The sequence below is a fragment of the Lepidochelys olivacea genome, assembly GCF_965140295.1.
Source record: "Lepidochelys olivacea isolate rLepOli2 genome assembly, chromosome: 1".
Lineage (NCBI taxonomy): Eukaryota > Metazoa > Chordata > Testudines > Cheloniidae > Lepidochelys > Lepidochelys olivacea.
Window position 1 is genome coordinate 15,997,458 of NC_140411.1, and position 72,089 is coordinate 16,069,546.

Below are 72,089 nucleotides of genomic sequence, written 5' to 3' on the forward strand. Positions count from 1 at the left end.
CCTAGTTGAAAACTTCGGCCCTTTAAAAAAACGTCGTGGGAAGACATTCTTCCTCTGGTTTTATGACTTTAATCTATTTTCCAACCAGTCCCAACTACAGGATGATGATAAATATGGGATCACCTCAGAGGGATCGCTAACATATTGTAGCTCAGCTGTGTTGCCTACCACTGGCTAAAGCTATGCAAAATTCTTCTTGTGGAACCCCGCAGAACTGGTTCTGGATTTCATTGCAATCCAAAGCCTAGGTCGGGTTCACAGACTTGGCCAGAGTTTTGAATAAAAAACTTGGTTTTACGTGGTTTCAGCTCTAGACCAGGTGAAATTCAACTTCACTAGGAATTATGGCATAAAAAAGGGTAGCACATTCAACCCATATAATGATATGTTTCTTTTGCAGTGTAGTATTCAGCCATTGGGTATATTTGCATGCTACATAGCTAGATTTGGAAAGATTAGATTTGTATCTATAACCCTTCTGCCAGGTGGAGCTGGCAGCAACCAGAGCCGGGTTCAATATCTTGAGGTTCCTTTTCAACAGTACAACACAGAACCAGCTCAAGCCCCTACCCAGTAACCTGGGAAAATTACACACCACCCTTGGGCACCTCTGAGATGCAATACTTCCCCACCCGCAAGCTCAGAAACTTTTAATGAAAGGAGGGAAGTCACCCGACATTAATTAGGGAAAATGCCACAAGCAGGATTCATAAACCTAAAACTGTGAGCAAGACTCCCACCCCAGAGTGCGTGGGGCAGAGTCTTCTGCCTCATGTTCTTGAGTTCTACAACCAAAAATTCCCCTACTGTGCCCCCCTCTGCTCCCCCACTCACAGCCCACTCACAGTCAGGACCCAGGGTTCAGAGGTGCATCTGTGTGAGTTCTCCTCCCACCCGGGAATGAAGACAACTGGCTTGCTCTGCCATCTGAGCACTTGCTGTGGCTGGCCCTCCTGGCAGCTGCTGTTCCTCACTAGCCAACTGCTCACCACTTTTGCCAGCCAATTGCTTGCCACTTTCACTGGTTGTTCCCGCTAGCCACCCATCAGTCACCTCCTGCTGCCACCTGCCTCTCTGCTGTGACCTTTGTAGGTCAGTCTCTTAGTGATTTTTAAGCTTTCAGAAAGCTGGGTAGAAACACTGCCTCACCACAAGTGATTTCAGTTCTCATTGAGTACTTAACATAACAAAAAGGCTCCTCAAGAAGCCTATTTAGCCCCATCTTTGAACAGTGGGGAGGAACAGGCTAAACCAGACTGGGATCCTTAGGGAGTATCCACAGCTCCTGGCCAGGATACCTATCCCCACCCATCTTACTTTCACAGGGCTCTGGCATTTGAGCCCCTGGCTTAATGAGGTCCTTTCAGCTGAGGGTGACCCCCTCATTTGGGGCAGGTTAAACACAATTCTGCTCCCCTCTATTCATACAATAAAGACAACAACATTGATAACAGCATTTCACTACCCCTGCATTCAGTACTAACGTGATTTGTAACCCATCACCAGCCAAAGTTGATTACTTTGAGCAACACCGCTCTATCTGCTGGATAGCTAAGCGGAATAGGTGTGTTCATGTAAATACAGTTTGCTCCTGAAGTCTCTTCCACTCTCATCTAGCTGTCGGGGAGAGTTCATTCAGACCCTGCTTACATATCAGTAAATGTCATTAAACATTGATTTCACCTTACACACAAACCAAAGAAAAAATATTTTAATCAAAATAATCAAAATTTACAGATAGACAAAGTAAGAAAAATGGTGCTTGAGAACTTTTATTTAAGGATATTTACTTTGTGTATTTTGATATGCGATGTTGACAGTTTTGTTTTAATGATTACAAAGCTTTGGCTTTTTGACTCTCAACATCTATTGTCATTAAATAATTATTATATGAGTCCATGCATTATTTCCCAAAACTATGAAAATTTAAATAGATATAAACTGGAAAAAATGCTTAAATATAAACACTGATATTATACATAGAAATTATTTTTTAAAATTGACTTCTGCCAAGTCTATATATATCATCCCAAGTAGTATGGTCTTTGGTAAACAAGGGTGACAAAGTTGGGACTTGAGCTGTGTTGAAGCCTGTTTGTTTCTATTGGAATTATGTCTTTGTTTTCTTTCATAAACATGTTGGGTGACATTCTAGCCCCACTGGAGCCAGGATTCACCCCTCCTGTTTAAGAAGGATTCTGATTCCATATGTCATGACACAGTGTCAGACATAAACCTGTGAAGGACCACTTGCTCCTGACTACAAATAGAGGGTCAAATTTTCAAAAGTGCCTAAATTGACTGTGGGACTTAGTCATTTAGGTGCTTTGGGATGCCTTCAATGCCTAAGCTGGCTACTCCAGAGTGTTTCAAACTCATTTTCTTTGTGGTTCTGTAGATCATTCCTGATACACACTTCGGCAGGTATAAACAGCGGCTAAAGGAGGAACATAAATGCTTAAGAGTATTAGAAGGGTATAAGCAACAAGAATGGAGATGAATTTTGAGACAGGCCCAAGGGATCATAGCAAGGGATAAAAGGGTGAAATTAAGAGGAACATTTCAGCTAACTTTCAGGAAAGGTTTCTAAACAGTGAGGTGTGTCAGCTTGTCAGACAATCTCCCAAGGGAAGTGGGCTAACCCCCATCACTATTCCAAATGAGACCAGTTAAAGCACTAGGAAATGTTCTATAATGAACAATCCTGTGCTTGCAGGACTACATAGCTCAATAGGTCTTTTCCGTCTCCGCTCCTGTTATTCAATGCCATCAATTTTCTTTCTTTAAAGTTTCTTTTGGCTTTTTACAATTCATCATCTGGAATACACTCTTTGTCCTAGGAGGTAAATGTTTCCCTACTGATTTTGCTACCAGTGTAAACAACAATACAGGAAGGGTTCAGGTAAGACCTGACTGGACCACTAGTGGTGCAGAGGTGACTTTGTAGTACCATTGATACAGGGCACTACAGAGCTGACTTCACAGTGTCCTGGCCCACCCGCTCAGCTAGAGGAGCTGCACACAGGCACCGGTGGAGTGGTTCTTTCTGGGCAACCAATGGAGGAAAGCCACACCTCAACTACCGCTGAGTCTAGCTGGACCCATGAGTGAAGTTTTAAGTGTGTAGGGTTCGTGGTGAGACTAAGAGTTCCAGGCCTCCTTAAATCAGGTGAGTGTTTGGAACTGTGGGGGTTGATGCATGGATGTGGGTTGCTTATTTTCTTGTGTGTAAATATATAGAAAGTTAACGTGTTTCTACTGTTTTCCCTTTTCCCCAAATTAAAAACTTGCAGTTCCCTATTCCCAATTGCCTGCTGAGTGCTTGCAAGAGGAAGGTGAACAGGGAGGTTGTATTTTACTTTCTTAGAATGAGAATAGAAGTATGGCTCTGGGTAGGTGCTCGAGTCACCCTTTTATTTTAGACAAAGGACCCCTAGACAGTTTGAACCTGGCCTCTGTTACTTCCATTGGCAGTTGCCAGAAAGGTTACATAGATAATGCTTTTGAAATAACTTTGTATTATTCAAATAGCAAATTGGGCAACAACACTGTTTGATGGAGAATAGCAATGCTTTATTATCCATAAACTGTAGAGATGGGCCTGCAACATTGGTTGTGAATCCATCTCTTCCCTTTGCCCCCAACTTACTGAATTTTTGAAGGTATTTGGGTCCAGATTTGTATTTCACAATGTAGGGTTTGCTTTACGTTGGCCAAAATGGAACACCCAATCTAAATATCCCCACACTCAGAAAATTCAATTGAATCAGATCTGAACTTTGACTTGGGGCCCAACTCTAACATATAGAATGCTAAAAGTCTGGAGGTTTCCACTTCCAAAGGACAGCATTTACCAACAGTTTCCACTTAAAGAAAGCTGAGATATCAGCAAAAAGAAAAGGAGGACTTGTGGCACCTTAGAGACTAACCAATTTATTAGAGCATGAGCTTTCGTGAGCTACAGCTCACTTCCTCAGATGCTGTAGCTCACGAAAGCTCATGCTCTAATAAATTGGTTAGTCTCTAAGGTGCCACAAGTCCTCCTTTTCTTTTTGCGAATACAGACTAACACGGCTGTTACTCTGAAACCTGAGATATCAGTAATTTCCCCTTATAGGACTCAGTTCTCCAGGGTGCTGACCATAGGCACTAACTCCATGGGTGCTCCATGGCTGGAGCACCCACAGAGAAAAATTAGTGGGTGCTTAGCACCCACGGGCAGCCAGCTCCCTTCCTTCCCCCCACTCCCGCCCGCCGGTGGCCTCCGTCAATCAAATCCTCCCCCTCCCTCCCAGCGCCTCCTGAACGCTGCGGAACAGCTGTTCTGCGGCATGCAGGAGGTGCTGAGGGGGAGAGGAGGGGATGGGGCGCACTCAGGGGAGGGGGCGGAAAGAGGCGGGGAAGAGGCAGGGTAGGGTGGAGCGGGGGTGAGGCTTTGGGGGAAGGGCTGGAGTGTGGACAGGGTGGAGCAGGGACGGGAAACGGCAGGGCAGGGGTGGGGCATTGGGGGAAAGGGTGGAGTGGGGGCAGGGTCTGGGACTGAGCGGGGGTTGAGCACCCCCAGAGAAAATTAGAAGCCAGCACCTGTGGTGATGACCACTCTGGCTACAGCAAAACTTTTAAGCACATGCTTAATTTTAATCATATGAATAGTCCCACTTAAGTCAATGCTCTCACAGTTAGAACCAGCATAATATAAAAGAAACTTAATCCATTTATTAAGGGTGAAATTCATCCTAGTTCATCCTTGTGTTGCCAGCTCTCACAATTTTGTCACAAATGTTGTGCTATTTGGTGTTTTTTCTTCAAGTCCCGGCTCTCAGAGTCATGTGCTATTTGAGAATCTCATCTATCATTTTTATATGAAATGGAAATGTCCATCCCTCATGGGCTGTGGAGAAAAGTTTGAAAATGTGAACCCCAAAGGATGAATAACCAGAAGGATACATAGTCTTTCAGGTCAGAAGGGACCATTAGATCATCTAAACGGACATCTTGCAGAACACAGGCCATAAAATTTCATTCACTTATTCTTGTATTGAGCTCATGTACAAGACAAATAAAAAGAACCCAAAATGTACTTTAAAAAATCCTCATGGTATTTAAGTCAATCTCATGATTTGGGGGCCTGACTCAGGATTTTTGAATGCTGGTAGTTGGCAGCAATAGCTGCACCATTTAAGTCCTAATGATAAGACTTGTCTCAAGTGGTGTACATATACCTTGCGTTGTTCCCCCTCAATAGGGTGAATTTCATGCTAAATGAATAAACCATAACACTGCTGAGATGTTTAATCAATGCCTTCTGAGTAATGAAACTGGCCCCAAGGAAGAAACATGCTGTACCTGTTAAAGTCATTAATTCCACATGGATTTCAAGCTTCCTGTTCCGCCTCCTGCTTTTTTTCTTTCTTTCCTAAGTGTGGCCCTCTTTTTTTGTTCTTTGTCCCACCGTTTCAGAGGTCCACGTTTCACATCCTCTGTATCAGGAGATCACAGTAATAAATCTGAAAGTATCGCAACACGGTTTCATGTCCTGCTTCCCGATTAGTGAAATCCAAACAGCGTGCGTGGGGGTCAAATCTGCAGAAAGCCAGAGTGGGGTTTCGTTGCAGCCTTTTGCGATGAAGAGAAGTGCATGGTGAGATGTGAATCTGGGAAAAAATGAATCCAGACAGGGCACGGAAGTTCCATTGCACTAAGCTTCATTTCCTGCTCGGAGTTTGTGTGATGGAGGGCAGAAAAGGTGGGGGAGTAGCACTGTATGTAAGGGAGCAGTATGACTGCTCAGAGCTCTGGTACGAAACTGTAGAAAAACCTGAGTGTCTCTGGATTAAGTTTAGAAGTGTGTGCAACAAGAGTGATGTAGTGGTGGGAGTCTGCTATAGACCACCGGACCAGGGGGATGAGGTAGATGAGGCTTTCTTCCGGCAGCTCACGGAAGCTACTAGATCGCATGCCCTGATTCTCATGGGTGACTTTAATTTTCCTGATATCTGCTGGGAGAGCAATACAGCAGTGCATAGACAAACCAGGAAGTTTTTGGAAAGCGTAGGGGACAATTTCCTGGCGCAAGTGCTAGAGGAGCCAACTAGGGGGGGCGCTTTTCTTGACCTGCTGCTCACAAACCGGGTAGAATTAGTAGGGGAAGCAAAAGTGGATGGGAATCTGGGAGGCAGTGACCATGAGTTGGTTGAGTTCAGGATCCTGACGCAGGGAAGAAAGGTAAGCAGCAGGATACGGACCCTGGACTTCAGGAAAGCAGACTTCGACTCCCTCAGGGAACGGATGGCCAGGATCCCCTGGGGGACTAACATGAAGGGGAAAGGAGTCCAGGAGAGCTGGCTGTATTTCAAGGAATCCCTGTTGAGGTTACAGGGACAAACCATCCCGATGAGTCAAAAGAATAGTAAATATGGCAGGCGACCAGCTTGGCTTAATGGTGAAATCCTAGCGGATCTTAAACATAAAAAAGAAGCTTACAAGAAGTGGAAGGTTGGACATATGACCAGGGAAGAGTATAAAAATATTGCTCGGGCATGTAGGAATGATATCAGGAGGGCCAAATCGCACCTGGAGCTGCAGCTAGCAAGAGATGTCAAGAGTAACAAGAAGGGTTTCTTCAGGTATGTTGGCAACAAGAAGAAAGCCAAGGAAAGTGTGGGCCCCTTACTGAATGAGGGAGGCAACCTAGTGACAGAGGATGTGGAAAAAGCTAATGTACTCAATGCTTTTTTTGCCTCTGTCTTCACTAACAAGGTCAGCTCCCAGATTGCTGCGCTGGGCATCACAAAATGGGGAAGAGATGGCCAGCCCTCTGTGGAGATAGAGGTGGTTAGGGACTATTTAGAAAAGCTGGACGTGCACAAGTCCATGGGGCCGGACGAGTTGCATCCGAGAGTGCTGAAGGAATTGGCGGCTGTGATTGCAGAGCCATTGGCCATTATCTTTGAAAACTCGTGGCGAACGGGGGAAGTCCCGGATGACTGGAAAAAGGCTAATGTAGTGCCAATCTTTAAAAAAGGGAAGAAGGAGGATCCTGGGAACTACAGGCCAGTCAGCCTCACCTCAGTCCCTGGAAAAATCATGGAGCAGGTCCTCAAAGAATCAATCCTGAAGCACTTGCATGAGAGGAAAGTGATCAGGAACAGCCAGCATGGATTCACCAAGGGAAGGTCATGCCTGACTAATCTAATTGCCTTTTATGATGAGATTACTGGTTCTGTGGATGAAGGGAAAGCAGTGGATGTATTGTTTCTTGACTTTAGCAAAGCTTTTGACACGGTCTCCCACAGTATTCTTGTCAGCAAGTTAAGGAAGTATGGGCTGGATGAATGCACTATAAGGTGGGTAGAAAGCTGGCTAGATTGTCGGGCTCAACGGGTAGTGATCAATGGCTCCATGTCTAGTTGGCAGCCGGTGTCAAGTGGAGTGCCCCAGGGGTCAGTCCTGGGGCCGGTTTTGTTCAATATCTTCATAAATGATCTGGAGGATGGTGTAGATTGCACTCTCAGCAAATTTGCGGATGATACTAAACTAGGAGGAGTGGTAGATATGCTGGAGGGGAGGGATAGGATACAGAAGGACCTAGACAAATTGGAGGATTGGGCCAAAAGAAATCTGATGAGGTTCAATAAGGATAAGTGCAGGGTCCTGCACTTAAGACGGAAGAATCCAATGCACCGCTACAGACTAGGGGCCGAATGGCTAGGCAGCAGTTCTGCGGAAAAGGACCTAGGGGTGACAGTGGATGAGAAGCTGGATATGAGTCAGCAGTGTGCCCTTGTTGCCAAGAAGGCCAATGGCATTTTGGGATGTATAAGTAGGGGCATAGCGAGCAGATCGAGGGATGTGATCGTTCCCCTCTATTCGACATTGGTGAGGCCTCATCTGGAGTACTGTGTCCAGTTTTGGGCCCCACACTACAAGAAGGATGTGGATAACTTGGAGAGAGTCCAGCGAAGGGCAACAAAAATGATTAGGGGTCTAGAACACATGACTTATGAGGAGAGGCTGAGGGAGCTGGGATTGTTTAGTCTGCAGAAGAGAAGAATGAGGGGGGATTTGATAGCTGCTTTCAACTACCTGAAAGGGGGTTCCAAAGAGGATGGCTCTAGACTGTTCTCAATGGTAGCAGATGACAGAACGAGGAGTAATGGTCTCAAGTTGCAGTGGGGGAGGTTTAGATTGGATATTAGGAAAAACTTTTTCACTATGAGGGTGGTGAAACACTGGAATGCGTTACCTAGGGAGGTGGTAGAATCTCCTTCCTTAGAGGTTTTTAAGGTCAGGCTTGACAAAGCCCTGGCTGGGATGATTTAACTGGGAATTGGTCCTGCTTCGAGCAGGGGGTTGGACTAGATGACCTTCTGGGGTCCCTTCCAACCCTGATATTCTATGATTCTATGATTCTATGATGCCATGAATGATTCCATTTGAAACATACTTGCAACAAGCTCTGAGAGAAAGCAGCAGAGGAGAGCTACCTCTATCTTTAGCTTTGTATGGCGGCCGCAGTGGAAGGTTAAGAAAAAGCACATGGGTTGTAATACTGAATTGTATTCACCTGTAGCTGGGTAACCACATACCTCCAGAGCTCCCTTTTCAACCCTTTGCCGAGCAGGTAACAGCAGCACGAGCAAAGCGGCTGGATGTGTTTTTCAAGCAAGCACCATACAGTGGTTAACTTAGGAGACATTAGTGGTTGTCTTCAGGGTCTGTTTTCTAACAGGAAACAGGGATGTTCCCTCTGGGACTCTTTTATCACTTTCTTGACAAAGGCATTGTTAATTGTATTCAGATTTTGCCTTTTTTTCCCCCCTGTCAAAGGCCTTTTGTATTTGGGTGCGGAACACCCTTTCCCTGTCTGCTGTAGTATGATTAAGGCACTTTCCATCTTGCAGTCTAACATAAACAAGCGGTTGGGAGTTTTCTATAACAAATGTAATCCATGCAGACAAGGAGAGCAGCCTAAATAACATAAGATGAAAAGGGAGTTGAAAATACACCACAAATACAGAGCCAGCTGGATGCATGAAAAGATCTAAACCCCAGGATTTGCACAATAACGTTAAGGACAAATCATTTTATTAAAGCTTGAATAATATTTCAAACAAATGCTATGAAGCCACTTTCTAAAACAGCTTTTTTAACATTCTGAAATAAAAATGTTTGTGAGAATACATTGGATATAGTTATTTATCACGGGCCAAATTGCCAGCTAGGGTTAATCATCATGGCTTCACAGAAGGCAATGGAATGTGACCAATTTACACCAGCTATGTGGAGCTGGCTAAATGGGGCAGAGCAGGAGGCACATCCTAGAGTTAAGGTTGCTTAACACTTTCCAGTGTAAGACCCTGTTCTCAGTTGCTCATTACTTTGCTGAACTTCAACCACTCAGGTTGAAATGTCCCACGCTGGGTAACTAGCTTTTAAAAAAAACAAACAGAAATGAGAGGAGGCAAAAATGTGTTTTGCCGATATTAAAAAAAAATTCCTATCGCCATTTCGTTGAGAAGCTCTGGAGCCTTCTGTAATTTGGAGTAAGGGATTATAAATTTGTGTAGCGGGGGGGTCGGGGGAGAGGGAGGCGAGGAACCCTGTTGACAGGGATGTGCATTTTGCTATGCCTGTGAAAAATCTGCTGACATGTGGCAGAGTTATGAGCCTCCAAAAGTCTCAGTTCACACATATTCATTAGAGGCTTGTGTGGCAACTAAAGTCTCCAACGATTTCATCTGCGCTGAGCTTGTGTAACCCACACACCTCCTGGGTGCAGTGTTCTGCCCCATCTAGTGGCACCGAGACCACTTGGAGCGCGAGACAAAATGAGTCTGCTCTACAGCCTTAGCTAACAGTGCCGCCCACAGTCTGTCGGCCTTACACACGCTCCACCCCAAGGCTGCAGGAGCTGACCGTTACTTTCCCTCCAATTGCTCTTCTCAACAGCTGTAGTGCTGGGTACTGGAACTGAGAATAGAGAGATTGTCTGTCCTGTGCTCTCAGCGTTTCCCTCCTGGTTCCCAGGCAGCGTAGAGGAGGAAGAGAAAGTGGAGACAGGATGTAGGGAGATAACGGCGGAGACTGGCGGTAGGTGGGGCAGGTTGTAGTCAACACAGTTCCACATTATAGAGTTTCTTTTTTCAGTTTGCTTTTTTAAAAACCAAGGAATTAAATCCCTAAAAACCTACTTTAATAGAACGTTAAGGTTGCAAAGTCCAGTACTCAGACGTTAGGAAATGCCAAAATTAAGGTTGCCTGTGCAACCTTAATCCAGCCCCCTTGTGCGTTTGCATTATGATACCATCTTTCCTTACATGATCACATGCTATTTTTTCCCATGTGACCCCGCCTCATTCAGTACACATAATGGACGGTGCTCTGTGGATGCATTAAGATTGTGTAGTGAAGGAAGTGGTTGTAGCTAGACCTCAAAAATGTTGCAGAAATTGGAAGGTGTGCCATGAATGAGGCATGGTAGCGCAGAAAAAGAGAGGATGGTCTTGTGGTTTAAATGGTTGAATACCACCTGGAAGAACTGGATTCTATCCTTCCCTCTGCTACAGAATTCCTACGGGATGCTGGGCAAGTTAATTAAACCAACCTCTTCACTGGGGCCACTACGTTCATGAGCGGCGGGTATAATTGGCTAGGGGGAGCTAAGTCTCCCCAAACAGGATGCTACCTTTGGAGTGCCATGGCCGAAAGGGCGTCTGGACCGTGGCCCTGCCCATGCTCCACCCCGAGGTCCCGCTCCCATGTCCCGCTCTTCCCCCACAGCCCTGCCCACACCGTTCCTCTTCCCGCCCCTGCTCCACCTCTTCCTCTAAGGCCTCCCCAGCCTGCTGCTCATGCTTCGCTGTCCCTTTCCCCTGCGCCCCACCCCATGCCTGACTCTCATGCCTCTTTGGCCCCTCCCCTGTGCCCCCCCACACCACTCATGCCTCTTCGCCCCCTGAGAGGCAGAGCGGTGTGGGCAGGGGGCCTTTGGGGGAGGGGTCAGAGAGGCATGGCGGTGGGTGGGTGGGGGTCTTTTGGGGGAGGGGGCTGAGCAGGAGCAGGGCCTGGGGCAGAGCAGGGGGCAGGGCCACGGTCTCGGTGCCAGTGGCCCCCTCCCCCCCTCCACTTCTAAGGAGCTTCTGGAGCTCAGGTCCAGCCTCCACAAATGCGGGAGTCACGCACCTGACATGACTACTTTTGTGTTCCTCCTTTTCTGGGTACCTGACTTGAGACACCTAGGTACGTCTAGGCAGCAAAAAACTGACTTGGGCTCTCACTGCAAGGCTAAAATAGCAGTGTAGACATTCAGGCTCGGGCTGGACCCTGGGCTCTGAGACCCTCCCGCCTCACTGGGTTTCAGAGCCTGGCCTCCAGCCTAATCCCAAATGTCTACACTGCTATTTTTAGCCCCGTAGTGTGAGCCCGAGTCAGCTGACCTGGGCTCTGAGACTAACTGCTGCAGGGTTTTTTTTGCTGTGTAGACGTATCCCTGAGGTCTGGTTGGAAGCACGTACAACAGCAAGTGAAGTCAATGGTGACTGTACTCTGAACATACAGTGTGTGAGAAAAATGCTAAGTACTCTGAAAAGTCTGGCCTGAGGTGTTTGAAATTGGCACCCAAAGTTAGTGGATGCGTTTCTCAGTTTTGGCATTTATCTCTGTGCCTCTGGCCCCAGGTGTGAACTAGGGGTGATAACATCTCCCTACCTCAGAAGAGCATTGTGATGGTAAATTCGTTACATAGAAAAGCCCATGAAGAAATTAATTACTCTGTATTCAGTGCCTGGTTTGGATGGTTTTCAAAAATAAGGCATGGGGGGGGCCCCACATCTCGTGATACAAAGAAATATTGAATAACTAGCCATTCAGTGAATCCCATCCATCCTCTGCAGTGAATGAGGCAGGTCCTGTGGAAAAAACAATATGTGATCATGTAATTAATGACTGTATCGTAATGCATGTGCACAAGAGGGCTGAATAAATCTCTTTGAGTGCTTTACTTTGCACTTAACTTTTTTGTTATACATATACATAGTTAAACTCTATTATATCTCTCTATAATAGAGAGAGTTTGACTATCCACTCATTTACTCCATTTTTCATCAGAATAATTCCACTGAAACTGACTTCTGTAGAATTACACCAAGATAAAACTGATGCAATGGAATGGTGAATTAGGCATGATCGGTAACATGTGGACTAATTCCTTGAAATGGTGCACCTCTAACCTAACTGAGTAGTATTTTGGGGGGATGCAAAAACCTGTATTGATAAATGTGCAAACTGGATTTTATTTAAATCTTGGCAAGCCATAGTACAATGACATTGATTCTTCTGAGATGGGAATTACCATCCTAGAAATCCCAAGCCGGGACTGACGAATTCGCTTTGTCATTAGAGATGACCTCCGATGCTCTGTAGGTGAAATTCATCCCAGTCAAGAAAGCCTGTACAGGTCTCTCAGCCCCCTGTGAGTTTTTTCTTAAAGGGCCACACCATCAACTTGACAATTGCATTTCTGTCTGCAAATTTTGTACATGTAACACCTACAGTAGTGAGCAATGACAGACATTTAGTGTGTGTGTGGGGGGGGAGGGTGGGATTGTGATTTCTTTGTGCATTTGGTGGCATTTTGAGCCGAGTCATTTTCACCTGTCTAGTCAGCTACTTTTCCCCTTTCTGAAAGACCCTTATAAACATCAACAGAGAAATAGAAAAGCCCTTATAGACTAAAATCTAAGAAAATGTGTTTGTCTTAAGTCAGGACACCCGGTTTACAGGGACACTCTGAGAAAGTGGAATTTTAAAAAATAACTTTAAAAAGTAGTCAAGTTGCCAGTTTCCATTTAAATCTCAAGTAATGGGCCAAATTCTGGTCCCAGTGAGGCACTGGGGGTCCTGCCATTAAATGCAGTAGGAGTCGCATTTAGATGTAAGGGCTTCTGTGGTTCACAGAGATTTGCATTGGCTCTCCTCACCAGGGTGAGTTACACCTTTTGTCAATGGGGCTTTGTAGGATGATAACAAAAAAAACAAAAAAATCAGTTCAGCAGTCTTTTTTGCCCACTTGCATCACAACTGGACTCAGTTCTCTGCTGAGGCTAAGCTCTGCTCAGTGCAGCTGAATAGCAGAGGGTAAAGGTAGCTCAAAACTACCTTTGTAGCTCCCTGCCTCTGGGACGTCCCCCTGCCCCAAAGGCTGCTCTAAGTTACGCTAACTGCAATGGTCCTTAAGGGGTTCTCACACCTGTTGGAGATCAGTGAAATGTAGCAGTGCTCCACACATGCTCCTTTTCCCTCCCAGCGTCGGCCCCATCTACATGCATGGGTACTGCAAAGAAGGGGCATCATGTTGGCTGGGTACCACCCAGGGATTCCCCCATGATGGGTGAATTCTCAGCTAGCTGGCTAAGCTGCCTTTACAGCCCCTTTGCACTCCCACTGTGGTGCAAAGGCACGGTAGCATCAACCACAATCTGGGCGTGGGGCTTCAAGGCATTTAAGAATCTGAAGCATTCACAGGGTTCCCAAAAGACCTTTATATGTTATGCATAGAATACAGTATTTGACAGTTGGTAAAATTCTGTTGTCCCTCTAAGGGATTTAGAAATCGCATACCACTCAGCTGCAGTGTCTTTCTGAGTCTGGTTTGTAACAGGAAAGGCTGCTGTTTATAGATTCATAGATTTATTTTAGGGGCTGTGTGTGTTGTGTATTTATTGCAGGCAGGAAGCCATCTGCCCCTGGGACACTCATGCTGGTACAGAACGCTGCAGCGTTTCCTCCCCAGTGTGGGCTGCTGCAAGTGCATTGCACCCATCTTCTGCTCTCTGCCCTGGCCCCCGATAAGAACACAGAGCCATGTTGACAGCCTCAGTCCTTATCGTCAAGGCTCTCAATGGCCTGGGCCCAGGATATCTAAGAGATTGACTAAAGCTCCAGGATGAAGACCATTGTGGACAACTCTGCTTCTCTGGCACAGTGGAACTTCCTATCATCAGGGGTGCTGGAACAATTTGTATAGTGGGGGTCCTGAGAGTCATTTAACCAAACTGTAAACTCTGTATATAATGGAAACCACTTCAAGTCATGGGGTGCTGCAGCACCCCCCCACATCCTCAGTTCCAGCACCTATGCCTACCATAGAATCATAGAATTGTAGGACTGGAAGGGACCACAAGAGATCATGTAGTTCAGGCCCCTGCACTCATGGCAGGACTAAGTGTTATCTAGACCATCCCTGACAGGTATTTGTCTAACCTGCTCTTAAAAATCTCAAGTGATAGAGATTCCACAACCTCCCTGGGCAATTTATTCCAGTGCTTAACCATCCTCACAGTTAGAAAGTTTTTCCTAATGTCCAACCTAAACCGCCCTTGCTGCAATTTGAGCCCATTGCTTTTCGTCCTTTCCTCAGAGATTAAGCAGAACAATTTTTCTCCTTCCTCCTTGTAACAATCTTTTATGTACTTGAAAACTGTATTCATGTCCCCTCTCAGTCTTCTCTTCTCCAGATTAAACAAAACCAATTTTTTCAATCTTCCCTCAGAGGTCATGTTTTTTAGACCTTTAATCATTTTTGTTGCTCTTCTCCGGACTTTCTCCAATTTGTCCACATCTTTCCAGAAATGTGGAGCCAAGAACTGGGCAGAGTAGAGCAGAAGAATTTCTTCTCATGTTTTGCTTATAACGCTCTTCCTAATATATCCCAGGATGATGTTTGTTTTGTTTGCAACAGTGTTACACTGTTGACTCATATTTAGTTTGTGATCCACTATGACGCCCAGATCCCTTTCCGCAGTACCCCTTCCTAGGCAGTCATTTCCCATTTTGTGTGTGTGCAAATGACTGTTCCTTCCTAAGTGGAGTACTTTGCATTTGTCCTTATTGAATTTCATCCTATTTACTTCTGACCATTTCTTCCATTTGTCCAGATCATTTTGAATTTTAATCTTATCATCCAAAGCACTTGCAACCCCTCCCAGCTTCAGAAACTTTGTAAGTGTACTCTCTATGCTATTATCTAAATCACTGATGAAAATATTGAACAGAACTTGACCCAGAACTGAATTCTGCAGGACCCCACTCAACATGCCCTTCCAGCATGACTGTGAACCACTGATGACTATTCTCTGAGAACAGTTTTCCAACCAGTTATGCACCCACCTTATAGTAGTTCCAACTAGGTTGTATTTCCCTAGTTTGTTTATGAGAAGGTCATGTGAGACAGTATGAAAAGCCTTACTTAAAGTCAAGATATACCACATTTAATGCTTCCCCACTATCCACAAGGCTTGTTACCCTGTCCAAGAAAGCTATTATGTTGGTTTGACTCAATTTGTTCTTGACATATCCGTGCTGACTGTTACTCATCACCTTATTATCTTCTAGGTGTGCGCAAATTAATTGCTTAACGATTTGTTTCATTATCTTTCCGGATACTGAAGTTAAGCTGACTGGTTTTTAATTCCCCTGGTTGTGCTTATTCCCCTTTTTATAGATTGGCACTATATTTGTCCTCTTCCAGTCCTCTGGAATCTTCCCATCTTCCATGACTTTTCAAAGATAATCAATAATGGCTCAGATACCTCCTCAGTCAGCTCCATTCTAGGATGTATTTCATCAGGCCCTGGTGACTTGAAGACATCTAACTTGTCTAAGTAATTTTTAACGTGTTCCTTCTCTATTTTAGCTTCTAATCCTATCTCATTGTCACTGGCATTCACTATGTTAGACGCCAATCGCTACTAATCTTTTTGGTGAAAACTGAAACAAAAAAGTCATTTAGCACTTCTGCCATTTTCACATTTCCTGTTATTGTCCCCCCCCCCTCACTGAATAAGGGTAAAGCTCATCTGTGCTGTCCCTAGACTGTGGAACAAACTCCCGCGGGGACTAAGCGCCGTCCCAGACTCACCACTGTCCACTCCAAGTGCCACATGTCCTTCTTCCATCTTGCCTTCTCTCATATAAACACAGAGCAGTGTGTACAATAAAAAAAATCAACAAACCTCAAACAAAACACTGCACAACACGCACACAATTGTCCCCCCGGAGAGAGGATGTGAGAGAGAACAAACCAGGTGGGAAAGATGTTAGACATGTCGCTTAATGCACTATGTGAAGGCTTTCAGGTATTACGGTAATGAGGCTGGTAGTAAAGTAGTTTCTCTCTCTTCTATTGTGTATGCATCTGTCTCACTCAACTAAATGTTTGTTACTTCTGCTTCAATTAATCTGTGATTAATCTTTTTTTACTGATCGTATGTAGGAGGTAATGGACTGGGGAGACAAGGAATGGTGGAACATACTGGTCACATTGCAATGAGTATTTCCAGCAGTATTCTAACTGCTCTTCTGGAAGGGAAAATTAGACATCCGTCCAAGCAGAAGACAATGTTATAGATTTAGATATAATAATAATAATTATAAGCTCTTTTCTTTGCACTGTTGAGTAATTTCAGCATTTATTTCATACTATTGTTAAGCTTGTTTATAATAGATATATTTATATATAAAGTAGAATAGAGAAAAGCACAAGATATATTTTATAAATATTTCTGGATGTTCTGCATACAAAATAAAATATGTACATCCACAGATAGTGGTTCTGTGCTGTTGTCACGGCAGGACCATACATTTCATTCACATACTCCGGCTAGGTCTGCTTAGAATAGCTGACATCTCGCCTTGTCTGGAATTTCTAAAGGTGTAAACACACCTCCCGCACTGCTGGTGTCTTGGCAATTTCTTGGCTCTGAGTTTATAGCTTTGTTGAGGGAGGAGGGATGGTGCCATATTTACGTTAGGCCTGGATGGGACAAGGCATCGGAGCAACAGTGAACTAGGGAGTAACATCCAGTGGTCAAGAGAGAGAGGAAAAGGATACAGGAGTCGACTTTCCATTTCCATTTTACTTTGACTTCACTGTATATTTCGTTATGTCCCATAGCTGCTCTCTGGTCACTCAGCCCCTGTGTCCAGTGGGCTCCTCTCACTACACCGGGATTACATTGACACTGGGGTTCAGTACATGTTTGTGAATACTTGAATTTGACACCCTGGCAGCCTACGCTAAGTAGGGTCAAGACCTCCAGTCCTTCGGTAGAACAATAACTTTAGTCTCAGCCCTGGACAAAAAAAAAAAGGGTTAAATTGATTTACATGTCTTTTCGTTTCAGGGGCAGAACCAGGAATGTTTCTGGCTTTATCATGCTGAGTGGATTCTCCCGTCCTGAAAATTTAGCCTTTGGAAACAAATACAATGATTGCTTTGAAGTTATAGGGCATCCCTTGTCAGGGATTGTCCTGTAGGCTACTGGAGAATCCAAGCCCTTTGTGGTAGGATGCAAGAGTAGACATTAGCCTGCATTATTTTCAGCCAGAGCTGTTCTTCCTCCCCAGGAAAGTTTCTCTTTGTTTCTTACAGTACTAAAGGCACTTGATAGCTGGACATTGTTGGCAACGTAAGGCATGTTTTTGCAAGAAGGTATGATCCAAAATGAGTTTTGGTTTAAGCCTCTTGTCTTCTCAGGAAGAATTTGATTGGTGGGAAACCCTTCCCCTTTTTACATTTTAAAAAACAAGGTTATTTTTACGGTTGTAATGGAATTCTCTTTATATCATCTCCAAGTCCATGTCTTTGCAAGATAAACGATGTCTAGTCCAGGAAAGGTTTCCTCTTCTATGAACAGCGCTTTGGTGCCATTGGCATCTAAGCTTTTTGGCCGCGTGGGAGATGTTTCATTTGCACACGTACCTTTCAACAGTCCTCTCGCATTTTTTACAGGTCACGTAGCAGCACCAATGGTATTTGCAGTGGCATCGCTCCACCACTTTGTCCATGTACGGGTTGTAGCCTCGGCCACAGCACATCAGATCGCAGCTGTCGCTGCCGCTGGAGGTTTTGTTGCATTGCCTGGAATAAAGGAGATGGGGGAATTAGTGCAAATCATCACAAAGCCTGTTGAGAAACGAAGTGATCGTCCGTGCCTGCAATTGTGGCTTGGCTTGCGCGGATGTGCCAGGACTGATCTTCAGCAGGGCTAACTAGAGGCTTAAGCCACCTGGGGATCTGCCCGAGAATGCCGCACCTGCAAAGGAGCCAGATAAAGTCTCAGTCCCTGTGTTCTGGGGCCTGATCCAGAGCTGACGGAAGTCAATTGGGAGTTTAGAATCCCCTACTATGCAAGCGCTGGGGATTCTAGCCCCAACAAGAGCACTAGTAACCCCACAAGGGTGGGGAAGGGATGAGACTAGGTCAATACCCTCGTGCCCTTGCCCATATGCTGCACATTGGCCAGCAGCACTGGGCTAGCAGAGAAGACAGCACTGCCAACCCTGCAAAGGGTGCAAAAAGGGCCACGCACTCCCCAAGGGACTGCAGAGGCCAGGTGCACAATGCCTGAGACTGGGAAAGTCACCTCCCTGTCTTAAAGCCATGATCTAGCCACAACTGTGTCAGGTACATTACAGCTAATCGCACCAGGGTAATACTTTGCACATCTGTGGGGCCTTCCAAATGAGTATCTCACAGCAGTGTATAAACAGCAGAGTAGCAGGCCTTGCCTGGCTCTGACATTCCATCTCATGGCAGGCTGAGGGGCATATGAGTATTGCAGGATGATACATGTACCTTTACAGATTTATTCCTTTTCTTTCTTCAGATTTTAATTAAACCCATCCTCTTGAGAGTCAGTCTGTACTTCTGTATGGTTCTCTTGCATTGTCTGCTGGAATCATTTCACAAAGCTGGCTTAAATTTTCAAAAGTAACTGGTGATTTTGGGTGTCACCTTGAGACACCTTTAAAAGGGTCTGATTTTCTGAGGGTAGATACCCAGCCTTTCCTGAAAACCAGCCCCCACCCCTTAAGCTGTGTCGAGTTGGGCACGCAAAAATCACTAGTCACTTTTGAAATGCAGTCCCCCGGATAGTGGGAAGTTCATGTCCACTTGGTAAAGTGGTGCAAGTTTTGCATGGCTCTCAGGCTGGCATCACACACTGCAGTGATAAAGCACCATGGTGAATAAAACCAGCATGTGGGGAAAGCTGGTCTTATGGCTAAAATACTAGCTGGCCACTCAAAAGCTTTGAGTTCAACTCCTGTCTCTGCTACAGATTCCCTGTGTGACTTTGGATAAGTTTCTTAATCTCACTCTGACTCTGGTTCTCATCTGCACAATACCAATAATGCTTCCTGAGTCCTTAGAATGCTTCCAAGCTCTTTAGGGTAGAGGCTCTTACTATGTGTACTTAGAGCACCCAGCACAACCAGACCCCAGACTTAGCTGCGGCCTCTAGACGCTAATATCGAGTGAGAAGCATTTCCCTAGGAAACTGCTCAGACATCTTTTCTAAATCACATTTTGCTTAGGTTATTTTGGCCAGAAGTATTTTTACACCAGATCAGGGGGGCCGGGAGGAGAGAGGAGAACGGTGAGTGAGGAGGGAGAATTGGACTCCTGTGCTGAGCCCGCCATTAACAGCTGGAAATGAATCCAAGTGATTTATAGGAATTCCTCATGAGGTAATGCTTTATGAGACGTTATAGGATTAATGAAGTGCTGGGAATTTTGTTCTTGTTCTTCCCTTATTTATTTCTGACTCGGTACGACCTCCTGTTTGTTATTTCTGACCTCCATTCATGGCCAGGTTCCGTTTGTAAAGTTTCCCCACTCATTCCCCCACTTTGGGAGTGCGTGTACATATTTACAAACCTCTGGAAGGTTCACCAAAGCCTGCTCGTAATTGTTATGACCAACAGTCAAAAGCTCAGTCCATAACCACACTGTGTGTGTTTACCTAACGCTGAACGAACAGCATTGTCGTATATGCCTGTGACCCTGCGCCCCCTCCAACAGGAAACCTCAGAATGGCTCCTCATAAACATATTAGTCAATAAGTTAAATATTTAGAGCAAAGGTTCAAATACATAAATATTAACATTATGGAGGGGCTTTAAAGGCTTAGTCAGCTTTGACGAAGGTTGGGAAGGTTGAAGCCACTGGATTCGTTTTCCAAGGCTCATGAGTTCATAACAGGCCGTAAAATTCACATGTTTGGGTATGTGATGCCTCCACACCACCTTGTACAATTCAGGGGGAGCTAAGCAGAATTGGGTGGGGCTAGTACTTAGATGGGGCTCTCCAAGATACACACAGCTGCTTCAGGAAGTGGCATGGTTGATTGGGTGTCACTCTTTCCTCTGCGTCATTATGGAACCAATACCCCACGATAGTGTCAAGGACACTGTGTCTTATGGGGACACTCATATGGCTCTGTAGCGAGATATATTTAGCCCATTATGATCAAAGTTACCCCCAAACTACACATGGAGCAAAACTGGTATCATTTATCTGAAATCTTCCCCCTCCCCCTTTCTTCCCACCAAAAGACTGAAGGTTTGGATACAAATGGAATCCAACCCGGTACTACCTGTAGAGTTAGGAAGAACAATAAGGAGTCCTTGTGGCACCTTAGAGACTAACAAATTTATTTGGGCATAAGCTTTCATGAGCTAAAACCCACTTCATCAGGTTTCATCTGAAACCTGTAGAGTTAGGGTTTTCCAAAACTAAATCTAACCCACTTGGCCTCATATAGAGAGAGGAAAAAAAGAAACCGTTCTAAGAGAATGCCAAACTTCCCTTAAATTTTGTCATTTTGGATCAAAGAGCTCAGAGCTGAATCATTCTGATTTTGGTTTCGCAAAACCCCAGCCTGTTACGCCCACCTCTACCCTAAACATGCTTTTTGAACAATTTTGTGTCAATACCATTAAACAAATATCTCATTCTCTGTTGTAAGTGTTGGAGTTGGGTGAATAAAACCCAAATCTTTTTACAGACTGAAAGAGCTACTGGTACCTGCAGTATCTCTTCTGGACCTATGTGTATAAGTAGCTAAAGATGAACAAGGACAGGACCTACACTTTTGTCCAAATTAGCAGCCAAACCACGGGGTGCCTGGGATCAGTAAAATTCACCATATTTTATCTACAGGAACAATCCTTTGACATTGGCTTGTCACAGATCCTGGTTCTAATCTCACCCAGCTAGACTGAGCCTTATTTGTACTTGTGTAAATCCAGTGCAATTCCATCGACACCAGTGCAATTCCATTGCAAGTGAGAATCTGGCCCATTGTCTTCGAACCTAGCACTGTAATGCCTAGAAATATTTGCAAAAACAATGGAAAACAATGTACCAGCCACCTCAGATGAGACCTAAAACAAGCCCCTGACCCAACTGTGCTCCTTAAAGATGCCATGGCATTTTTTGCAACAAGAGGGGAGGTTAGCCAGTAGCCTTGCCAAATTTCACTCACACTCTGCCCATCTAAAGTTTCCCTATAGTGCTTTTTAGGTATATCTCTAAAAACACTGTTGTGCAGTAGTCCTTGGTTCAGAACACCTTCATCTGCGTTCCAGAAGTGACTATACTGCAGTGGTGGGCTAAGGGACTCTTGAACCCCAGGGTCACAGGTTACACCTATGTGAGTCTTCCCACAGACAGCAGAGGCTAAGAAATGCCCCAAGCATAAACTCATGGAGAATCCTCTGAACCGTTCACTCTAGGTCCCCTGTGGAACAGGCAGGTGGTTCCACCATGTAAACTCCCTGATGTTCCAAGATCGGTTTGAATCCCAGACCACACACAGGAGGAAAGACCATTAACGTAAAGACCAAATGCTCTACCAGAGCTCCCTCAAGAGCTAGGCTGCCATGTGCTCCCTACTAGTGGCCTTGCAGCAAAGGAGGGATTGTAGCTCCTTCAAGGGATCCTTCCTGCTGATCTTGCAGTCAGATTCCCAGTTAGAAATCCAGCCATGCCAGAGGGGAGCATGAGATGGAAAGCAGCTGCCTCTAGCTCCACCCACTCCTAGCCACTCTCTCTCATTCCACAAGCCATGGAACTCTGACCATGTAGAAGGGCTTCTACAGTGTCTAGGGCCCAGGGCAAAGAATGCATCAGAGCCTCAGGTCTCCTCCTAGCTGTGGGTATGCATCCTTTTTAGCCACACCATGCTTCTCTCTGCACCATGCTGCAGAGAGTAAGTAGCACGTAGCCCAACTTCTTCAAAGCACTTGGGGAGGACAGGTACTCTATAAATAATATAAAAGATTATTACTCTTATTAGACATGCTAGCCCAGTGAGAACTTGAGCAAGCCCTTCTAAGTCAAATCAAATCATGGCATGATGGTCCGTTATCCTGCACCAGGAAGTTACTCACCTTGTGTCACAACACTTAGAACAACTCGTTCAGAGCTATCATGTCATAAGAACCAGTAGCGTAGCCAGGGGGGAGCGGCCGCTCCCTCTCTGAGCACAAGTGGGTTCGGCTTGGCGGGGGCCTTCACTCGATCCCGGTCCTCGGCGGCATTTCGGCGGCGGGGGCCTTCAGTGCCGCTGAGGACCTGGAGCGCCACCCGGTGAGTACAAGCGGGTGGCGCCTTTCTTTATGTCCGCTGCCCCTGTTCGCTCCGCCTAGCTATGCCACTGAGAAGAACATAAGAACGGCCACACTGGGTCAGATCAAAGGTCCATCAAACCCAGTATCCTGTCTTCCCACAGTGGCCAATGGCAGGTGCCATAAAGGGAATGAACAGACAGGTTATTATCAAGTGATCCATGCCCTGTCACCCAATCCCAGCTTCTGGCAAACAGAGGCTAGGGACACCATTCCTGGCTAATAGCCATTGATGGACCTATCCTCCATGAATCTGTCTAGCTCTCTTTTGAACTCCGTTATAGTCTTGGCCTTCACAACACCCTCTGGCAAGGAGTTCCAGAGGTTGACAGTGCATTGCGTGAAAAAATACTTTGTGTTTGTTTTAAACCTGCTACCTATTAATTTAATTTGGTGGCCCCTTCTTCTTGTATTATGAGAAGGAGTAAATAACACTTCCTTATTTACTTTCTCCACACCAGCCATGATTTTATAGACCTCTATCATATCCCCCCCTTAGCTGCCTCTTTTCCAAGCTGAAAAGTCCCAGTCTTATCAATCTCTTCTCAGACAGAAGCCGTTCTAGACCCCTAATCATTTTTGTTGCCCTTTTCTGAACCTTTTCCAATTCCAATATATCTTTTTTTAAGATGGGGCGACCATGTCTGCACGCAGTATTCAAGCTGTGGGCGTGCCATAGATTTATATAGAGGTGATATGATATTTTCTGTCTTATTATCTATCCCCTTCTTAATGATTCCCGATGATGTCCTTTTGTGTATATATGAATCTGCTGGATGGTGCACTACGGAGCTGCTGTATGCTAGTTTCCTATGACGTATCACACAGGAAACGGGAAACTTAAAATCATGTCACCATTTTTAAAAAATTGTATAACTCCATGAGTGCCGGAAGGAGCTGTTCCAGTTCATAATGGACTGGAAATAATACCGACGTTTAATATGATATAAATTGTTATTTTAGTCATCAGGCCAAAGCCAGAGGCCAAAAGAGCCCTTGCAAGATAATTCCACAAGACAATTTGTTTCTCTTGCCTTTAGTACTATTGTGACATTAGGGGGAGAGGAGGAAGGGGCAGAGGGTGGGGAGGAAGACATTTGGGTTGAGATTTTCAAAACCACCTATGAGATTTAGATACACAATTCCCGTAAAAATACAATAGGTGCTATGTGTCTCAATCACCTAGGCAGCTTTGAAGAGCTAAGCCTTGAAGTAGAAACAAAATGGGATAACTTAGTTTTTACAGCACCTCGCACAGTGGGGTCCTGGTCCATGGCTAGGGCTCCTGAGAACCGTAGTAATACAAATAAATAAATAAATGGTACAAGAACAGTGCTGTAATCTGTCCTGTTTATTGTCTCTAAGGCAGCCCAACTCACATCAGTTCAGTCTGCAGGTTATAAAGGCAGATTTTTCTGGTTCCAGCTGAGATCTCTCTGTGCCTTATATGATTCATCATCAGCAATATGGACATAACTGACCATTGTGTTGGCAGTAGAATAGGAGTCCACAAGGGTCTTTACCATTGCTCTTAATTTTATGTGGAAGGCACTCAAACTGCAGGGATGAGTGGTAGTATCAAACGGATAGAGAGTCAGAGAGAGAGATGAGTGAGCTAATTCATCCTTTAGAAGAAGTGAAAACAAATGCAGTCTGGTAAGATGTGCAGCAAACCAGGAAGGGATCCCTACCATGTAAGCCTTGTAGGGCAGGGCGACAGGTGACTGGGCTGTGAATGGTCATGCCTAGTGGTTGGAGCAAGACTCAGGTCTAGAGGGTAGAATGGGAGTCAGTAGCCAGGAACCACAACCCCGTTTCAGAGCTAGAGTCAGAGGCCACGTGCCAGAGCAAAGGATCAGAGCTGGAGACAGAGACCAGATGCCAGAGCCAGAATCAGAGACTGGAGCCAAGGGTCAGAGCAAGAGGTCAGATGTCAGGAATTACAGCCGAGGGTCAGAACCACGTTACCTGCAGTGAGGCAAGGCTGGGAACAAGCAAGCACTGGAGTGATCACACCTATGGACAAACGCTTTGAGCAGCCACTGAACAACAAGAACAACTGTGCCCATCGGGGTGCCTGGAAACTGGCTCCGCTTCAGGCTCTGATTCCTGACACAGGGTTCTGTCTACTTATATTTTTCTGAGACACCATGAACACATATAACTCTGCATAAATGAACAGAGCCTGTGACCATGCTACTGGTGGGATGCAGAGAGATACTGAATGTATTTAGCAGAACTGGGCTAACTATTCATCATGAATACGATACCCAGTGTATTTTCCCTGTTTGTGAACTTACTCTTTCTGGCGCCAACATATTCATTATTTACAAAGTATTTGCTGAATAATTCATGGCAGAGCCCAGAGGGCATCCACGTTCCACTGAGTGAGGTGTATCCAAACCCCCAAGGCAGAACCAAGCCCAATGAACCCAGTAAAGCACATATGTTCATAATCTGAACATCTTAACCGTCTATTGTGAGTGATGTCTCAGGTAGGCAGAACTTGGTGTGTGGCACAGCTTGGGAGAGTAACTCTACTTTTATATTTTCCAAATTCTGCCCTGGCTTATACAATCAAATTTGAGCCTCTGGGAAGTTTGCAAAAAGTTAATAAATGATTAATACAAGTTATAAGCATGTTAGAGGGACAAGTAGTATGGTGCGATTGTTAGCTGTGTATTATTGGGCCTCATTACATCCTTTGCTTCCTGGTTGGATGACTGAAACTCCTTAAACAGGACAGGTTTCAGAGTAACAGCCGTGTTAGTCTGTATTCGCAAAAAGAAAAGGAGGACTTGTGGCACCTTAGAGACTAACCAATTTATTAGAGCATGAGCTTTCGTGAGCTACAGCTCACTTCCTCAGATGCATATCGTGGAAACTGCAGCAGGCTTTATAAATTGGTTAGTCTCTAAGGTGCCACAAGTCCTCCTTTTCTTTAAACAGGACAATAATTAATAAGAAGTAGCAAGTGCACACAAATACTCTTGTCCACATGCAAATGCTGGTGCTTGTTCTAGGAACAGCCATTCCCCAAACACTCATGCAAGGAAAACCTTGTTTGTGCTAATGTTCATGAACAGTGGGATGGCAAGAGATACTAATGTGACCGAACCAAACAGCTACTCGTTCAGAATTCAAGAGAACCCTCCTGGGCCCTGTTTTACAGCATTCAACCAGCCCTACTGGTTAGCCTCCAGAAAACTGCAGAATGATTTTCTACAGCTCAGAAACCTCTCCCTCAGCAGTGAGGAGTGGCATGCGGTGGGTTCCAAGATCGTTCTGGGACTGATCAGTAATAAACAGCTCACTAATCTTTGTGGGATTCTAGCAGTTCAAGAATTCTGTGTGCATGGCAATATTTCCCTTTCAGTCACTTTCTGATGGGACTTAAAACAATATTTGAAATATGATACATTGCACCCTAATGTTAAAGAAAGTGAATTCCTTTGCCTCTTTTCTCACAGACTGGATCCCACTTTCATAATCTGGTATCATTTATCTTTTATTTGAAACTGATAATGAATTTTCTGAAATACCTCATTGAAGGTACGTTATGGAGTGTTTTCCCACAAGAACGCCCTGAAACTTTAAACCATCTTTCTCTCTGGTTCAATTTGTTCTAGTTATTGACAGTCACAAACTCAGGGTCCTGCTTTGTGTGTCAGCTGCTCTGGATATTTATTTTTTCTCAAGACCATTTTTCTTTTTTACAAAAAATTGTGGCAGTGATACATAGATTAATGTGTTCTGTCTTATGTTGATAAGACAGTTGTTAACAGAAATCAACTCAAGCTTCAAAATTCAGACCCTGCTCCAGATTTTGTACACTTCAAAGGTCTGGGAGTGTTCAGATCTCAGGTTTGGAATGAGGTTTGAACTCTGTGGGTTTTGATCCAACACCATTTCTAGTTTCAAAACTATAAAATAGCCCAGTTTGACTTACAGATGATCCCAGGTTCATTCAAAATAAGGCCTAAGGTTTCACTGAAAGTTTTTTGATTAATCCTGGGCTCAGTTCGAAGTGAAACATTTCACACAGCTCTGCTGCAAAGAAATTTGATTCCCCTGCCACTCCCCAAACTCCATGATTCGTGTAAGCAAGGGGAGGGATAACTAGATAATTGTAGAAGTTAGAGACGGAAAAGATCTACAGGACTATTCACTCCATCCACCTGTCAGCCAGTGCCGTATTGTTCTCTACAGTATATAATGAAATCCAATATTCAGCACAGTAGAACTTCCCATTTTACATGATCAAAACTTGTTCTGACTCACAAGACATTGAGGGACCCCTCTTTTTCCACGTGAGCCAGAAATGTCCCTCCCCCCTTTTTATATGGAAAACTAATGATCCAATTTTAAAAAAAAATTCCTCCTGAATTTTGCATTTAACAGAGTTTTATGAAAATTAGATTGTTTAAAAGCACCGTACATCATGGGATGGTTTTATTTCCCTTTCCCCCCTTTTCTTTCTGCTTTGCCTTGTTAATTTTGCTAGACTCTCTAAGTTAGCAGCACAATTAGCAAATATGTCTTAGGTTAAGGGTTTGGGAATGAGCTCATGTAATGCAATCTAAAATAACAAGAGGGAACACAGAATGCAGGCCTTACTTGTCAAGGGAGCTGCAGCGTGCCTGTCTCCTCCATGCACCTTTAAACGTAGCCAGCAGATCTGAAAAACTATCTGCCAAAAAAACTTCGGGCTGGAGTTCTCTCAGTTTGTAGCTGGAAAGGGGGTGTGATGTGCTCGGTCATCAGGATGGACTGTGTGAGACGGAGGGGTGTGAGGTAAAGGAGAGGATGCCCTGGCTGCAGTGTGATTATAACACCTCCTGTCTGTTGATCCATGGAGCGCTGCCGGCAGCACTGCTGAAGGGAAACATTTTTCTTGTTCTAGTGGCCAGAAAAGAGGCCAAAAAGTGAGTGAGAGTGGGTAGGTGTGGAGGAGATGGGAAACAGGCGGAGGGACTTCACTGAAATTCCTTTTAATTACCGTCACTTTTAAGTTCCTTCAAAAAGTCAGGCGTGAAGGAAAGGAAAGAAAAATCTCCTGAAAGTTAAACTATAGAAGGAATAAAATATTAAGATGCCTTTGGGACCTTACTTATCAAATAAATCCTGTTTGGGATATTTCCAAATGAATGTTAACCGCCTTTGTGTAGTCAATGTAAACTATATATCTCTCTCCTGTACATAACAGCAACTGGTTTTTGCTTCTTTCTCCTCATCTCTGTCACTAGGCACTATCTCTCAATTATATGCCAGGCTGGAATGGGGCCACCGTATTTCGAAGATATTAAAAGTGTTCTCTTTGAAAGGAAAACTGACAAAAAAAGGGGTCTGGATTAGCTATGCAACCCCCGAGGGGCACAGCAATGATGTGGAAATGCACTGTGGGGATTTTATACCTATTTCCTTTGCTAATTTAATATAGACCCCATGCTACATGGCACTTTGCATATCCTAGTTCTGAGACACAGGGCTTCTTCTGCAGAAGCAGCCACTAACAACTGTGAAAATTATTTTATATATACACAGTCAGCTGATAATAGTACTTAGCACATGCTACACCAACAAGTCAACACTGCAGCCCATCTCTGTCCTCCTCCCACTTGCTTCCAAGTCAACACTGACCTTGCCCTGACTGTGAACAAAGGGTATCGCTTTACTGGGCTCCCTTCAAAAGTCATCACCTCCTTCCTGCCTTACCACCTTGGCCCTTTGCATCCTCAACCAATGTCATTTCCAGTGGATCCTCTTCTACCACACTCACAATCCCTGCTGTTACTGGACTCATGACAATAGCCCTTGCTTGATCCCTTCGTCACTTGCTAATTACTATTCCATCTTCAACCTAAGGAGTATATAAAACCTAGCACCCCAGCTTGGAAAAGGTAGGTGCGGTCTGCCATGCAGCATCGCTTGGTTAAAGTACCCTCTGTGGAACTCTGTGAGCTCACTAGAGCATGGACTTCCAGTCCTGGCTATAACTTTCTTTTCCAGTTGGCAATATGAAAAGCTAGTTACCATAAAGTACCAGAAAATCAGACAGGTCTTTTCTAAGATGTACATCACCTAAGCATCTTGTGGTCTGCTCCAGCAGGCCAATGCAGAATTGTTCTGTGCACTAACTGGGTGATAGGGAATTACCATGGTTCTGGAGAGAGGAGCCATTACAAAAAGAATGTCTCCCAATGCCCAGATGTGTATTTCCCCCATAGTCTCTTCCCTTCTGCAATATGATGCCCATGTACTAGAAAAAGCTACCCAGACAGGATATATGTATATAGTTTATTTAGTGTCTGCTACAGTAGCATTTCTTTCTACTGAATCCCTCTGGACTGTCTACACAATACACAGTGGTGTGCCCACTACCATCAACAATGGTGTTCCTTGAGTAAACAGACTGTGGCCCTGGCCAAAAAAGACACACATCTTATGTTCAGGTGCCTTGTGAGTGGGAATGTGGCAGTTGTGTAAGCATGCATACAATACTACACAACAGGCCAGGACAGGGAGTGAAGAGGATTACGGTATTTAACGAGGACTGAGATCGGCAGAATGTAATTATCCAGACTGGAATCTAGCCAGGATAGCACTCTTAATTAAAGGGATCTTGAATGGCTACAAGTGGTCAGGACTTCAGATTGGGCAGTTCCTCCTTATAAGTAGATCATATACAGGACTTCAGTTCTCATGTCTCATCCAAAAGACAGCACCCCCTGCAGCACATGCCTTATAATTTCCTACTGGGGTTTTGGTTCACATCTGGCTCAGCAGAAATAATATTCCTGTGGAGTTTCCCACAGCACTCTGGGTACACACACAGGGTACATGATATCTGGCCAAGGTGTTGCCACTCGCTTACCAATACTCAGACTCCAGTAGCGTAGAATTTATGTGGAGTGAATTAAATGGACCGTAGTAAGGACCAAGCACTCCACTGTGCCTGATGGAAATTTGGACAGCATTGATGGGGCTAAGTCATTAGTAGTAAAGGGATCCTGAAGTGCCTCCATGAAAGCTCAAACAGCAGCTAGACCCCACTCATGCTGAGATTTTTCAAAACAAAAAAGGTGGAATCAAAAACCCAAGAGACTTGGCAATATAGCTCAACGCCTCCGTTGTTAATGTTGCTGGGGAGTGTTGGCGTTAAACTGAGTCCTGCCTGCCCCAAGAGAGGAGCACTTACACCACAACAGCCCCCACGTGAGCTATAATTGTCTAGAGCAGATAAGAGGGGCGCAGTGAAGCATTACGTTGGGCTTTATCATCGTAAATTTCCCAAGAGACAAGTTCATGCCGTTACAGTCCTATGGCATCGCAATAAATAAGTCAAATGACACGGGGTGGGAGTCTACATTCCAAGAGCCCTTTGCAGAAAATAAATCCGTTGTAGCTGCCTTCAACTTCAATAAAGAGGTGAACCCTGCAGACTACAGGTCCCAGCAGACATTACGCCATTTTCTCCCAAACAGCCCTCGGCATGGATCAAGGTTTGAGATGGGTCAGAACCGAAACCCTGGATCTGACCAGCCATGAACTTGGAGGCAGTTTGGAGCTGGATCCAAACTCTGCCTGTCTAACATGCAATTAGAGCGCTACATACTGGGATCTATAGTCCCCATTGGCTGTTCCAGTATATTAAAGATTTGGGCAGCTGTGGACCATATTGTCAGTTTCCATGGGTGGGATTAGCCCAGTGAATGGCACTTTGACCATCCCTGATAATACATGCCACCTGCACAGAGATGTTTAAACTCACATCACTGCTTCTATGCACCAGCTGAAAACAGAAGAGCATAATTCAAATTTGACTTGTGAGTCTTTACCTGTCTTGTGTCCCGTGTGACCCCACTTTTTCATTCTTCATGCAGAAGTCAGGCGAGCTCTGCAGGTAAATCAGCTCTGTCTCTTTAACTGGCCTGATGTCAATATCCTTTGGTACTAATTGCTTGCGTGTGCCCATGGGTCGGTGTACCACCTTTGTGGCTGACAAGTACTTGTTTTTGAGGTCCTGTGCAATGTCTCTCAGTTCTTGAAGACCCTTCCAGCAGGTCTTGATAGAACAGGAACCAGAAACTCCATGACACTTACATTTCATTTCAAGAGAGGCTTTCAGGGCCTATGGAAAAAACAACAACAATGAGTTATGAAGTGACCTTCTCTTTACTTAAATCTCCCACAGAATTGCTAAAGGAGTTAATGTCTTAACTGGATTGCATTAACGAGTATTCACTGCTCTGGTTTCTGCACAACCAGGTTAAAGTACCGACTGTGCAGAGTGAAACGCAGCTCACCGCTTAAAGATTGCTGTCAACCTGGGTATTATTTTTACTGTGGCACCTGTTAAGGCAGCACACAGAGCAGTCCCATAGTTTTCTATCACATTCCCACAGTGCTGGACACATCCTTTAAACTCCTGAGGAGCTGGAAGTTGAAGTAATTTGCAAATAAATAATCAATATGAAATTTGTGCCTTCAGCATATTTATACGTTTGATAATGTAGATTTCAAAGCTTAGATTTATCGAACTCCATGTGCAATGACCATATCTCCACATTAGCTGTAGTACAGAACTGCTGTATTATGCATTGTATCGTTTCCTTTGGTTTTGCAGTTTGCATAATTCCCAGAATGCAATAGGAAAGATTCTTTGGGGGTGAGAATCAACAGAGCCGTGTCCCTTTACACTAGACAAGAATTTGCCTTAGGGGCTTAACCTTTAGAATTGAAATATTAAGGAGCTAATAGAAAGAGAGATGTGGTGCAGTGCTGTGAACTCCGGATACAGTGACTCCCTGTGTGGCCATGGACAAGTCTCTCAGGAGCAAATTTTATGACTGACACTAGGGGAGTAGCTGGGCCAGCCATTTGGGAAACATGCAGGGGAGGGAGAGAAGACTTTTCTCCCCCAGCCACAGCGGATATGTCTACACTGCACACTCAGCTGGGGCTCTGACTCAGGTTTGAGCCCAAGCCTCATTCCTGTCCACACACAAATCAGTCTTGGGTCAGCAAGCACTCGAGATCCGGGTTCTAGAACCCTGGCAGGGGAGTAGGTCTAACCCTGAGTGCCACTGTGATTCGGGTCCACAGACTCGAGTCAGAAGGTCTGCATAGTGCAATGTGGATGCATTAGTATGGCTGGGAAACGCAGGGCAGCAATGGTAAGCCCAGGTTTATAATTCAGTATGGACAGTCAAGTGTGGGCTCGGAAATGAGTCGACGGGTGCAGGTCCCCCGGACCCAGGTTTACTATACAGTATAGACATACCCTGAATAGTTGTGGAGGTGAGCCATGCAGACTGTCCCAGCGGAGTGGCTGGAGCAGCTTCCAGAGCCCCCCACAGGGGAGCGGGAGGACAAGAGAATCTGAGCAATGGCAGATCTACCAGCTTTGCCCCTGCCTATTCCCCACCCATTAAGCCCTGAGGCACAGGGAGCCCTGGAGGAACTGAGCTCCACCCCATGAAAAGTGGTGTGCAGCCTCTAAACAGCCAGGCCTCCAGCCTCCTCTCGAGCAGTGGAATCCACTGGAAAAGAACTTCTGCAGCCACAGGGACAGGAGCCGGGTTTCCCCTCGACTCTCTCTGAAACCATTTCTCCGTTTGCGGAGGGCTGTTGAGGGGATTCGTTTGTGAACGTCTGCAAAGCGCCACATTCGTGGCATTCATTAATTTGCAAGTTAATTTTATTGGAGAAAACGAATCCCTGGGCTCACTCAGGCCTGGTCTACAGTAGGAAATTAGGTTGGTATAACTCCGCTGCTCGGGGTGTGAAAAATCCCCTAGGCGATGCAGCTAAGCCAACCTCAGTCCTGTATAGACAGCACCAGGTGGACGGGAGAAAGCTCCTGGCTCTCAGGGGGGTGGGGTACCTATTTGGTGGTGTCTTCACTGAAGCGCTACATTGGCACGACTGCCGCGTAAGTGTAGACAAGCCCTTAGACGTTGTACTCATCACTGACACAACAGTTGAAAAGCATCCGCCCTACTGACCTTACTGACTCAGTGTAGAGCTAGTAACCCGTACCATTTACATGGCACTTTACGTGGGTAAGGTACTTCACATATATTAACCAGTTAGTTCACACCACACATCCTGGGGAAACATCATCCTCACGTTACGGATGACGAAACTGAGGAAGGGAAGGGAAGTGGCCTGGGCAAGGTCACACAGTGAGTCAGCGGCAGAGCCAGGATTAGATCCCAGGACCTCCTGACACCCAGTCCTGTGCTCATGCTGCCCAACCCATCTGTCATCCAAATAAAGAAACTGAGGCAGAAAGGTTTGGTGATGCACCAGGCTCACAAAGGGAGAGGAAGGATGGTCCAGTCATTAGGACACTACTCTGGGACTTGGGAGAGCTGGAATGAAGACCCTGCTCTGCCACAGACTTCCTGTGTGACCTTGGGCAAGTCACTTAGTCTCTCTGTGCCTCAGTTCCCCAGCTGGACAATGGGGAGAACAGCACTAGCCTACCTCCCTGGGTGTTTTGAGGATAAATTCATTAAAGATTGTGAGGTGCTCTGACACTATGGTAACAGGGGCCACATAAGTGCCTTACACAGACAGCCCAGGACAGAGCTGAGCCTTCAGGAGTTTCTGGTGCCCAGCCAAGGATACATGACCACGCCTTTCTCTCTGCTGCTCATGCCCATGAGTACTTAGAGGAATTACATTTCTAGAGACTGAATTATATTGTCAACGCTTATGCAGGCCAAAGGAGTTCAGCGCGCTCTGGGGAAAGGCCGGCATCCGTAGCTAGCGGGTAGATACGCTGAACTTTCACAAAGCCATCACCCACTACCGAGGGTTGTACAATGACAGTCGCTCTCTTTGGTTTGTTACCTGTCTCCCTACTTCACTGTTGTGCAGGTGCATCAGCTTATGGGCTTGTGATCCTGATTTTTTCATCTTCATGGGAGCATCTGAAAATTTGGACCCCATGACAAGACCATAGTTGAGGTTGTCAGCACATCCTCCCCATCGATACCCAGGTCCAGGTGTCTCACCTGGGATGGGGCCGCAGGAGCAGCCAGGGAGGTCCCCGGTGGTGCAGGCCCTGGCGATGGTGTGGCTGATTGCTGCAGCAGAGAGGGCATACACAAATGCTGACTCCCTTGTGCCTGCAAGACAGGAGAACTGCAACTCAGCCACCAGTGCCAAGGCACTGGATGCCTTCCGAAGAGAGGACTGCACCGCCCCTGCCTCAGAGAAGACACGTCTCAAACAGGCAGAGCAGAGAAGCGCGGCTGGAATCTTTTCTGCCGTGCAACCCAAACTTGGTGCTATGCAGGAGGACCTTGGACCTTCCCTTTTATGAGCGACTGACCCAAGCAGCACAAGAGGAGGTAGCTGGGGAGGCTGGGATGAGGGTACGTGTCACAGGGGGTGTGGGAGGGATATGGGTGAGGCCAGCGCAAGGTTTGGTCGGGCCTTATGTGAGGGTGTTACTCCAGTGGTGGGCGCAGGATAAGCATGTAGGCAGAATAGAATCATAGACTATCAGGGTTGGAAGGGACCTCAGGAGGTCATCTAGTCCAACCCCCTGCTCAAAGCAGGACCAATCCCCAACTAAATCATCCTAGCCGGGGTTTTGTCAAGCCGGGCCTTAAAAACCTCTAAGGAAGGAGATTCCACCACCTCCCTAGGTACCCCATTCCAGTGCTTCACCACCCTCCTAGTGAAATAGTTTTTCCTAATATCCAACCTAGACCTCCCCCACTGCAACTTGAGACCATTACTCCTTGTTCTGCCCTTCCCTGCTTACGACGAGGGTCCCAGCCCCTACCCCACTGCGTAGCACAGTAAAACTTGCCTCCTCCCACACACCTCTGACTCACGTCTCCCTGAGCCCTGCAAAGTCAGCTCCGATGGTTACCTCGCTCCAAATCCAGCAGGTAGTTGGGGGCCAGCTCAATGGAGGAGCAGTTCCACCGCATGTCAGAGAAAGTTCTGCGGCATGTCTTTATCACTTCCCGGGCCGCCTGGATGATGGTTTGCATGAGCTCCAGGTTGCTGCGGCACAGCTGCACTTGAGACACTACCAGACCTTCTAGCTGCTTGCAGTGCTGGGTCTGATTCAGAGCAAGGACGGAGGGAGTCTTGGACAAAGCTCTGGGAAGAAAAACGTCACCAAAGCCATTAGAAAGTTAACCTTCCAATTGGCATTAGTTTCTCCTCTGTCAGACTGCCCAAGAACCACCTGCAAATACTTTGCCTTTGAAACACCATCACCCACCCCCCGTTCTAACTAAGGAAAACATTTCAATCCATTCAAAGGCTCTCAGAATGCCATGTGGATTGAACAACATAGACAGATGCTTTGGGAATTCTTTTGGGCAAGCCTAATCTGCAGCTGGGAGTGAGCTTTCCAGCTGGCGCAGACAGACTTGTGTAGAGGGGCTCACACTAGCCAGCCAAGCTCAAGCCAACCCTACCCCCGGATCTGAGCTCAGGTGGCTAGCCTGAGCCTCCACTGCAGTGTCCACACAGCTATTTTCCGTGTGCTAATGCAAGGATCTTCCAAACACTTGGAAAATGACCCATCAGCTCCGTAACGTATAGCTAGATCTTCCTATGGCATAAGAAAGCAAGCTACATAGGCACCATCAGTGGTCTGCATTCAGAATCCATCTCACACAACAGCAAAGGATTATGCTAAATGTCCAAGTATGCAATTACGGGGGGGGGGGGGGGGGGAATCCGCTGCTTAGCCTAGAAAAAAAACGATAGAGTTTCCAAAACAGATGATTCACCACTGAATTAAAGCAAACCACTCCAGCAGAGTAATTACCATTACTCTTAGATAAGTGAGTGTCAATATCTTCAAAAATCCAGTGCAGAAGTAAAATGACAGTGCTGGAAAGGCAGCATCCTGGAGAAAGCTGAGAGCTAGTCCAAAAACACTAGTGCAAACATTACCATGAAGCATCATAGAAGGCAGCAATACACCATAGACCACTGGCCCAACTACTCTGGTAGCCTTCCTCCAGCAGTTGCCAATATTTGATCCATCAAGTGAAAGGAAAACAAGGGAACTGATTATGCTATGCAGCATCTTTGGGCATGTGATTCTTCCCTAGCCACCCGCAGGTGGTCAGCTGAAGAACAGAACATGGCTTTCTCTGTATCTTTATGATCTACCTAGTGCAGATGTAAATGTTCTTCCTGATCATGAAACTAGTTTGTAACTCACTGCGTCATGAACAATCCTGCACAGGCTGGCGATATGCTGACATAAAACATATTTCCTTGTATCCGTATTTAGTGTGCTGCCTTTCAGTTTCATTCTACACCACCCTGTCCTCCTGGGTGAATTCTGTTTATTAATGGGCACATTTATTTTATTTACTGCTACAGCAGGTAAGTGATCAACAACTTAAACAAAAAACCCAAAACAGATTTAGAGAGGGGCCCAAACAACAACACTTGCTCTTTTCTCCCCCCCCTCACACCCATCTTTGGGGAATTCATATCCGCATCTGAATCTCACGGAACTGGCCCTTACCGCAACTATGAGCTGAATTGAATCCACAAACCCAGACAAGGTCTTAAATTCCCTGTTTGTCACAAACTTCCTTTGTGCCCGGGGACTGGGAATTTAGTTTTCCAGTGCTCCAGTTCCCTAGTTGTGGATAATAGCAGTGCCCCACCTCACAGGGATGTTGTGAAGATAAATACATTAAAGACTGTGAGGAGCTCAGATACTATGGTACCTATGGTTGATAGTTAGCATTCTACATCACTTGAAACTTCTGCCTGCTTTTCAAAGGTAAGCCCCAAGCAGAGTGCTTTGCAGAGATCCCTGGTCAGTTTTCACCATGTTCTTCATTATCAGGTTTCTTCTATAACGTCCCTACATGCAGCTCCAGAAAATAATCTCATTGCTCCTCATGAGCTGGTAGGAGGAAGAGGAAATTCTGTATCCTGTGCATCATACTGAGTGATATGGAACTAGGTAACTATGGGTTGACACAACCTATATGGCCTGGCAGCTGGGAAGATAATGCTATATGAACTACTTATAACTTATAAGGAGGAACTGCCCTGTCTGAAGACTGGCACAGGTAGATCGGGCCTTGCTCCAGATACAGTGGGATTATCACCAGCAGGGAAGAAGCCACAGGAGTGAGTATTATGCAACACTGTGGAATAAAGCAAGATGTTTGTATGGAAAGGAAGCTAGAGCATTTCAGGGACCCAGCCAGCAGACACTGAGGCCACTTAGAGAAAGAAATGCTGCAGCCCATCGGAAGATGAAGGGAAAGCAAAGGAAAGATGGCTGGAAAGCATCACAGGTTATGTCAATGCTAACGGTGCAGAGGCAGGGAGTGACATGAAGAGGGAGCTCATCGGGAAATCGTACCACAGCACTTGCTGATGTTGAATTTTATGGATCAAATGTTCCAAAGTGACTGTGCAATAAATAAGAAACTAGGAAGCGTGGAAGGATTGGCAATAAGGGAAGGAGAAATGGATGCATTATAAATCCAAAGAGAGGAATTCAGTAATTAGAGGCAATCCCTGTTTCTCGTTGCGTAAGTCGCACTCTAGGGAGCCAGCCATGAATAAAACACAGGATGCAGAAATGTAGTTTGTGAACATCTCTCACGCTTCAGCTTCATGCCTTAGCTTACGAGAATTTATAATTGGAAACATCTCTGAGCGTCAGGAGGAAAATGAAGAGAGTAATGGAGATGGAAAAGACAACTCATATTTATTGGAGACGCTTGCAAAGAATGTAATACATATTTATAAATCACGTAGATTAGGGATGCAAGAGACACCTTAGGTCATCTAATACAATGGTTCTCAACTTTTCTGGGCCCAGGACCCATTTGTAAATGTTTATGGCCAGCTGCAACCCAGTAAACAGCCTGGGGGTGGAGGCCCTGGGGTGGCTTCCGTCAGCGTCTACCCTCCCCACCTCGCCCCGGAGGGGGGTGGGCCCTGCTCAGCACTCACCCCACAGTGGCGGCTCCTGCAGTTCCTGTGCTGTGGGGCTGGCTGGCTGGACTTGGCTCTCCGCGCCAGGCGTTGCAACCTCCGGGGCTGCAGCTCTGCTCAGGTTTGGCCCCGCCCCTGACTGGACCAAATTTGTGAGAGTGCAGTTGTGACCTGGCCCCGAGGGTTGCAGTACCACTCACTCAAATTTGGCCTGCCCAGACTCCCGTCTTGATGATGGCTGAGCCAGACCTGACTGGCGCTGGGACCCCAGAGGTTGCAGGGTGCAGGGAGGTGAGCCCATCAGCCAGCCCCATGGGACAGGAGTCACAGGAACTGCCACACAACCCTTTGAAACGTGCTGGTGACCCAATTTTGGGTCCCGATCCACAGGTTGAGAACCCTGATCTAGTGCGTGTCTCGGACAGTGCAGGTTTGGTTGGTCTCTATTGAGCAGCCACAAGTGGTTTGTCCTCAACCAATCTAATTTTAAATAACTCCAGGAACAACGCCTCAGCGGGCTGTTCTGTAGCATAACTGACATTTTACGCTCCCGACCCTGCCCGTTTACAACGACAGTTGAAGTCATTGGCGGAAAGGCCAGCTGTGCCTCAGAAGGACGCTTGTTCGCCGTGTTGTAGCTGTGTCAGTCCCAGCATATTAGAGAGATGAGGTGGGTGAGGCAATGTCGTTCATCGGACCAACTCCTGCTGGTGAGAGAAACAAGCTTTCGAGCTACCCAGAGCTCCTCTTTGGGTGACAGACATTACCTCACCCACCTGGTCTCTTTAGAAGGACACTGTGAGGTAAGGAAAAGGAGGACTTGTGGCACCTTAGAGACTAACCAATTTATTTGAGCATAAGCTTTCGTGAGCTACAGCTCACTTCATCGGATGCATGGGATGCATGTAAGGGAGGCCCAAAGAAAGAAAACCCACTTTACCTGGTCCTAAGAGGAGCCCCCACTGCAGAGGGGGAGTCTTTGGTGGCGGGGAGTCTCCATAGGAGCTCCTCCTCCACCCCTACCCCAATAGCTGGCAGAGGAAGCATGGCTAGAGAAAGGGGGCATGGATGGGATTTCCCTGCACCCCATGTAATCCTAGAGGTTGCAACAGTCTCTTGTGGGCAGGTGGCCCAGATGAACACAGCCTTCAAGCTGCTGGGATTCACATCAGGGGATGGCCCAAGAATTGGGGGGGCACAAGATTGCATACAGCCACTATTTCCCACCACTCTCCTGCGTGGACTTGCACAGAGAATCCAGAGCATGGGGTGTTATCGGATGTTTTGTTTTATAAATGTCACTATTCACAATTTCATAATTCTAGCTGCCCTTCCCTTTACTACCCTAAACAATCCTTCATTCTCCAGCATTCTGAGGAGGACTGAGGGTTTGGTTTTTTTATTCAACCCTTCCCTTTAAATAAACAGGTTTCAAACCAAATTTATTCAGCCTTAAATAAAATATACTAAGGCTTTCTGTTGAAGTTATGGCTACTGACAGAAAACCATAAACATAATTACAGGGGAAGTATGATGCATGCTCAGATCATGACATTTGTTTATTCTTTTAATTATCTTGGACAGTTTTAATAAATTCATTTAAAAATATGAATAAGCTACAGTATTTAATGCTTTGGGAAGCGTGGGCGCAATCCTTCATCCCCTGGCACTACTTGCATGACAAAGAGCTACTCGCATGAGTAAGGGTTTCTCAGGATCAGGTTCTATATCCAGTACAAAACCTCCATCTCTCCTTTGTTGAAGTTTGTTGCACAATCCCCCTACCCCCCCGTCCTCACACCTCTGGTCTAATTTTGTTTAAATCTTTTTATTTTAATGGGATTTGGGGAAGATTAAGGTTGGTGGTTTTGTTTTTTAGAGTTCTCATGAAGCACGGCAAAGAGGAGGTTCTGGGTTTGGTTTAAATCAGCAGCCCCAGTACAGTTTCAGCACAGCCATGTCTTCCTGGGTGGTAGGAATGGGGAAATGCTCTCCAGGGAGAACCTACAGGGAAAGGAGGAATGGAATATCCTTTCACATACTTTAGGATATTTTAGAGCCCTGTGGGCTCTATCCAGGGGTGGTAAACAAAATTTGACAAAACTACAAAGCCACACTGGCCCTTCTCTGCAATAGATCTGCCAATTCACAGCTGGCAGTAACTTCAGGGGGGACTTGGATTTGAAGCCGACGGACTTGTGCTTGCAGTGGCAAACTTGGCTCCCGGTTTGAAGGCACTTCTTATTGTAAGGTTTCACTTTAGGGTTTTTTTCTTCATTTTATTTTTTACTATATAAATGCCACTTGTCTGTCTGAAAAAGCTTTGGCATTCATTTACCCATTGCAACAATGTGCCGAGGGACATGGTGACTTCTCTTTCACTTGCAGTCTTTGAGTCAAGACCAGAGATGTTTCCAAAAGACGTACTATATAGCTCAGCCTCAAACACAAATTATGGGCTTGATTCAGAGATTACTGGGTGAGGTTGTTTGGCCTATGTGATGCAGGCGGTCAGGCTAAATGATCACAATGGTCCCTTCTGGCCTTTAAATGTATGAACTCTTTGTTCCTTCAGGTTAAACGTTTTAAGTGATAGCCAGTGCTAAATCACCAGCCCTCATTTGCTGAAGTTTGTTACACCCCCTCCCACACACACTCCCAGTGTAATTTTATTTAAATCTTTTTATTTTAACTGAATTTCGGGAAGATTAAGGTCAGCGTTTTTGTTTTTTAGAGTTCTCCTAAGCACAGCAAAGAGGTGGTTCCGAGGGACAGCTCTCTGGCTTTGGTTTAAATCAACAGCCCCAGTGCAGTTTCACGGCTAAAAAGGGAAGAGCAAACTTCAAAGCAAAACTCCCTCTGAGGGCCCGATCCTGTAGTTTTTTCCCCATTCAACTCACTCATTGGCATCAATGGTCCTGATTCTCCCCTCACTTATACCAGTTGACCACAGCAGAGCTACATCAGTGGGAGGAGAGATTCAGGCCCACTGAGAGGAAGAACAAAGTTCTTTTTTCCCCCCCTTCTCTCTTGAAAGAAATGTTCATCTGAAAATCCTGGAAGGTGATTAAACTAACCTGTCTGCAGCAGGTGGAAAAGGCCCAATCCTGCAGTCTTTACGTGTGCTCAGTGGGGGGTGAAATCCTGCCCCCACTGAAACCAATTGGAGTTTTGCCACTGACTTTGATGGGAGCTGGATTTTACCCTGAGAGTTGTACAGGAGTTAGGACTGCAGAATCAGGCCCAAGGCAACAAAATTTTAAATAACTAAAACATGGGATACCAGGGAGCTTGAGTCAGAGATAAATTAGTCAGAAATAACAGGAGTGTGTAAAAACAGATCTTTGTAAGAGAAAACCGCAGAGAACTTGATAAGTCACAATGCCAACAAAACACATCTTTGTGTCACAACAACTCCATTTACTGTGTGGCATTCAGTCTCTCAAGTGAATAGGTTGTAAAGAGCCTATTTAAACATCGCACCCATTAAGAAGAAAATATGGTTGGTTGGGCCTGAATCTGCAGCTGTTTTGTAAGCCCTGATTAGAGCGCAAGTTTCACATGCAAAATGAATACAGGATTGGGCCTCTGTACTTGTCCTTTCATTAGGGTGAAATTCACCCCCTCAGCAGAGGCACAATACAAAGCCTAAAGAACAGGAGGACTTGTGGCACCTTAGAGACTAACCAATTTATTTGAGCATGAGCTGTCGTGAGCTAAGGTGCCACAAGTCCTCCTTTTCTTTTTGCGAACACAGACTAACACGGCTGTCACTCTGAAACCAATACAAAGCCTAGTCACCACTTAATTCCCACACAAGGGTGAACGTTCTAATTAGGAAACGTGAGGGATGCGTCTTGCTGCTCTCAGCAGACTCAGTGGACCTTGTTCAATGCATTTGTGAGCGTTTCCCGTCCTAAGCCTGTGCAATGCAACATGTGCAGTTGCACAGAGCGCCCTCTAGTGCACCCCTCGCTTGTCACAGTTATGAACAAGTAGCTTGCCGGCAAATTAGTGCCCCCTAGGCAATTCTCACACTTCCTTGGAAAAATTGCAAGGCTTGATCACAAATCTTGTCGATAAAGCCCTGGTGCAGGAGGGCCCCTTGCAACTCGTGCTCTTGCAGATCGTTCATACACGCAGGGCTCAAGGCGGCTCCGGTTGACACCGATGGCAAAGCTCGCTCCCATCTGCTGCAATGGGAGCAAGACAATGCACACAGCTTCTCTGATGATGAAATCTTATTTTGCAAAAAAACCAAAACAACCCAACAACTTTCCCCCAGTCTAAAGAATCTATAGGGAAAAACTAGTTTATAAAACAAAAATTCCCCTGTGGGTGTATTAGAGAGATAAGGTGGGTGAGGTAATATCTTTTATGGGACCAAATTCTGTTGTGGAGAGAGACAAACTAAAGAGCTCTCTGCACGCCTGAAAGCTTGTCTCTCTCACTAACAGAAGCTGGTCCCATGAAAGATATTACCTCCCCCACCTTCTCTCCCTAATATCCTGGGACGGATACAGCTACAACACTGCATACAACCTATGGGTTTATAACGGTTTCTGAAAAGGTTGCACAGTAATTAAAGAGCTGATCCTGTAAACACCCACGCTGGTGTAAATAGTTTTACACACATGAGTAGTCCTCTTGAGGTCAATGAGACTACTCCCAAGCACAAAGTTTCTCTTGCAAGTAACTGTTCTGCAAGGTCCAGGCCTTATACATATAGGACCAGATCCTCAGCTGGTGTAAAATGTCAGAACGCCAAGTCAGTGGACCTGTGCTGATATATACCAGCTGAGTATCTGGCCCACAGTATCCATAAATATAATTAGAATAATTTAAAATAAATAGCTACCTTTCATGTTCCATTGCATTTTCTTCTTTCTTTTTTTTTTAATGAACAGATGTATAAACATAGCATAGAAGCCCTAAACAGCTTACCACAAAGCTTTGATTTCCCCCCGCCCTTACATCACATTTTAAATCAAAATGCACAATCAAAATCAACTCCGAGTAATTTAGGGCTCAGCCCTGCAGTCCCTACTCAGGAGGAAATCCCACTGGCTTCACTGGGAGTGGCCCTTTATGTCCAAAATGATTCTCATTGACACCAGTGTAAATCAGAGGTGACTCCAGGGAGTTACACCAGCGTAACTGAGCACAAATTGCCCCATCCTGATGCAGACAAACAAGGCGGGGGGAGGGGGGTGAAGATGGAGAGGGGAAATAACTTGAATTAAAAAAATAGTTCTTTCTAAAATCCCAGCTGGCTGCCTTCCACTTATGAAAAGCGCACTCAGACAGTTAGTGCAGATTTCCACCGGGTTTCAAACAGGTGTGACTGGCGCACAGCAGGGCATCTGGATGCAGTTCATACTTCAGATGTCACTTTAATCTTAACTTTCATCTTCCGCACTAAAATTCAGATAGGGGGACCCATTTGACAGAGAAAAGCCATTCCTTAGATTGATTTTTTTCCTCCCCCAAAAACTAAAAGTTTAACAACATAAATGCTGAAAGCCCTTTTTTTCCTGGCAGAGCTATTTCAGACCCCTCTAGCCTTCCTGGTGTGTTGATCTGGTTATAGCACTGCTATGGAATTTCCCTGAAACCAACCTAATTCTTGCCTTTCAGGAGGCTAATTTCAGCACTCGCTCCACACTCTTTTCTCAGGCAACACTCCCAATGCAGTTGATGGATGTATTGCTTTGGGCTTTGCTTTAGCAGATCACTTAAGTAGGTCCTTAACTTTAAGCACATAAGGATTACCATTGACAGTCAAAGCTTAAAGTTAAGGACATGCTTAAGTGGTTAATCAGGCCCTTAATAAGCAGTGAGCCAGTCATACTGCATAGACAAGTGACGTTTGATACTATTAAAACCTAATTTTCAATATTAATAGGTATTATCGCACCCTGAATTTTAGATGCACTACAATAGTGCCTAAGGCCCCCCTGGAACTGGGGCCCCATCATGTTAACCTGTGTGAATACATGTAGCAAGAGTCAGTCTCTTCACTGTAGAGCTTACAGTCTAAATAGACAAGACAAAAGGATGGGAGAAAGAAAGGATTATTAGCCCCATTTTACAGGTGGGGAACTGAGACACAGAAACTAACTGACTTGCCTGAGGAGTCTGTGGCAGAGCCAGGAATTGAACCCCGATCTGCTGAGTCCCCATCCAGTGCCTTAATCACAAACACCCAGCCTCAAACAGCTTATGTTCTGAATACAGATGATTTACCTGGCAACAATTTCATTGCATTTCATTTCACATTTTATTTTACAAAAGATCATTCGGGTCTCACCCACATCATTTAACCTCTGCATGGCCTTAAATTCTATAAAAACAGGAGATCATTCACCAGCCGCATAGAGGATGAAACCAGATGACTGTTCTAGGGGTCTGTTTGTTTGTTTGGTGATAATCCACTAATTGATTGTTTATTTAAGTGGAGAAATATGTCAATGATCTTTTGCCGTTTGCACACTATGCCAGGCTATTACACTGGGGGGAAACCCAATCCAGACAACCCTAACCAGTTTACAGTCAGTACTCTGCTCTCAAAATCCTAAGGGTAAAAGGTTCACAAAAACATGCTATCTGTCAGCTATTCCCTTTGGCTAGAGATTGGCAGCATTATCTTAACAGCCGGCCCTATCACTCCTACTTTGTGGTATGCCTGATACAGTGCCTTGTGGGAAAGCGTTTGGTAGAAATGGCCATGAAATACTTCATTAAGTGGGTCAGGCTAGTCCAGTTCTTCCTTTGATGTAAATGTGGGGAGAACTGGGCTCAAAGGATGTACTTTTTAGAAATAAAGCATATACATAGTGTTGTGGTGGGTCTGATCCTGCATTCCTTGAAGTCAGTGGGACTTTTGGTGGTGCCCTAAGGAATGCAGTATCAGTCCTGAAATGTCTTTCCAATGTGTCCAAAGCCAACAGTGCTATACCTGAAGCTATGACTGTAATACAACAGCAAATATGCCACAATTTTTAAAAAATAATGTGTTGCTCGTAAAAATGTAGAGCGAGAGAGAGAGAAAGATACTTACAGCCATTTTATTCCAGAGCAAATCCCAGTCTGTAAAATGAAAGACAGAAATATTGCAAGACTCAGCTTCATTTTTCCACAGCCACCCGCTTTCAGAAGGAAATCAACTCTTTAAAGGGGAATCTTCCCGAATTTCTGAACAATGTATTTCCTTCAGTTTAGATGTGGTTCCTTCTTGGAGCACAGCAACCTGAAATCAGGGAGAAAGCACAAAGATATGGTTAAGACCCAAGTGTTGTGAGTCCTGGTGACAGAGAAATTTATCATCCGAATTGCAAAGGAGTGGTTTATGAATCACGAAAAAGTTCAGATTCCCCTCCCCTCTCTTCTTGATAGAACCTTTACAGTCAACAGACAGACGAAACGTATGGCTTGAATTATGACTTGAGTTATAGTCTGATTGTATGTTTCTGGTTAACCCGGCATATGGCAAGACTTCATTCCCTGTTTCAATTCCTCCCCCCACCCCAGGTTCTGTAAATCTGCTTGGGGAGGGAAGAAATACAAATCTCAGGTCCCTGTTTTAGCTAATCCTCTTCGTTTTTAGATAGATAGATAGATAGATAGATAGATAGATAGATAGATAGATAGATATAAAATATTTCTGAAAAAAGACACATTAAACACACATGTGTTGACTAATGGAGGTGCCCTTGCTCTGCAAATGTTTCAGTCTGTCTGATCTGTTACAAACAACTGTGTTTTGTTCCTTCCCTCCTGCTTTCATTCTCACCTCATTAACTTTGCTTCTCGCTTCTTCCAAATACACAAACACCTGGAGCGCAAGGAAGAGCCCTCCACTCTGGCCTCCCCAGGAAACATTACAATCAAAATTGTCTCAAAGAAGCATCCAGCAGCAAACAAAAGATCTCCAGGATCCTCTTTTCTCTGCTTTTTATTAAACAAACAAGGCACATGACTCCTAAATTCTTACAAGAGTCCTCCTTATCTCAGACAGGGGCTACCCCTGCTCCTGTAATAACAATGGTAATAATAAACCAATCGGGATTCTCTCCCATCATTCATTCTAGACAACAGTGAGGGGTTTCTTCTCTTCTTAACCTCCAGCGGTTTTTCTCAAGTGTACCAAATTAAGGCCAGATTCTGCTCCTCTTAAAGTCAACGGGCAAGGTTTCAAAAGTGGCTAGTAAATTTGGGTGCCCAAATTAGGCCCATTACACACATTAGAGGGAGATCTGATTTTCAGTCATGACTGAGCACCCCTCCACTTTCACATCAGGCCTCTTGAAGGTGTCTCAAGTCAGCCACCCCAAAACTGGTATCACCAGTCACTTCGGAAAACCTTGGCCAATTGCATTCAGAGGGAGGAAGGATCATGCCCTTCATTTTGATAATTCGATGCCTGCCTGACCCCCAGGTCTGGGGCTGCCCGAAGATCTCTTCCAAACTGCGCTCTTTGAAGGGTCAACTCTTTAATCCCCTAGGAGAGGGCTCCACTGTGGAAACCCGTTTAAACGTGCGAGTTCCCCCCGGGGTGCTTGCTGTGATTCCCAGCGCACTTTGGGTTTTCCTTCAGGGTGTCCCCATTGGTGTAAGAATCCCGTCCCTGAAACACTGTTATCGGGAAAGTGACATTGTACGCGGATCTTCAGCGCTAGGAGTGAAAATCCTGGCTCTGCTGAAATCCGTGGCAAAACTCCCATGTGCGCCGACAGGATCAGGATTTCACCCGCCTCGATTTTTATTCCCTTTTTTTTATATTGACCCGTCACTGGAAGTTGCAAGCAGCGGTCGCGCCGCTTCTGCAGGGAGGCAAGCTCCCCGCTCTCCTGCGTCTGCACAGCGAGACATTTATTTCGGGGTCTTTTATCTTTTTTAAAAACACTTGAAACCTTCACCCTTGAATCCTGACCATGCACTGGGCGGCCTGGGGGCTATTTCAGACCCCTTATCTGTCTCTCCTGAAGCTGCTTCACGGCACAGACTTCAGTGTGAAATTTCTTACAGCTTCCCTGAACGGGAGGGCGCTGTCTAATCCGGCTCTGCAGAATTCCTCCAGCCCAGACCGGACACTGTCCGGACCAGCACTCCGGTTCATCCTTTTTCATTGCCATCGGATTTCCAGCCTCTAGCTCCGGAACAGGTTAACTTTTACAACTTCAGGAAAATTGGCAAGGGGGAAACCAGTGATTCAAGTCATCAGGCGTGTTGTTTACAAGGGCGAAGAGCCCTAGATCAAGCCAGCAGCAGGGGGCTTGTTGTCTCAACCTGACCTGTTTTCTCCTCAAAGTCCTGGTTTGCTTTGCCCGTGTACGCTTCAGACGAGCCGCCTTTTGCAGCCGCTTCCTCGGCGGCCTACGTCCGCGCTGAAGAAACTTCGCTCCACAGAAAACTGATAAGGCTTATAACTAACACCCCCAAAACCTCAGATACCTGTTCCTCTCCCTAAAACTCACAGCACAGCTCGCCCGCCAAGAGGCAAAGAAAAACATCCCGGGTCACGCTTAAGTGTTATAGTATTCTTGTCCCCATTCATGCCCACCAGGGACTGGGCTTCAAACTCCAGGGCGTGGGATCGTGTGTGGCGTGGGCTCCAGCATAGATCCTCTACCGTACATTGCAGCCGAGCCGATTGCGTGTGTCCACACACGCGGCAAAGGTAAACACGCTGGAAAGCTAGAAACCAGACAGGCAAAGGGGGAGCTATGTAGCATAATGATGGCATGGCTCTGTGTTTTCCATCCCCATTGACAATCCCTTAGCAATTCGGGACCCATTAACAAGCCCCCGCCTCGCACCCAGGCCAACACCCGCCCGCCGGTCCCTGGTGAATGGCCCCTGAACACGGAACCATCCGGACTCCGGCTCGGCATCTCGTCTTTCTCTTCGCAGCGCTCCGCTGTGCCATCAGGGGCTCGGCAGCCACCACCCCCGGCGGGACGCCGGCTCGACCACCCTGGGGCCGTTTGGCCCAGCTCGGGGCTGGTCGGGAGCTTTGGGGCGTGCTCGGGTTTTCCTCCGCCACCTCCGCGGGCGCTTTCGCTTCCTTCGTGGGAACGCTTCTCAAGCCCTCGCCTTCGGAGGGAGCAAAACCCGCGCCCCCGTGGCCGCAGTGGAAAAAACCCTCCTCCCCGCACCCGGCTCAACGCGGGAGGGACGAGGCATGACTCAATCGATACCCGCCCGCAAGAATCCCCGGCCTTACCTTTCCCGGGAAAGCTGCCCCGTCGCCTCGACCCCTCCGACAGCCCTTCTCCCAGCAACCACAACGTTTTGCGGCGACCGCAGCGGCGGACAAAATACTGTAGATCCAGATCCCAACACTGGAGGTCAGCCGGAGGTAAACGCTGTTAAACTCCGCTAAGGGTGGGCAGAGAAGGGGAGGGGAAGGGACGAGCGACACAAGCGAAAGGCTGCGTGAAGATGCAGCGGGTAATGTGAGTTTGCCTCTCTGCCCCTCTCTGCCTTAAGAACCTGCTTATATGGGGTCCCAGTGGCTTTGATCTGTGGAGTGATGTCAGCCTGCATTAGCATAACAAAGCACGCCGGATTTACTGCTTAAAACAGGACAAATGACTGTTTGATCTATTCAGAAAAAAGAACGTGTATTTTCCAGTTTTCTCAGCAATCATCCCCCCCCCCCCCAACCGCACACTCCTTCTCCCGCCTGGTAAATAAAAGATTAAGACCAGACGGCAGGTAGTTTCAGGATCTAGAGAAGAGAGAAGGGACTTTAAAGTTCTTTGTAAGGGAGTTCTGTAGGGCTGATTCCACTTCATCTTATCATCAAGGCAAATCAGACCAACCTAGAAATGTTTACTTTATAAAAGCATCCTAGTCATCTGCCTGGAAAGCCCTACAAAACAAGGACTAAGTACAACATTATGGTAAAGACAGGAGTGTTGGGGAACTGGCAAAACAAGAATTACTAGGATAAGCTTCAGCTAAAGTCAGGAGGAAAAAAAGATGAGCCTCTCCATGATGACTGGGAATTAGGTTCTGACTAGTTTGACTATTGTGTTTCCAAAGTCTCTCTTTTCTGCACATGTATTGCACCAAACAGTAGCCCTGCTCAATCCAATTTGTCACAGTCATAGTACAATTGCTACTCCAGTAATGCAATAATTCCTAATAATCAACGGTTCATTATACATTTGAAGTTCAATAAAAACAAAAAACAAAAAACCCACAACACATTTTAGTTCAAATTGTCATAGTTTCCCTGAGATTAAAGGGTCGATTTCCCAAGGGAAAGATTGGGTGTATGAAGCTGGTAACTTCCTTTATTTTTATTTTTATCTACTTGCTCTAATTAAGTGTATATCTATTTGTTTTTCATATAACATAGGTGATGCACAAAACGATAAAGCCCACACAATATTTTAGCAGTATATACTTTTCAGTAGTCTTTTTTGCATTCAGAATTACCTATCTCTACAAATACAAGTTTTAAGAACTACAAAGAAATAATACTAAGATTGCTATTACATTATTATAATGAATAGTTAATGATTAGCAACAATAACTAGTTAATATTTTAACCGGAAACCTTAAATGTTACCTTTACAAAGGGTGACCAGTGTTTACTTGTCTTTACGGCTGACTTCCCAACTAAAATCAAACCACATTTTTCATTTGGTTGTTCTGAACAGGTCTGTTAACTGGATTTCCTGTTCTGATAAAACTAAGAAGTTGCAATTTGACAGCTGGAATAAAAAGCATATTATGTGTGTGCCCTGCTTTATTGAATCATACTGTCAACCTTCAGCTTTCATGATGCTCCGTTTATTTGATCTTTCTTTAATCCACGGCAAGTTTAATTAATTTTTTTTACATCAGGTTCTTTCTCTTTCAAGACAGTCTCAGCAGATGAGGGTTTAAGATTACTGCATACTTCAAACGGGCCTCAAGTGCCTACAGAACAGGACAAATCTGGATTTAGGAACCCCCATGTCTGCCCCGAATTCAGAACAAATTGGTACAAAAAGGCTCTCAGCTGCTATAATATCCATGCCCTTTTGCTCAGTCTAATTGTGTGTTTCAGGTGAATGGGGAGGGGTAGGAATACTTAACAACACATTGCATGGGGTCTTAGAACCAAAAGTTTGAGTTTGAAAGTAGGATGAGAAGAGTGTCCTAGAGTTATTCCTTGAGAAAAAGGCATTTGTATGTGATGATGCTTTTACCAGGCTTTATTTTAGGAAGAAATACAGCATTTAAACACATATTATCACTATCGATTTTTGCTACCTGACTTAAAAAGCATCTGGAATCTGTGCTCCAAACTTTCCAAAGCCACCCTATTTATTTATTTATTCTGCCACTAGCTTTACAAGGTGTCTGTTTTTGTTTGTTTAAATGTTTTGGGGGAGCAGGTGGTAGTTGCAGGTGAGCACTATGACAGATGGAGACTTCTGTTTTTCTAACTTCCTGGCATTCTCCTGTCCTCTAAAAATGTGCAGATCTTCAGATCTGATTGTCAACAGGTTGGTGTTCTGGATTCTCCACAGGGCAAATGTCCAGGGTCACTACTGCGGAATAGCTCCCAGAATAAGACTGCCATTCTCTGATTTAGCTTACCCCATAGAATAATAATTCTGGAATAAGAGTGTCCACATGGGGAGCTATTCTGGAGTAGGTTTTGCACTTTAAATTCACACCCCACCTTATTCTGGAACAACTTTCCTGTGTACACCAGCTCTCTAGACCCTGATTCAACAAAGCATTTAAGCATGTATTTAAATGGACTTCAGTGAGACTGCTTTTCTGAAATAGGGCCATTATTACCAAAATATCGAAGTTCTTTGAGTCCTGCTTTTCTCAGGTAGATTTGGACCTAGTTTGGGCCATATGGTTTGCAATGGAATAATATGGATTCTCTTCAGATGTGTAGCCAATAGAGAGCTACCTGGATATGTTTGGATTTTTAATGTCTTCAAGCTGCACAGAGCTATCATGAAGATCTCTGACATTTCCTAGAAGACTTGTGGCCACAAACAGATGTGGAAGATACCTTGATTCAGTATTTTCCATAGGTTTTTCAGAAAAGGATCCATGAGAGAATTGATCCAAGAGAGTCGGACACCCCACTCCTATAGAAACTCAATGGGATTTGCACACCTAACCCCAGTATGTTGTATATCTGGAGAGTATTTATTTTTTGCTCTAAAAATTATTAGCACACAGATAAGAAGGACAAATAGTCTCCTTAGTGCATATCCTGGTAAATATACATGTTATACCCAAAGGGTTGGTTGGGAAGTGGGGAACATTGTCATTTTTCTGTGAATCTTCAGATTCATTTTTATACATATTTTTTTTTTAAAAAAAGGACACAGAAAAGTTGCTGGATTGGAAACTGAATTTGTCTGGTCATCCATTTGCACAGGTGCAACAGCAATGCAAGCTGCTGTCCACATTACTCTGTCCACCTGCCTCAAACCTATTATGGAGAGGGGCATTTAGTTCTTGACCCCTTGTGCAGACTGTCAGCAAGATCCTAACAATTTTGCAGAGAGTTGTTTTTCATGTGAATCCCTGACTATTAGAACTGAACTGAGATCACCAAACAGCCATTAGACAGTGACAACTTTTAGGTTTCAGAGTAACAGCCCTGTTAGTCTGTATTCGCAAAAAGAAAAGGAGTACTTGTGGCACCTTAGAGACTAATCAATTTATTTGAGCATAAGCTGTAGCTCACGAAAGCTTATGCTCAAATAAATTGGTTAGTCTCTAAGGTGCCACAAGTCCTCCTTTTCTTTTTGACAACTTTTAGTTACTACTGACCTGGGCTGAATTAGAACCAGCAATGCAGATGTGGATGGCTCTATAGTTCATCACACACACACACATCACCTAAAAACAAACACTCAATGGGAGTACTCGCATGGATAAAGTTAAACATGTGCATAAGAATTTGCAGAATTCTGACCTATGAGTGTGAACTCTTCCAGAGCAGAGACCATGTCCTTTTTTTAAAATCTCCAAAGCACTGTGCCAAATCCTGGCACTGTGTAAATGTTTATTAATATGACATAGTTATGTATACTGTGATGGTGTGGTATAATGGTTTTATCAGCATGCATGCAAGATGCTGTTTGCTACAAGTGAGGTCATTGCACATGAGGGCCAGTAAAACATTTCTTCTGCACTATTGTGTATTCTGCATATGGCATTAAAAAAAGCAATTTTGAAAATATTTTAGAGTTTTGACTTTTTAATGGAGGTATTTTTTCATATCCCTCCACCTGCAAAGCCAGGTGACATAGTTACAATGGGGTAATTCTCATGTGCACCAGGGCCCCTTTATTCTGCTGGAGTGGTGTATAGAGGCCTTAGTGTAAATGAGAATTAGATCCATCAGTCCAATTGCACAGTCCCCTGAAGGAGAAAAAAAAGAATGATTATTAAATGTTAAAATCTTTTACAAAAGTACTTAAAATAGGTACACATACAAACTTCATGACTTCAGAGTACAATGCCTTACGCCATTCCAGGGTGAGAAACAAGTGTTCTATCATATGTCCAGTTAGGGAGTATGCCCTTTAGCACAACGTGTAAGCACCTATTTCTATCCCTAAGGGCTCATGAGATATCGGACTTTTAAAACTGTCACTGGGACCGACTGAATATTACCCATTCTGGCTTGTGCCAGTGTAACTTGTGGGGAGAAATTCCACATTTGTAGGGGAAGGAGGAGACATTTTTGTGATGGGATTATTAGTATTTTGTAATGGTGGCTATTGTGAAGTTGCTCAGTGGGCTAGCATGTTAGAATAAGTCCTAGCAGAGACTGATTTGTAAGCCGAGTGAAGGGGAGATGGACAAAGGTGTGTGATAAATGCAACTTATGAAATAGATATAACCCCACATAATAATATTATTACATGTGGGAGGTTGATTTTACTCTTATTATTTCTACAGTGCCTTGTGTGTACATGACAGGTACCACACAAATACAGAAAAGGATTCCTGTTCCCAAGAATTAGAACTGGTCAAAAGCAAGACCATTTTCCAGAAACTTTTCCACGAAAACACCGTTACTTTGTTTTTTTTCTTACCTGAAATTTTGAATTTCAAATTTTGCCAAACACCTTTAGAGTTGGTTGGAAAAACAAATAATTTTTTTTAAAAAATTATTCTTCCCCCATCACAAAATCTGAACGTTTCAACCAGCTGTATTATTGTAATCTATAATTACAAACACTGGGGAGGAGAAGAAAAGGAAGATGATTGTGACTCTGATGCCTTAGATGGTGACGATCACATGAGAGAGGTTTAGAGGGTGTTTCTGGTTGTTCTTGCAGAGGGCATGTTAATGTTTTATTATGTGTGAGTAACACTTAAGAAAGAGCATCCCTGGAAGATGTGTGTTTTGAGGAGGAGGAAAGGGTGGAGGCAAGGCAGACTAGGCCAGGAAGGGGATTCTGGATGTAAGAGGTTACATGGAAACCGCAGCAGTAAGAGTGGAAGAAGGATGAGAAGTGAGTGGGTTAGATACACAGCTTAGCCAGACAGGTCAGAGAGGGTTAAGTGGTGCCAGGCCTGAAGGGAAGGCAATTGAATTTCAATGTGATGCAGAAGTCAAGAGAAAGCCAGCAAGGGGGTGTGAGGAGGAGTTGGATGTGGTCAGAGCAGTGAGCAAGGAAGATGGCTCTCATAGCTGCTGGTGGATGAGGTGAGACTCAGGGGGCTAGACAGGAGGGGGAGCTGAACAGGACGGGAACCAGGACTGTGCTAGTGGGAATGGAGAGGAACCAGCTGATTGTGGAGATGAGGTGGAGAAATAACAATCGAGTTTGTCATAGCAGCCATGATGGGAGGGTAGAAAGAGACAAATCCATGAGGACATGGGAGAGGGAGGGTAGTGGAGTTGCTGACAGCAATGGAAGTGGGGTTTGGGAAGAGAGATTACCATGTTGAGTTTGATTTGGTGGCCGGTGATCCAGGGGAAGATGGCTGAGGCGGGAGAGGCAGGTCTCACTCAGGAGAATGTTACATAAATCACAAGCATGGTGAGTATAACAACAGAGGAAATGCTTGAGCAAGGAGATGGGGAACAGCAGATGAGAGCCCCAAGAAGGGCTGGTAATTGTTAAGCACCTTCACAGGAAACAGTTGAGAGTTCAGTAGTTCTGACTATATTACTTATGCCCCCCCCCAGCAATTATAATAGTATCCAAGCACCTCACAACCTTTTATGTATTTATCCTTACACCACCACTGTGAGGTAGGGCAGGGTCATTATCTCAATGTTATAGATGGGGAACTAAGGCACATGGAGACAAAGTGACTTGCCCAGGGTCATACAGAAATTTGGTAGCAACACAGGGAAGTGACCCGAGGTTTCCCGAGTCTCAAGCTAGCACCCTCATCATTGGACAATCCTTCTTCTCCTTGCTGTAGGTGGAATAGGTAGGTTTCAAAAGGGAGTGGGGGAGTCCAGGGGTTGGACAGCCTGTTCCAGAGATGCAGGAGCAGCAGCAGCAAGGGCTCAAGGTCTGACAGAGCAGTAGAGACCAGAAGTGACAAAGCCAGGGGAGAAGGATTTCAGGAGAAATTACACCACAGGGGCATACAAGCAAGGGGCCTTGAACTCGAAGACAGCTGATCTCTTCTCTGTCGTATACCAGCTTTACCTGTCCTTTCAGTGAAGCAGCTGGTGAGAATGTCTACACACAGAGGACCCAGCATGGCAGAGGACTGCAGAAAGAAAAGAACTTCCTTCATTTTTTTAATACCTATTTTTAACACTCCACAAAGGCCTTATTAAAAGACATTTCACCTTTTACGGTGAAAAACAAGGCTTTTGGTTGGTCCCCTGGGTGACTTACTCACTTGCTTGTGAACCTGCTTGACTGCGCTTCTTGAGAATGAGGCGGCTACAGTACCTCATGAAAATAAACAGCATCTTACACCTCGTGAGGTGATGGGTGGTGTTTTCTCCCCCTCCTCCCCCCTGCTCACATGCCCTGGAATAGTGAAAACAAAATTAAAATACAGAAATTCACAGTGCAGTATTAAACCTCCTAGAACTAAGCCCAACACGGAGGTGAAAAATCATGTCAGAAATCCACAAGCTGCCTAGATTTTGAAGGCTGAGGACCGGATTCTACTCTCACACTGGTTATACACTGAGTTCAACAGAGTGATTACAGTTTCCACCAGTGTGTGTGATAAGAGAACTGAGCCCTTAGTCCTTAACTCTAAAATGTCTGATTTTTTTTTTCTTGATATGGTCCTTCCCTTAATCATTATTATTTGGATTGTGGTAACGCCTAGTCACAGGCATGGACCCCATTGTGCTCGGTGCGATACAAACACAGAACAAAAAGGCAGTCCTTGCCCCAAAGAACTTACAGTCTAAGTACAAGACACAAGACAACATCAGGTGGCTACAGACTGACAGACGGGAGAGCACAAGGAAACAATGAGACTGCCACTATTTTCCACAGTCTTTGTACTGGGACAGAGCTAGCATAATTGTTCAGCAGCAAATAGGAAGCCAGGACTCCTGGGTTCAGTTCCAGACTATATCACTGGTTCGCTGTGGGCAAGAAATGTGACCTTACTGAGCCTCAGTTTACCCAATGTATGAAATGGTTACAATAATACTTCTATAACAAGAAAACCAATAAATACCAAAGGTTTTGCTGTGGAAATATGGGATTACCAATCAGCAAGAGTCAAGAAGGCTTTTGAATTAAACAAAACCAAATCAAACCTCATAAATCTTGGGTAGCAGATGCTTCTATAAGGATTGTTATCTTTTATATAACACCCTCTCCCCCCACCCACCTTTCCTTTTGCCCTTAAATAATAGTTTTCCTGAGTTTTTTGTGCACTGGTAGTTGTTTACTAAAGGGATGCTATGATGAGACATAACATCAACTCCCGCCCCCAGCACACATCTTGGGGAACAATGCTGAGAATACTGGGAATCTCCTTCGGGGCTGGAGAAAGGAGGGACCATCCGGCCAGAAAGCCTGGGAAGTCAGGGATTCCTGCAGCTCCTCTCTGCAGGGTTTGGAGGCAAGGGTGGCTGATGGATCCCATCACTGGGCGAACCCCTGTGGAAGCAGGCTCTGCAGCATACACAGTCCCCGAAATCCTCCCCCTGCCCACCCAGTGCAATAGAGCCAGGCTGTTTCCACAGTAGGCAGGGCCCTCCATGTCTGTGGAGTCGGTGGCGGGAATGACAAGAATTGACCTTGAATTGTCCACAGGAGTGTCCACACAGCAAGATATACTGTAGTTGCGGGTTTTATTCTAGAGTCCCTGAGAGAGGGATGACTAAACTTTCAGCAATCATGCCTGGTTCCCCAGGGGATCATCCCCAGCCCCCTAATGTAGATTAAGCTCAGAGCGTCTGGTGCTTCTCTTATTTACACCAGTGCAATACCACTGACTTCAGGGCTGTGAGGGGGAATCAAGCCCAGCCTCTTTAAAGCTCTGTGCCATTTGTCTGCAGATCATGCAGACAAAGGACCTTTCAGCCTCGAGTCTGTGGAGTGCATATTCCTCCCATGAAGCAAAGGTCCCATCCATGCCCCAAACACTGCCTTCTAGAGGCCTCCTTCCTTAATAAAAAACTCACTGTCAGGCCCTGTCTCCAAGGGGCACAGCCTGAACATCCCCTCCAAAGCAGGACAGGTTTTTTTCCTGCAGTACCAGGAATCCCCTTCATTCCTTGTTGGGGTGCAGTGGGCACATAGACCCCACCACAGGGTGTCTGTCAAGCAACTTGAGATGCTTGGCCCACAGATGTGCACGACCCTCCACCCCCAAGGTGAACCTCTAGGTGGTTGAAAAATGACTGAGCAGTTGAATATAATTTTCCCACCATGACTAGAAGTCACATGAAAGAAAGAGACTGTGCAGTTATGCTTACCCATGAAAATATTACCTGTCTGACATACAATTCTGTGTGAATGACAGTGGGAAAGTACAATGCGTCTGCTCAGGACTTCATTATCACTGCTAGTTTCTCTTTCAGGCCCTGATTCTCCAAGTTGTCCCACGTGGCTGGATCCAGGCACCTGCGTGGAGCCCCAATGACTTCTGCCTGCACAGAACTGCAAGAGCAGGGCCTTAGTGGTCAGAGTAGCCTAAAGGCCAGATTTTCAGGAGAGCTCAGCTCCTGTTTATGCATGTAAATAAGGGCCAGCTTTTCAAAACAGCTCCACACCACACACGCTGATCTCCTGTGAAAATCTGGTTACTTATTTTGTTGCCTAACTGAGAGCTGAGCTCTTCTGCAAATCTAACCCTGACCGAGGAGGTTGAGCACATCTGGCCCCTGAAATGACGAGTTCCATTTAGGAAACAATTTTCCAGTTAAAACAAAAGTACCTTTGGAACAAAAATCAAACTTTTTTTTTTTAAAACTTGGAAATCATAATAGCTTTTAAAAATAGCTTGGTTAAATCTGAAGCCAGTTTTTCTGGCAGAATTAACCACTCCTCCTCCCCCCACCCCCCACCCCCAAAAAAGGCATTTAAATATTAGAACTCATGACAGAATCTTTATTCTAATCACTTGAGCAGGGCCCCTGAAGTATACATATATAAATGTTACAAGTGCATGTTATTAATGATGGTTCTGATCTTGCTGTAGGCTAAGCAATTGCCTTTTCATTATAGGATTGGGGCCCATATTTCTCATGGGTGGGGTTGCATAGTTGGCTGCATCTTCTATTTCTGAAATGTAAAACTTACAGCACCAAGGTGGGGGAATTACAAAGTGGTCCAGAGTTTTCCTGCCTCAACAAAACATTCCTCTGTGTAGCCTACAGGGAAATCTGTATATTCTGGTGGAGGCAGAGGGGAAGGTTAATGGAGATCACCATCAACATATACCTTAAGGTGACAATAACTGTTAAACGTGAACAAAACACTGTAATTTAAAAAAAGAAAAGGAGTACTTGTGGCACCTTAGAGACTAACAAATTTATTTGAGCATAAGCTTTCGTGAGCTATAGCTCACTTCATCGGATCCAATGAAGTGAGCTGTAGCTCACGAAAGCTTACGCTCAGATAAATTGGTTAGTCTCTAAGGTGCCACAAGTACTCCTTTTCTTTTTGCAAATACAGACTAACACAGCTGCTACTCTGAAACCTGTAATTTAAAACTAAATTTAGAACATTTTGGACTAGGAAATCCGTTATCAGCTACACCCTTGGCTATGTAACCATATATTGTACAAGATAGAGTTAGGTTTTTATTTCGTTTTCACTTGTAAAACTTGCTTAAATTTGTTAGGTGTTAGCTTACATCCCCCACTCCCGGTGCTGTTTGAGGCTCTCACCGCTGACCATTAGGAGATCCATCCTGCTCACATTGAGGTCAATGGCAAAACTCCTGCTCACCTCAGCAAGAACAGGATTGGGCCCTACTGGGGCAGATTTTCAAGCACTCAGCACACACAGTCAGGGACAGATTTTCCACAAATAAGGAGCTGGTTTTTCAGCTGAGCTGAGCCCTTTTGAAAACATGGCCTTACACCTTACAATGGGAGCTGCTGGGCGGTGAGCACCTTTGAAAACATGACCCCAGTTGCAGGTGCTGTGCCTCTGAAAATAAGGCCCCACACTTTAAAGGCTAAAACACATTGGTCCTGATTTCCATTGATCTGACCCAGTGTGGCCATTCTTATGTTCTTTTCTGCATGCCCCTAATCCTCTTGCTGCCAGAAGCTGGGAGTGGAGGACAGGGGATGGATCACTCGATAATTGCCCTGTTCTGTTCATTCTCTCTGGGGCATCTGGAATTGGCCATTGTCAGAAGACAGGATACTGAGCTAGGTGGAAACTGGTCTGACCCAGTATGGCCGTTCTTATGTTCTCTATCGGAAATAGTGAAGAAAAGCTGCTACCCAGTAACACCAACCATACTTTGACGGTTAGACAAAACTACCTGGAAAATACTGGAGGCGGATTCTTTTTATGACAGCTCAGATTTGTCTCAGAAGCTGCATATGTTCTGCTCCCTGATTTCCATGTGACTGTTTCGTTAGTGTTTCTGTTTACTTACAAAAATCTGATTATGCTGTTTGGGTCATCCTCTGAACATCTGAATTACAAACCTCCACATATACATATGAACACCGCCACAGTGCCACACTGCCCTTTTGGATTACTTCACCTCACACACACCTCTTTCTAAACAAGCTAACCAACCAGAAAATGAAATTGAATATTGACGTTCATGTACGCCTCTGACGACATAACCAAGTGCGTAACTATTTGCGTCTGAACAATAAGGAATGCCGTGATGGATTTCATTGCTCTTTTGCATGCCAAACGTTTTCAGCATAGGAACATACCAAAACATAACCTTTCTGTGGGCAATTTAATGTTTCAGGGCCTAATTCACCACTGCTACACTCCAGATCTGCCCCTCCTTGTAGCACTGCTATGCTACCCCTTGGACACCTTCCCGCTCTCAGGCAACCCAAGCTATTAGGTATCAACATATTCACTTAATTGTGTGGAATCTGCAGAACAAATATTCATTTTAACTAAGGAAATCTACAAGGTAAATATTCATGCAGTTTATTCTTTCTTAGATGAAGTGCAACGGTGTTTGAAATCCATCATCGCGTCCCTTGAACAGAAGGGAGCTTGACAGGAAAATTATAGGTAATTCATCAAGGTAACATTCTGAGAAGAAAGATACGGGCACTGTTTAGCTCTCCTTACTAGGCAACATTCCCCTCCTCCCACCCACCCACCACTGAGGTCAGTGGGCATGTTGCTGTGGGAGGGAGTGCTGACTGAGGTCCTATTGGAGGGGTTAGAGAGAAAAGGCTTCCAAGATTTCTGAGGTAAATCAAGCATGAAAAATAATGGTGCGCTTTTCTTATGTGCCAGACTCTGTAATATGTCTTTGAAGACCTCAGCCTTGAATGGAGAGGCTGAGAAGGTAGTGTATTGCAAGCATGTAAAGCTCAAAATAGCTCTAAAACCTGTCTGAAACTGTGAAAGGTGTGGACAGACCCCACCCACTGGACCTGATCCTCCAGCCCTGCCGCACGCACTGAAGGATTTCTGTTGTTGTTTGACCTGAATAACGACTGCAGCAAGGATCAACCCTTAGTAACCTACACTTAATTTTAGAAATGCCGTGGCCAGGTCTTGGATCCTGTGATCCGCTTGTGGTGAGCTCCTACATGGATGGATCTCACCCCTTCTGTGTAGAAAGGGGGGGTGGGTGTCTCCATGGCACCATCCCTCCTCTCCCCTGTAGGGGGCTCTCCAGGTAGTCTGGTGTCTGGCCAAGAGGCGGTGGGGGAACAGGGGAGGATGTACGTCGCCTCCCCACCAGCCCCGTGAAACTACCCTGGAACAGTTCATAGAGCCCTGACTCATATTCACTGTTCTATGGATGTCTGGCCCCCCCCACCCCTTGCCCCAGAAGAAGCCACAGCCAGATATAGCTCTCCTGGGGTTACACTAGCAAGTACTCCGTAACAGGGCTTCTGTGCAGATGGCACTGGCCTCCTGCAGACGCCTGGAATCCTCTGAGCCACCTGCCTTCTGTGGCTGCACCTCTGTCAGGAAATCACTGTCGCACCTTCCCCAGAAAGAAATGCCCTTTCACTGCAGGAACGGACGAACTGCGCCAGTTATTGTAATCGTCCACTGCCATGAGCAGAGAACGTGCTCTCCACTTTCAGAACTAAACGGAAAATTCATTCCTTGGGCAGATGCCCGGTCTGCATTAAGGAAAGCCACGCCAGCAAAACGACGTCATAGATTCCAAAGCCAGAAGGGACCACTGTGATCAACTGCCCCATCTCCTGTACGACACAGGCCGCATGTCAGTAAGAGTTACACTGATGCACACCCCTGATGCACGCCCACCTTTGGTACATGAGTGGGTTAACCTGCCTTGGTATAAGCCTCACTGTGCACCAGGGCGGTGCATCTGTTGTAGGTGTTTGCAGCAGTTCAAATTTCCTTAGACAGGGCCTTAGCTTTCCCTCAATTAATTCTTCGCAAATACGTACAGCCAACACAGCCACCTCTAAACAAACAAACCAACCAATCAAACTATAGCTCCTACAAACTGTTATGGTAAGTGTGGTGTAACTGAGAAGAACAGTCTAGTGAGCAGAGCCCTGGGCTAGCCCTCAGGAAACCGGTGTTCTAATCCTCCTGGGCAAGTTGCTTCACCTCTGTTTCCTCTTTCACTACTTGTCTATTTAGACCGTAAACTCTTTGGGGCAGGGACTGTCTCCATGTGTATGTACAGCACCTAGCACACCAGAGCCCTGATCATTACTGAGACTTTAAGTGCTAGCAAAATATAAATAATCATTTCTATTTTTAAACACTTATCACATAGATACCATGGTGTCAGAGGTCATAGAATTACCTAGGTAGAGAAATGGCCAGAGCTATATTATTGCATATTTTGTTGCTGTTACATCTAAACAGAATGCATGTATACAGATGATTTGAAACAAATAATTTGTCTTTTACTGCCCATCATCTCTAAAGGCTTGATCCTGATAAGATGTTTCCACAGCTCAAAGAGACCTTATGGGTTTGGTGCATTAATTACTTGGGTAGGATTCGTGGGCCTGAGTGGTGCAGGTCAGACTAGATGATCACAGTGGTCCCTTCTGAACATCTAGGAATCCTGTACTCACTGAAGTCAATGGTAAAGAACCATTGATTTCCACGGGAAGGATCAGGCACTAAAAGTTGATTCAGAGTCACACCTTCAGGTTTACGTCAGCTGAGGATCTGACCCTACCTCTAGTCTTCCCTCCCTCCTCCCGCCCCGCCCCCTCCCGAGACACGTGCTAACAGCAGTGGTTTAAGACCTGACGCTAACAACGTCCCTAAATTTGCCACTTAATTGTTTTTTTTAAGTAGACAACTGAGTCATGCTAATATTTTGCAGGACAACTCCCTTGTTTTTCCAGTTAATAATGTTTGTGTTACCCACTTTCATATGATCTTATTCTCACCGGTGCAAATATAATGTGTCATTGCTCCTTTTTTGTTTTTGTTTTGTTTTAGAAAGATCAGGGGAGGGAGGAAGGACAAGGAGGACCAAATGTTTGTTTGAGAAACAGAATGCATTTGAGTCAGACAGTGAAGTGACAAGCCAGACACTCTCAAAGTACATGTGGGAGAAAGCATCTTTAAACTAAAAAAAGAGAGAGAGAGAGAGAGAGGCAGAAAGCTCTTGTTCATTCCACCAGGCCAAAAAAAAGAAAAAAAGGTCTGGCAAGGAACAATCTGAGAAAGTGTCTAAAGAGTTGGAAGAAGGTTCTACATCACATGTAGGAGCCAAAAATGTGTTTGGCCACAAACAGCGTGTGATGCATTGCAAAATGTTTCGCTAGGAGATATTGAGAGGGTGGGATGGCTGGCATGAAGAGTGAAAAAGGGGAGGTTTGTTACAGGAGGAATATCTTCAGTCTTCAAACAACAGCTACTAAAATACCTTGAATGCTGTGCCTCCCCAGAGGTGCTGAGCTTTAAAAGCCTTGCATGGAAAAACTTTTCTGGGGAACATAACCTAATTTTAAATTCTTGTGGAGTTAGGCTACTGCACTATTGTTGGAAGTAATTTGTTTTTAAAAGCAAAGATAAGGCCTGATTCAAAGCTCATTGAAGTCGGTGGACTTTGGATCAGGTCTACACTGCATAAAAAAGCATTTAAACCTAACCATCAATAAAGTCTCTTCCATTAAAGTATATATATTTGTTTTAATTGGGAAAGTCAATTGAAACCCATAATTCTCTGTAATAAGCCAAGACAGCAGTAGATAAAGCCTGGAGTAGCATAAATCATAGCTCCCATAAGTCATTTTCAAGAAACCATTGGCCAATAAGCCAATAAAATTTGACCATCATTTCTTTACTTTATCATTTGCTGCATTCAATTTCTGCCAGAGCCACAGGAATTTCAGGTCTCTATTATTTAAGTGATCCTAGAGGGGGCAGATGAGCCCAATTTGGTCACCCAGAGCAGACCCTAGGTTTGGAACCTGAGGGTTGTGAATAGGTCCCTTTCTTTATGGCTTGGTGGGAGGGTGGGAGCCCTGAACATTTTTTCTCTTGTAACATTGGATCGCGGTATGGAAAAGTTGATAACGACTGACCTAGGCCATCTCCCTTGGGGTCAGCAGGGACCTGTTCTCTACAATATACACGGTGTCATTTTGTACAGTAGAACTTGAGTTGATCGATGTATAGCTGGTGTCACTTTGTATTTGTCCTACGCATTTATTTTCCTTTTCTCCGGGCTGTAAAAAGGCTATATCCAGACACTGGCCTTAAATCCTGTTCCTATGGCAGAGATGGGATTTGACAGTGGGTTGAAGGGGATACAAATTTTTAAACAAAATTCGTTTTGGCAGACAGCCTTTCCTTCCTCCAACAGAGACCCCAACCTGTACTGATACTTGGTGGTGCAGACCACGGCAGCAGTCTTTTTTCTTTTATAATACCCCGCAGGATAATGCCAGTTTATAAGTATATTAACAATGGTGCGGTTCCTGCTACTACGATTAAGGGTCTGTCATAATTTCCATTAGAAACCCCTGTTTTTCTGGGGTCTATAATTCAGCCATAAAAACTCACTCTGGGCTGAAATTCAGCTGCAAGGTCTTGGATGAAAACCAAATTTGATTTAACCCTCAGAATACCAAGCAGCTCTCAGGTGGATGATTCCTAGGAATGAAATGCTTTAAGTGCTGGGAAGCCAGACTGCGGCATGCACTAGTGAGGGAGATCAGGCAGGGTTTCTGGGCATTCTGGTTCCTTTTTCTAGAGGGCACGGTTCTGCTCAGTAACGCTGCCTCCCGGCTGCCAGAAACCTTTCCGGATCCCCCACACTACGGCACCCGGATGACCTGCCTTGTCACTAACTGGAAATATTCCCCATCCTCCCAGATGAATGACCCTCTGAGCTGTCAGTTCCTGAGTTCTTTGTTACTGAATTCTTTTACCTAGCTATGAAACTGCTGACCTTAAAAAAATCTACAAATGGTTCACTCCACAGCTGTCATTTCAGCAACACAGGCCACCCAAGAACACACTGCCCCTGCTCCACTCTATCCTGGCCTCCCTGTTGAATACCAAACCAGATTCAAGTCCTCATTTACAAATCTCTCCATAGGATCGGTCCAACCTACCGGAAGGGACAGGTTCACCTTGCAGGACTCTGACCTCCCCTGGCAGCTACATCCCACTGAAACAATAGAACGGTCAACTTAGAAGGGTGAAACGCATATGTTCAACCTTTGGGGCTTTATTATCATGTCAGACAGCTGCTCTATGAAAGCAGCATCACTCAGTTACTAGTGCTTAATACTTACATTACAGTAGTGTCCAGAGGCCAGGGATCCACTGTTCTAAGCACTGCACAAACATGTAAAACGAGACAGCAATTCAGTTTTCCTTGTAGGCTTCCAATCCAAGTACTGACCTGGCCTTGCTTTGCCTGCAGCCAGCCTACATTGGGAAGGCCTTGCCGGTGTAGCTGTACCAGTTCTATACCAACAAAGCAGTCACAGTGCACATGTATATCAGCAAAACCGCACTTTTGCAGGGCTAGTTCATTTCAGCCCACACTACCCACACAAACAAAATAAGCTACACTGGCAAAGCAAAGTTTTGCCAGTATAACTGAGTCTACACTAGGGATTTTGCCAGCCCAGCTTTGTCAGTCAGGCATCCCACCGTGTCACAGCTCTGCCAGCAAAAGTTCATAGTGCAGAGCTTCCTTTGAGCTCCAATGAGAATACAAGATGGCCCAGTGGTTAGGGTACTAGGTTAGGACACCTGTGTTTAATTCTTGGCAGTGACCTTAGGCAAGTCACTTAGCCTCTCTGGGCCTCAATTACCCATCTGTACAATGGGGGTAATAGCACCGCCTTGCCTCACAGGAGGCTTGTGAGGATAAAAATACATACAAGATCGTGAGGTGCTGATATTATTGGAAGTGGGAGCCACAGAAGTACCTAACATAGATAGTACAAGGTGGCATGCATGAATACATTTACAATCCATCAAATCAATCCTCTGCAGAATAAAGCTGCCTAACAATGCACTCACCCAACAGATGGTAACTGAGTTAGGATGTATTCTGCAAACAGTTCATAAGAAAGGGGTATTAAACGAATTTACTGACAAAGCAGATTCACAGCTCAGGACAGCGACCCTGAAGAGGTTAGGAATGGCATATTCTTCTGTTGGGGCCTTTAGTAATAAAACTAAAACTGTTAAAAAATTAAGTAGAAGCTACACTAAAGCTCATGTGAAAGTAATATTAAAGTGGGTTTTACTCAGAAAAGTGACTATAAAAATGGCATTGCGGGATTCTGTGTTTATTATGTCTCAGTGACATCATAGCAACTTTGCTCAGTTTACAAGGAAAAAGCTGCTTTTTCTAACTGCCCACACTACAAGTTCAACCTGGGATCTGTGATATCCAGATGTGTTCTTTCTGGCTCATGTATCATCTCCGGTAACATGGAAGGACTGATCCTCCGCACCGCACAGGCTTGCTGTGATTTTGGCTGAAAAAATCCAGACAGGTTTCTGTGAAGTGAAACACAACCCATATAGTGTTTGACTCTAAAGTGCAGATCAGCGGACTGAAGACCAGCTGAGGCGTCAGGCTACCTGGTTCTACTCCCAGCTCTGACACTGAACTGCTATGCGGCACTGGGACAGTGACTTCACCACTCTGTACCTTGATACCCCTTTAGTACTCAGATGGCCCCCATTACTGTAGTATCTGGTGCCTCTGTTTCCCCACTTCCCTTCATCTGTCGTGTCTATTAAGATGATAAACTCTTTGGGACAGGAACTGTCTCTCAGGCCAAGTCTACACTAGAACCTCTGCCAGTTCAGCAATGTTGGTTAGGGGTGTGATTTTTGGCGGCATTTCTATGCCAGCAAAAGCCCTGGTGTAGACATGGTTATCACCAGTATAAAAGTGTTTTTGCTAGGATAAAAAGAAAAGGAGGACTTGTGGCACCTTAGAGACTAACAAATTTATTTGAGCATAAGCTTTCGTGAGCTACAGCTCACTTCATCGGATGCATTCAGTGGAAAATACAGTGGGGAGATTTATGTACATAGAGAACATGAAACAATGGGTGTTACCATACACACTGTAACAAGAGAGCTTTCAGAGTAGCAGCCGTGTTAGTCTGTATTCGTAAAAAGAAAAGGAGTCCTTGTGGCATTACTAGCAGGAGAGCGCAGGGGGAGGGAGGGGAACCTTTTGTATTGATAATCAAGGTGGGCCATTTCCAGCAGTTGACAAGAACGTCTGAGGAACAGCAGGGGGTGGAGGGGGGGAATAAACATGGGGAAATAGTTTTACTTTGTGTAATGACCCATCCACTCCCAGTCTCTATTCAAGCCTAAATTAATGAAGCCAGCTGTAGCTCACGAAAGCTTATGCCTAAAAAAATTGGTTAGTCTCTAAGGTGCCACAAGTCCTTCTTTTCTTTTTGCGAATACAGACTAACACGGCTGCTCCTCTGAAACCTGTCATTTTGCTAGGATAGCTTATTTCACTTGGGGAACGAGTATAAGGTATGCCACAAATGCACTCCTTTGCTGGTATAAATCACACCTATGTGCCTTTGCTGGTATAAATTACACCTACACCTCGTATAGCTATACAGGCAAACCTTTTCCAGTGTAGACCTGGCTTCAATATGCGTATGTACAGTGCCTAGCTCTGAAGAGCCCAGATCTCAGTTGAGATCTTTTGGGGCTGTTATAAACAATAATATGCATTGTCTTTCGTGGCCATAAAATGGCAGAAGCGTTGTTAGAAAAGCATGGAAGTATATAGGCAAAGCACAATAATCAAGGACCCAACCTAGTAGCTAACTAGGTACCCCACTCCTTTGTTTCCATCCTTAGATATTGATATACTTTTACCAACTTACTTGCATTTTCAGCATCTAGCCTGTTACAAATTTTCTGACTAAATCTTTAAGAATGTGCTAAAACGCCAGTTGACTGATGCTGAGCTGACTGGAGGATAATAATGCAAGCCTACTAAAAAGTGTCCAAATTCAGATTTCAAATAACCCGTGTTCCATGATTTTACTTCCATAACCATGCTCCATCTTGATGCAGTAACACAACTGCCTTTGCAACAAGACATACTGTTTCATAGGCGCCGACTTTCTAATCTCCTGGGGAATGCTCTCCCTGGCTCTACCCCTTCCCCCAAGGCCCCATCCCCACCCCACCTCTTCCTGCCCCATCCCCCGAGTGCGCCCCATCCTCGCTCCTCCCCCTTTCCCCCTAGCGCCTCCTGCATCCTGCAGAACAGCTGATCTGCGGCAGGTGGGAGGTGCTGGGAGGGAGGGGGAGACTCTGATCGGTGGGGCCACCAGTGGGTGCTCAGCACCCACCATTTTTTTACATGAGTGCTCCAATCAGAACCTTTGTACTGTTTTAAAGGCCAGAAAGGAAGGAATTAACTCAAGATTATAGTCCATCAACAACGTTTATATTCTTCCTCCTGGTCTGGGCTCAACCGCCGACCTCTGTATTTGCGATCGGTCATGTTGATTTAAGCCCGGCCAACACACAGGTTTTGTATAATTATGTTGATTAGAGGTGTGATATTTTACCACGATGGTTATACCAGTACAACAATTAGTGTGGACACAGCTATACCCCTGTAAAGATGCCTTATACCAGTATAGCTTATTCCCCTTTCCATATAACAAGAGCTATACCAGTATAAATCCTTTTATATCCACATACCCGTGTCCACCCTTAGCCACGTCTACACTACCCACCGGATTGACGGGTAGTGATTGATCCCCGATAGCTCTGCCGCCGACTCTGGAACTCCACCAGGGCGAGAGGCAGAAACGGAGTCAATGGGGGAGCGGCGGCTATTGATCCCGCGCCGTGAGGACACGAAGTAAGGGATTCTAAGTCGATCTAAGATACGTCGACTTCAGCTACGCTATTCTCGTAGCTGAAGTTGTGTATCTTAGATTGATTCCCCGCCTTTACCCTCCCCCCCGCCCAGTGTAGACCAGGTCTTGGGGGAATTGTACTGCTTTAACAATACCAGCATAATTAAAGTAGGGCAACTTGTGTGTGTGGACGAGGCCTAAATTACAGAGATTCTATAGCTCCAATTTTGGCCATGTGTGATTCCAAGCCTGATTTCCACTGAGCCTGCAACAGTAGTGATACCAGACTGCAATCCATTGAGTCACTCAAAAAAAATATAAAATCTACTAGTGAGCTACGCAGTGACGCACCACACAAGGACTCAGCTCGCGTAACCTCTCACTCAGGGGTGTTTCTTCCACACCCCTGAGCGACATAAGTTTTGCTGACATAAGTGGTAATGCAGACAAGCTCCAAGTGAGGTTACAATATGCTCCTATCCTCCGTCTCAACATATTTACTCTGGTGTAGGAACCACATCTTCAGCTGGTGTAAATCAGCGTAATGCCACTGCTGATTTCCACCAACTAATGATCAGGCTCCTAATTCTTAAGTTATATAGAAAGCTGTGTGCGCCACCATTTTTAACCACAATTCTTTTGGAACCTAAAAAATGCCTAGGGCGTTCTACTTAAAAACCAATGGTACAATATGGCCCTCTGTTTTTAGCCTTTCAGTATACAGTGGAAGAAGCATTTCTGAAATCCCTCCAGCATTTAGAACAGTGACTGGAATGTTTACAAGATTGAAACTAAATGGACACACATGTATATATTTGGCCTTGAGATCTGGTATTAACGGACTTTATATTTGTGCATGATAGGAAGAGCCGAATAACCTGTGATATATTTTGTCTCTTGGGAACAAAATCACTCAAAAATTATCTGAGACCGAATTCAATAACATTTTGTTCTGTTATTTTGCCAAGCTCCCTAGAAATATTTACAACGGCAGCTAACCTTGTAACTATCACCACAGATGTTCATTTAGCCCCTGTGCCATCTCAGGCCCCTGGTCTTCCAGGAACAAACTGCCAAAAGAAATGGTTTTAGAAAAACACATGTGGTCTTTTCTAAGAAGTCTTCAAGGTATCTGGAATATAAATGTTTGTCGTGTGTGGCATTGTTTATTTATTTGCACATTTTTTGTGTGGCTTGTTTAACTACCAGCTGGAGAGGCAGAATGCATGATTATTATTTTATTAGCGAGCACATTCATTTTACACTAGTGTAACTCCATTGACTTGAGTAGGTAACTCCTGATTTACACTAGGATGCAGAATCAGGCCCATAGTCTTTGCCCTGAGGACCTGACAATAGGCAGGAAAAATAATGCGGAAATGTTAGTCGTGATAGCAAAGGAGCAATGACAATACTGTAGTCACAACTGAAAATGTGCAAAATGATCTTAAAGCCCAAGCAAGGCAAAACTCCCCTGAGTTTGGAGGGGAGATGTGTATAAAGTTGAAACTCTGAGTCACTGAAACATTTGCCAAAGTTCACCAGTTCTGATCAAGTTTCAAGTTGGCCTGGGTCCCATTTACAGCTGCAGGTGGAAACCATGCTAAACTCATAGTTTTGACTGACAATCAAGCAAAATTTGGAAGTTTTGGTTGAGTTTTTCTTTGAGTTTTTGTTTTCTGTTGAACCCAAAATTCAGAATGAAACATGGAGGGTATGAACTGAAATTGGGGGAGGGAAACATGTTTTCGTAGGCCCATGGCTCCCAAACCATCAAGCTTTGAAAGTCCCAAACTTGACTAAACAAAACTCTTTCCCCAAACCCATCTCTTTTACCAGTTGTAAAAGTTACTGTCAGTGATGGTGTAAATGGACTGTCTGTTTTTCCCCAGCCACATAGTACTGCCAATTCAGTTTGCTTACCGAAGGGAGAAAAGTGATTAGAGCAGGGGACTAGGCATCAGGACTCCTGGGTTCTATCCCTGGCTGTGCCACTGACATGCTGTGAGATTTGCTGAAAGTCACTCACTTAACCTCTTGTTCCTCGTTTTCCCCTTTTCTGTAAAAAGGGGACAATAATGCAGTTGTGAGAATTAATGCTTCCAGAGCGCTTGAGGATCTTGGGAGGAGAGGTGCCACACAAAGGCTACTCCTTACTATGCACTGCAGTCTTGAAATAGAAGCTGAAAGGAGCCTTTTAAGCATTTTCAATTTGATCTATCCATATCCACCCAAAAAATGTATTAAAGCTAATGTTAAAAAAATTATGTAATACATAGGTTGAGAAAAGAGTGTCTATACATCTGGATATAGTACTTAGATTAAATACCCAAATACTACACCTAAAACTAACCCAATTCATCTGCAGATAACACTTTACAACACTTTAAAAGAAGAATAAAGATTACTTGTTACCTGAGACCAAGGAGCTGGGTTTGCAGGAGTTGTGTATAGATTCCACAGTCGAACATCACCTGCAGTGCTTGACTTTCCAAACAACAAGAGAGACCCAATAGCGATATAAATAAGGGCATATCTGTTTGAATAGGCAGCTGTATATGAATGGGAACTTACTGAACTTAACTGCAAAAGCTTTCTAACCTTAAAGAACAGCAACCAACCACTGAGAAGAAAAGAGGTGTCAATGACACTATTTAATTAACTAATATAGCTTTCTCCTGTCGGCAAGTCTGCTTTGCTACTTCCTGTACGCAAAGCCATACACTTTTTTGCTGGTGTGTGTGCGTGTGTTGAAGGTGGTCCCATTGACACATTGAGTTCAGCATTGTGTGGGTGGGTGGGATTATTTCCCAGCCTTCTCACTAAGTCATTTCCACAATCAATTTTGTCTTTTAAAAACACTTTTAATGAGACATTTTCTTACAGCAAATGCTCCAAGCTAAATATCTAACTATCGCTTTGAGGTCTGGAGCCCCAAATAGGGTGGGATTTGGGGAAGTGCCCAGCACTGACCTAACGCTAGTCCAGTATTATGCACTTTTGGAAACTCTACCCCTAGTCAATACTTGGAAGTATTTAAATTAGGCCTTTCGTCTTTCCAATGTCATCCGTGTAATTCTTGTTGCCAGTCAAAGGCCTGGTAGTACAAACAATTACCAATGGACACATGGCCTGATACTTCTCCAAATGACGTCCACAGTGCACGATTAAGCCTACAGAGCCAGATTTCTACAGGTGTTTAGATGCCTAAAGACACAGATAGGCACCTACTGGGGTTTTCAAAAGCACCTGGGGACCTTCCTGCATCTTTTAGGGCTTGGTTACACTTGCGAGTTAGAGCACATTAAGGCAGCCCCGAGCGCCCTAGCTTACTACCCGTCCACATGGCAAGGCACATAGAGTGCTCTGAGTCCACGGCTAGTCTACTCCACCTCGGTGGAGAAGATTAACGCTTGCTGCATCTTGGCTGAAACACTTGGCATCAGTGTGAATGAGGTGTTGCATTACTGCACTCTGATCAGCCTCCAGAAACGTCCCATAATCCCCTTAAGTCAAGTGGCCACTCTTGTCATTGTTTTGGAATCGCTGCAGGAATGTGATATGCCCTTTGAAAGCTCCATTTCTGACAGCCGACTGCTTATCTGCTCCGAGACAAAGCAGCCATTACTGTGGAATGCTGTGTGTGAGAGAGAGGCAGGGGAGGAGGAGGCGGGGTCTGCTGCTGTCTGAATTTACAAGACAGCATGCTGACATGCTCTCAGCCCCCCCAAAACCCACTCTCTCTCCCCCCACATACACACAACACACTCCCTGTCACACCCCACCCCACCCCCATTTGAAAAGCACGTTGCAGTTACTTGCATGCTGGGATAGCTGCCCATAATGCACCGCTCCCAATGCCACTGCAAGTGCCACAAATGCGGCCACGCCATTGCACTTGAAGCTGTCAGTGTGGACAGACTGCAGCGCTTTCCCTACTGCGCTCTCCGAAGGCTGGTTTAACTCAAAGCGCTCTACATCTGCAAGTGTAGCCATGCCCTAAGCATCTGGCCCATAGTGCTTACTCCCATGACTAGTCTCAACTTCAACAGCCACTCATGGTAGTAAGCAATACACCACGTAGTATTTACAGGATCAAGCCCCAGAGTAGAAGTACAAAGAAAAATGCAGATAATTAAGTTCAGTTGTATCTGTCAAGACTTCATGGACACAAGCACAGAAAAGAGGAGTTTGTTATTTGTTTCCAGGAGCATAACAATCTTCTCGTTGTAAGAGGAACTCTTGCTCTCTGTGCGTCTTGTTTTCCTTTTGCATCCATTCACACATTATTTAACTTTTGACTTGGACGCAGCAGGTAAAAGCATTTAACAGCCCAGAGAAACTTGGCTGCTTGTTCAAACGGCGCTGAGAAGAAAGGGGGTGTAACAAACTGCAGCTCGTCTACAATTTTTGTTTTAAATTTTCACGTTTTCAGCACTGCATTCTTCTAACATGAGAGGGGTAAAGAGGAAAGAAAAGAAATTATATTCCACAGAGACAGTATAACATTTTCCAGGGTTATAGAATGTTCTCTATTGTCCTCATTTTTCGCTTTTAAGAAACATACTGCTTCTTCTAGAGAGGAAAGTTCAGCAATAAATACTTAGCAAGGAGTAGCTCACTATGCTTATGGGACATGGCGTATCAGGAAGAGCAATTTAGTTGTCTTATCCTGTGGACACAACAAATCACAAAAGCCACTAACAGT

General features: G+C 45.0%; 1 protein-coding gene across 3 annotated transcripts; it reads right to left on the minus strand.

Annotated features, from left to right (window-relative positions):
* Positions 1-16,452: 16,452 nt before the first annotated feature.
* WNT11 (Wnt family member 11) lies at positions 16,453-48,025 on the minus strand. 3 transcript variants are annotated; one of them, XM_084617390.1, is made up of 6 exons: positions 47,660-48,025; positions 44,495-44,683; positions 34,367-34,602; positions 33,334-33,611; positions 30,312-30,604; positions 16,453-17,920 (listed from the first exon to the last, which is right to left on the minus strand). In XM_084617390.1, exons 2-6 carry the CDS (start codon positions 44,563-44,565, stop codon positions 17,746-17,748), a joined length of 1,053 nt encoding a protein of 350 aa, XP_084473516.1. In that variant the 5' UTR covers positions 44,566-44,683; positions 47,660-48,025; the 3' UTR covers positions 16,453-17,745. The 3 variants fall into 3 exon arrangements, with proteins under 3 accessions (XP_084473516.1, XP_084473518.1, XP_084473517.1); XM_084617392.1 differs by lacking the exon at positions 47,660-48,025 and adding an exon at positions 46,997-47,501; XM_084617391.1 differs by lacking the exon at positions 47,660-48,025 and adding an exon at positions 45,227-46,977.
* Positions 48,026-72,089: the final 24,064 nt, after the last annotated feature.

Coding starts and splice junctions, on each gene's coding strand:
- WNT11 (XM_084617390.1), bottom strand. CDS start 44,565: ATGAAGCTGAGTCTTGCAATATTTCTGTCTTTCATTTTACAGACTGGG. Junction 33,612..34,366: donor CCTGCTGGATTTGGAGCGAG/GTAACCATCGGA, acceptor CCTGTCTTGCAG/GCACAAGGGAGTCAGCATTT. Junction 17,921..30,311: donor TCACACGGGACACAAGACAG/GTAAAGACTCAC, acceptor CCTTTATTCCAG/GCAATGCAACAAAACCTCCA.